The sequence below is a fragment of the Triturus cristatus genome, chromosome 7 (genome assembly GCF_964204655.1).
Source record: "Triturus cristatus chromosome 7, aTriCri1.1, whole genome shotgun sequence".
In the NCBI taxonomy this organism is placed as follows: domain Eukaryota; kingdom Metazoa; phylum Chordata; class Amphibia; order Caudata; family Salamandridae; genus Triturus; species Triturus cristatus.
In genome coordinates this window covers 300,601,193-300,673,281 of record NC_140590.1, presented here as the reverse complement: position 1 = coordinate 300,673,281, position 72,089 = coordinate 300,601,193, and the positions used below count along the sequence as shown (strand labels likewise).

Sequence of the window (72,089 nt, the reverse complement as noted above, 5' to 3'; positions counted from 1 at the left end):
TGATGGCCCAGGTAGGTCACGGATCCGTGGCCGATCTGGCATTTGCTGGCCTTGATTGTGAGCCCGGCCCGCTGGAGGGCGGCCAGGACGGCTTTAATGTGAAGGAGGTGCTCTGCCCAGTGGTTGCTGTACACGGCAATGTCATCTAGGTAGGCCGCGCTGAAGGCCTCAAGCCCGGCCAAAACCTTGTTCACCAGTCTTTGAAAAGTGGCCGGGGCGTTCTTCATTCCGAAGGGCATCACCCGAAAGTGGTAATGCCCATCCGGGGTCGAAAAGGCGGATCTTTCTTGGGCGCCGGGGGTGAGCTGGATCTGCCAGTACCCGGCGGTGAGGTCCAGCGTGCTCAAGTAGCGAGCGGCCCCTAAGCGGTCGATGAGTTCGTCGGCCCTGGGTATAGGGTGGGCGTCCGTCTTGGTCACAGCATTCAGGGCTCGGTAGTCCACGCAGAATCGCAACTCCGGGGGGTGGCCGGGAGCTGCGGCCTTTGGCACCAGGACGACAGGGCTGGCCCACGGGCTGTCGGAGGGTTCGATGACCCCCAGGGCCAGCATCTTCGTTACTTCGTCCTGGATGCATGCCCGCACTCGGTCGGGTACCCGGTAGGCTCTGTGTCGCACGGGGGGGGCTCTCCCCGGTGTCGACGTCGTGGACGCACCAGTGGGTCACCCCCGGGGTGAGGGAGAAGATGGCTGCGTAGTCCTGCAGCAGTTGCTGGCAGTCGTTGCGCTGTTCCGGAGTCAGGGAAGAGGCGAGTTGGACACCCTCGATTGTTCCATCATGGACGTTGGACTGCAAGAGGTCGGGCAGGGGCTCGGAGTCGTCCTCGCCCCCCTCGTCGGTCGCCAGTAGCAGGCTCAGTTCGGTCCGGGCAAAGTGGGGTTTTAGCCTGTTAGCATGTAGGACCCGGAGGGGGTTCCGGGGGGACTCCAGGTCGACCAGGTAGGTGACGGGACTTTTCTTCTCCACTACCTTGAAGGGCCCGGTCCACTTGTCCTGGAGGGCGCCGGGTTCAACCGGGGCCATGACCCATACCTTCTGACCTGGCTCGAATTCTATGGTAGAGGAGTTCCGATCGTACCACCGCTTCATGTCCTCCTGGCTGGCCTCGAGATTGGCTTCGGCCATGGCTCGGAACTTGCGGGTCTGGTTTCGGAGGGTCAGGAGGTATCGGTAGACGTCAGGAGGGGCGCCTTGGGGCTTCGTCTCCCAGCTCTCTTTGACCAGGCTGAGCGGTCCGCGGACCGGGTGTCCGTACAATAGTTCAAACGGGCTGAACCCCAGGGACTTCTGCGGGACCTCCCGATAGGCAAACAGGAGGCACGGCAGCAGGACATCCCATCTCCGCCTGAGGGGCTCTTCTAGGCCCTGGATCATTCCCTTTAATGTTCTGTTGAACCGCTCAACCAGTCCGTTCCCCTGAGGGTGATAGGGGGTCGTGAACTTGTATGTGACCCCGCACTGCTGCCACAGGGACCGCATGTATCTGGAAATAAAGTTCGTGCCTCTGTCGCTCACCACTTCGCGGGGAAATCCCACTCGGGAGAAGATCCCCATTAAGGCCCGGCCTACCACGGGGGCCGTTATAGTTCTTAGCGGGACCGCCTCCGGGTACCTGGTGGCGTGGTCCACGAGGACCAGGATGAAGCGGTGGCCCAGGGCGGTCTGGGGGTCCAGGGGCCCCACGATATCGATTCCGACCCGTTCGAACGGGGTGCTGACGGCTGGAAAGGGTTGGAGGGGGGCCTTGACCCGACCCCCCGTCTTCCCGCTGGCTTGGCAGGTCTGGCAGGACCGGCAGTGGTTGTCCACGTCTCTCCGCATCCGGGGCCAGTAGAAGTGGGTCACCAGGCGGCTGTACGTTTTGTCTTGCCCCAAGTGTCCGGCGAGGGGCACATCATGTGCCAGGTTGAGCAGGAACTCCCGGAAGCGGAGGGGGACCACCAACACTCGGCTGGCCCCGAGTTCTGCCACTTTCTGCTCACTGTATAGCAGGCCCTCGGCCCAGTAGACCCAGTGAGTGCCGGTCTGGTCCCCGTTGGTTCGGGCGGACGCTTGTTGGCGGACCCCTTCGAGAGTGGGGCAGGACTGCTGCTCTTGTTGGAACTGCTCCCGGGTAGGGCCCCCTTCGTGTCGCCATTGTGTCAGCTCTGGTAGGGCGCACGGGGAAGCCATCTCTTCGGGGGAGGATTCACTAGGTCCAGGGTCGGTGTCCGCCTCCCCCTCGCTGCTGGCGGGAGGTGGCGCGAGCCCCTCGGGCTGGGCGACCCCGGAGGCCGAGGATGAGCGGGGGGCCCGGGTGGTCATGGACCGGGTGATGGCACAGGCCCAGTCAGATAGTCCCAGCATTCGGAGGTGCTCTCGTCGCTCTACTTGAGCCCAGGGGGAACTCTCCAAGTTGTTCCCCAGGAGGCAGTCGACGGGGGCGTCGTCGCGTACCGTCACCTTCAGCAGGCCCGTCACCCCTCCCCACTCCAAGGGGACCAGGGCCATCTGGCACAGGCTTTCGCTGTTGTCGGCCGTCCGGACGGGACACAGCACATTCGGTAGGATCTGTTCGGGGGTCACCAGGTGGCAGCGGACAGCGGTGACACTGGCGCCGGTGTCACGAAGGGCTTCGGCCCGTTGTCCATTGACCGTGACCTGCTGCCGGTACTTCTGGGTGTTGCTTGGGATGGGGGTGCAGGGTACCATTTCTCGGCTACCCAGGCAGACCAGGGACATGGCTGCCGGCTCCCATTCAGTGGTCCCTCGGTCGAGGGTCTCCTCTTCCTCTTCTCCTTCTCCCAGGGCGGCGGCCGCCAGCTGTCGGGGCGGGGGCCCGCCGGCCCCGTTTCTTCGGTTCAGGGGGCAGACCGGATCGCTGGCATAGTGTCCGGTTTGTTGGCAGCCGTAGCACGTTACTGGTGGCCGTGGTCCGGGTCTGGCCGGGGGCGCCCCCCTTCGGGCTAGGCTCGGGGAGAGTTGTTGCTGCGGTGGCCCTCGAGGGGGGCTCCTGGGGGCCCCGGCGGGAGGGTCTCGGTTCCTGTTCGGCCCTCCCCCTCCACCGCGTTGGCGGGGGGGTCCAGTGGGGTTCCTCTGGTACTCCCCCATTGAGTTCCGGGGGACCCGGGAGTTGACCCATCGATCGGCCTCGACGGCGAGTTTTCGCGGGTCGGTCATTTTGCTGTCGAGGAGGTGCTGTCTCAGTTCCACGAAGCAATTGTTGGAGAGATGTTCCCACACGATGAGGTCGACCAGCTGCCCGTAGGTGGTCACTTTGCTACCTCTGATCCACCCTTCTAGGGCCCGACTGAAAAAGTCCACATATTCCACCCAGGTGGTGCCCGGGATTTTCTTGCAGTCTCTGAACCGCTGGCGGTACATTTCTGCGGTTAGCCCGTAGCGGGTGAGCAGAGCCTCCTTCATGTGATCGTAGGAGGTCATCACCTCCTCCGGTAGCTGGAGCAGTGTGTCTCGACCCTCACTCAGGAACCGCCCCCACAGGCCCGCGCCCCAGTCTTTTCGAGGCACCCGATGAGAGGTCATGGCCACCTCGTAGGCCTTGAACCATTGTTGGATGTCGTCATTCTTGTAGTACTCCTTGACGACCTCTTTCGGGATATGTACCTTGGTCTCGGCAGGCGGTAGAGTGTCTCTAGTACTGGGGGCGTTGGTCCCTCCGTTCTTGGCCTTGATTTCGAGCTCCTTCAGACTGCGCTCGTGCTCAAGGGTCAGTTTCTTTTCCTCCAACTCCCGGTGTCGCCTCTTCTCCTCTATCTCCTCTTGAAGCCGTAGCTGCTCTAGGGCCAGTTTCTTTTCCGCCAGCTGGAGTTCGCCGTCCAGCCGCAGTCGTGCGAGCTCTAGCTCGTGGTTCCGGACCTTCTCCCGCTCTCGTATTTCTTCTTCAGAGAGGCCGGTTTCTAGGCTCTTTCTTCCTCCGGTTGCCGGAGTCAGTGCGGTTGATGTGGTCTCAGTCAGGGGCAAGGGACCTTCTTCCTGGGAGGGGCCTGCCCCGGCCTCCAGCCATGTCCTCAGAGCTTTCTGCATGTCCTCCTTGGTACCTAGGCCGGTGGTTGCAATGCCTTTGTCTTTGCAGAACTGTTTTAACTCTTTGTGCGTATATTCTTCCAGCCGTTCGGGCTGGAACTCCATTGTCGCGTTGTTTTCCTGGCTGCTCATGATTACTGTCCGTTTGGATGGGTAGCTAGTGGGTACTGGCTGGTACGTACTGCGTTCGGCTCGGATCCCGTCGCTGGCCACCAAATGTTGGAAGGCGGACCCCGAGGAGTCGGTGAGACCACCAAGGGGGGCCCTCACACTGTACGAAGTAGCCGAGCGCTGCCGAGAAGTCTCCTGAGAGATCCTTCTCCTATCACGTACTAGCACAGTAACACCACCAAACAGGACTCAAGGAGGTTGTCTCAAGACAAGCAATTCTTTATCAGCAATAAAAAGGTTACGAGGTCAATATTTACACGAAGGGATCGAGGGATCCACCAAAAGTCTCAGTGTCTCTTTGGAAGGGTAGGGGTAGCGGGACAGTCTTTGGCAGGAGTGCGGTACGAGGGTACCTGGGGCCCAGTTCTTATCCTCTAGCTGGAGGACCTCCGGATCTCGGAGGGGTCGAGCCGCGACGGCGTCAGCAGGGCTCTGGCGTACAGTTCGTGGAGAGCCGCGATCCAATCAGCAGGGCTCTCAAGATGGTTTCTGCTCAGCTCGAGCCGCGACGTCGTCAGCAGGGCTCCGAGGGAGGTTTCAGCGAGGTTGGGCCGCGACAGCGTCAGCAGGGCTCCGATGTTCCAGGTGGCTTCAAAGTGTTCACAAGAAGGAGCCGCGACGCAGTCAGCAGGGCTCGTGATGGTTCCGACAAGAGTTCTTCTCCGTAGGGTCAGCCGCGATTCAATCAGCAGGGCTCTCGACTCCGGGATACAACTGCCGATCTGTGGCGGGGTTGCCCCAGATATAGGTCTGGAGCCCTTTGATGTCCGGACCCAGGCACCCGGTGGGGGCGGAGAGGCCGGGTGGAGGTGGCCAGACGCCCAGCAGGAGAGGCGCCAGGCCCAGGGGAGTTGCAGGGCGATCACACCTCGAGAGGGGAGGACAGTTGGGGGTCCCATCGATACTGTCCTCCGCCGGGGGCGATGAATGGTTCCTGCGGCACCTCCTGGCCAGTTCGTGGTGCCTCGATGTCGGGGCTTCGCTGGGGTCGCGCTGGCTGGTGCACAGAGTCACGTGGGTGCCAACAAGATGGCGGAGCCACGAGGGGTATGCGACCTCGTGCAGCTCAGGATGAAGGGCCTCGGTGCAGTTCAGAAGGGTGGCCCGTGAAGGCCGGGGCGGGGAACGGGCACAATGCACGGGGGTAAGGACCATGCCACGAGGCCGGGTCCAACAGGGTGTGAGTGTGTGTGTGTGAATGTGAAGAGCGGGATGTTTGTGGAGGAGGTTGTGTGAAGGTGTGTGAGTGAAGGTGTAGTGAAGGTATGAGTAATGTGGGGTTGTTTGTGTGTGGGGTCTGGCAGCAGTGGGTCTGTTGCAAAGGCTCATGGTTTGTGTGTGGGGGCCCTTTTTATTGGTCAATTTTTGGGTGTGGCTGTGTTTGAATTTTGGTGGGTGTGTTATAAGAGGTGGTTGTGATTTGGGGCCTCTGTTGGCCTGTTTGGATGTGGCAGGTCAGTCATTGAGATGTATTTTGTCGTGTAGACGTGTTTTGTGTTGTTGTGCAAGTCGATTTGACCCTCCTTGTGCTGTTTTACAGTGTCCTGGTTCTGTATGAGTCTTTTTCGCGTAGGTACGATCCGTACATACGCGATGCTGGGTGAGGGTGCTGGGGTACGGTGTTGGAGTGCGGCACGTACATGCGGTGGGGGTACAGTGCGTACATGGGGGGGTGCGGTGCGTACATGCGATGGGGGGCAGGGGGTACGGTGCGTACATGGGGGCGCGGTGCGTACATGCGGTGGGGGGGCAGGGGGTTCGGTGCGTACGTGCGGTGCTGGGGTACGGTGCGTACATGTGGTGGGGGCAGGGGGTACGGTGCGTACATGCGGTGGGGGGGCAGGGGGTACGGTGTGTACATGCGGTGGGGGGCAGGGGGTACGCTGCGTACATGAGGTGGGGGGGCTGGGGGTACAGTGCATACATGCGGTGGGGGTACGGTGCGTACACGTGCGGCCCTGGGGTACGGCGAGTACTTGCGGAGGTACGGCGCGTACATGAGGGGGTGATGCACGTACATGGGGGGACGGCGCATACAGTTGCGGGGCTGGGGTACAGTGCGGACAGGGTGGTGTACGGTGCTGACATATTTGGGGTTGGGGGGGCTGTACGGCTCGTACACGGGCATGGGTTTACCCGTGTACATGTGTGCTACTGCGTTAGCTCCGTACGGGCCATTTTCAGTGCGATTGTGTATTCGGACGGACGGTCAGGATCGTACTTGCGCGTTCGGACTTGTGTTTTACGATTTGCACGTACAAATGTCCGGCCCACTCTCGTACACTTTTCCCGACGATATTCGGACGTAAAAACTTTCCGACGCACTCTCGTAGACTTTTCACGATGCTATTCGTAGATATTTTTCACGTACGAATCGTACTTGGCCGTTTGTACGGAACTTGTACGACTCGTACGTAAAAAAATACGGATACGAGTCGTACGGTAATTTTTTTTAACGGATCGGTATCGGCACCAGAATGTCATAGAGTAACTTTTCGTTGATAATATGGCTTGGCTTATCTGTGCATATTCACCAATAATTATACCTTAGTATATCATTCAACATTAATTTGAGCTTTCAAAGTACATCTAGGTCGAGATAACTCTCCAACTTCCCAATATTGCAGCGTTGGGTAGCTCAAACAATATATTGTATTACACTCCCAATGGTCCCACCTCTTGTTGTTGTATACCCACAAATAAAGATAAGTACATCATACCATTACATTCGTTCCCAAAGCAGTTTAAAAACATAGCAACTAATCCAAATAAGTTGCATTTTTAATATTCGCTTGGCTAAATCCACAAAATATTATACATATCTAAGCCCAATATATATATATATGTACTTTCATTAATCATCCCTATAAGTTTCCATCATCAGAGCGTGGTTGTGATAAACCCCAAATTTCGCAGTCTGAAGAGAATACATAAAAAAATATATATTTTATATAGAGAAGTATATGAAAGAGGATAAAAAAAGGAGAAAAAAGAGTTTCCATTACATATATCCTATTACTAATAAATTCATATAAATATTCCACTAGCGCGTGTTTCTAGTGCCCTCGCAGTCATAAACCATGTGTCCTATAACAGGATACTTACTAAAAATCAGTGTATCAATGACTAACCAATATTGCAATATGTGCCAAAATGTCACACTGTAACTGATATGATAGGCACAGGGAACAATAAGGCAAGATGCTGAGACTCTATATAATGCTGGCAGCAACCAATATTACCATATGCGCCAATTCCTCACACTATAATCGGTAAGGTGGACACAGTACATATATTTAAAATGAGAATGGTGAGCCGTGAACATCCCAGCACCTAAGTTATGGTAAAAAGTTAATGTGGCGTGTACCATACGTCTAACGTAAAAAACCATTATAATAGAAACATATACTATGCCGGTATCTACATTACCCTCATTACGTTAGCCGACCTTTTAGTTCGAGGGATATGCTTACCCCTAGGTTGTTAAAATTAGCACAACAAGCAATCTCCCGGCATTGTCAGGTATGCGCCACAAACAATACCAGGGAAATATTACCATACCCACATTGAAAGGACAGGCTAAAGTCACCAGCTGCGTAAAATCAACCACTCCACCCCATAATAACGCTACTGAGTGATAGTGGCCATCATTATAATAACAATCATTGGCATAGCCAATAGGTTTCGCTTTTGGGACCTTTTAAGTATTATCCTTGGTGCAACCACATCGACTGTTGTGTGGCTAAACACTTATAAGGTCCCAAAGGCGAGACCTATTGCTATGGCAATGCTTTGTGTGGTTGTGTGTGTGTAGTTGTGGTTGTGTGTGTGGTTGAGTGTGTGGTTGTGGGTGTGGTTGCGGTTGTGGGTGCAGTTGTGGGTGTGTGGTTGGGTGTAGTTGTGTGTAGTTGTGTGTGTGTGGTTATGTGTGTGTGGTTGTGTGTTTGGTTGTGTGTGTGTGGTTGTGTGTGTGTGTGGCTGTGTGTGTGGTTGTGTGTGTGTGGTTGTGTGTGTGTCTGGTTGTGTGTGGTTGTGTGTGTGTATGGTTGTGTGTGGTTGTATGTGTGGTTGTGTGTGTGGTTGTATGTGTGGTTGTGTGTGGGTGCGGTTGTGGGTGCGGGTGTGGATGTATGTGGATGTGTGGGGTTGTGTGTAGTTGTGTGTGGTTGTGTGTAGTTGTGTGTGTGGTTTTGGGTGTTTGTGTGTGGTTGTGGGTGTGTGTGGATGTGTTTGTGGTTGTGTGCGTGGTAGTGTGTGTGGTTGTGTGTGTGTGTGTGTGGTTATGTGTAGTTGTGGATGTGGTTGTGTGTGTGGTTGTATGTGGTTGTGTGTAGTTGTGTGTGTGTGGTTGTTGGTGGTTGTGTGTGTGGTTGTGTGTGGGTGCAGTTTTGGGTGTGAGTGTGGTTGTGGGTGTGTGTGGATGTGTGTGTGGTTGTGTGTGTGTGTGGTTAGGTGTGTGTGGTTGTGTGTGGTTGTGTGCTTGTGTGTGGTTGTGTGTGAGGTTGTGGGTGTGGTTGCGTGTAGTTGTGTGTGGTTGAGTGTGTGGTTATGTGTGGTTGTGTGTGTGTGGTTGTGTGTGTGTGGTTGTGGGTGGTTGTGTGTGGTTGTGGGTGGTTGTGTGTGGTTGTATGTGGTTGTGTGTGTGTGGTTGTGTGTGTGGTTGTGGGTGTGTGTATGGTTGTGTTTGGGTGCGGTTGTGGGTGCGGGTATGGATGTGTGGTTGTGAGTGTGTGGTTGTGTGTGTGGTTGCGGTTGTGGGTGCGGGTGTGGATGTGTGTGTATAGTTGTGTGGTTGTGCTGTGTGGTTGTGTGTGTGTGGATGTGTGTGTGTGGATGTGTGTGGGTGGTTGTGTGTAGTTGTGTGTGGTTGTGTGTGTGGTTGTGTGTGTGTGGTTGTGTGTGTGGTTGTGTGTGTGGTTGTGTGGTTGTGTGTGGTTGTGGGTGGTTGTGTGGGTGGTTGCGTGTGATGGTGTGTGGTTGTGTGTGTGGTTGTGTGTGTGGTTGTATGTGTGTGTGGATGTGTGTGATTGTGGATGTGTGTGATTGTGGTTGAGTGTGTGGTTGTGGGTGGTTATGTGTGGTTGTATGTGTGGTTGTGTGTGTGTTTGGGTGTGTGGTTGTGTGTGTGGTTGTGTGAGTAAGGTTGTGTGAGTGTGGTTGTGTGTGTGCAGTTGTGTGTGTGCATGGTTGTGTGTGTGGTTGTATGTGTGGTTGTGTGTGGGTGTGGTTGTGTATGTGTGGTTGTGTGTGGGTGCGGTTGTGTGTGTGGTTGTGTGTGTGTGTGTGGTTGTGTGTGTGTGTGGTTTTGGATGTGTGTGAGGTTGTGTGTGTGTGATTGTGTGTGAGGTTGTGTGTGTGTGGTTGTGGGTGCAGCTGTTTGTATGTGCTTGTGTGTGTGAGGTTGTGTGTGTATGGTTGTGTATGTGGTTGTGTGTGGTTGTGTGTGTAGTTGTGTGTGTGGTTGGGTGTGTTTGTGTGTGTGGTTGTGTGTGTGTTTGGGTGTGGTAGTGTGCGTGGTTGTGTGTGGTTGTGTGTGGTTGTGTGTGTGGTTGTGTGTGTGGTTGTGGGTGTGTGTGTGTGTGGTTGTGTGTTTGTGAGTGTGGTTGTGTGTGTGTGGATGGGTGTGTGTGTGTGGTTGTGGGTGTGGTTGTGGCTGTGTGTATGGTTGTGTGTGGTTGTGTGGTTGTTGTGTGTGTGGTTGTGGGTGTGTGGTTGTGTGTGTGTGTGGTTGTATGTGTGGTTGTGCGTGTGGTTGTGTGTGTGGCTGTGGTTGTGTGTGTGACAGTAATACTAAAAGCATATCAAAATAAAGGAACACAAACATCGAGTTTGTGGAAAGAGAAAGCACTTTGTAAGTCAAACAGGCGCAGCAAAGCATTAACACAACATGTTCTTTGATGTTCTTTGAACGAGAACAAAGGGGCGCCGCGAAAGTGATCGCGGGCGAAAGTGATCGCGGACGCTTAATGAGCATGATGAGGTTTGCCATATGGTGCCTCTGCTCCTAAGCGCGCGCACATGCACTGTAGCTCTAGGCTGGCCATGGTAGCATTTTTGGAGCCCTCACTAAAAGTCTCGCCAGACCAGCGCATGCGCTGGGTCAGGCGAGACCTAATAAACGGCTTTGTGATGCCCCCAATGTCAATCGACTATCCGGTTTAGAATAGTCGATACTGATGTTCACTGGACCCATTTACCCGTAAGTTGTCACAATTCCCATGGTAGGAAGTAGCCATCTTTAAAGCAAGGTTAAATACGAAAACGTTCTAAAAAGAACGGCATTATATTGTCCTCATTATTGAGCAAATATCTAGTTTGAAGCAATCGCTTACCAGGAGGTTGACGCAAAACGGCACCTCTCAAACCCACAATCTGGGAAGGAAGTAACCAGTTTCAAAGTTCCCGGCAACTTATCATGTAGCTCGCAGCTGAGCGTACAGGTAGCGTATGACGTCAAAGGGTCCTCTGAACACAAATCAGAATCAAAAGAGAAATCTGACGCCATCTTGGAGTGTGTCAAATGTCCTACCCACGATTTCCCGTAATCAATAGTACATCACTAAGTTCCACCAAGTACTTAAATATACAAAGCGTGTTGCCTATGAAATTGATAAAAAATACAAATACCCTCTGTGAGAACATGGCTTTGTTGGAATATATAATAAGTTGTGGATAAGATGGCTAGTTCACCTCCTTGATCTGTCTACTTCATAATATAAATGATAACACTGACTACAGTTATCGCATGGTCCAATTTGTTTGATCATACAGCCATATATATGTATATGGTAGTTTGATGTGCTCACGGTTAATCTAGACCATCTAAAAATGGAGAGAATTTTGTTAATTATGGAACTTTAAACTTTTTGGTTACTATGGTATATTGAAATGTATATTATACCGACATTCGCAGGACATTTTAATTGCACTTAACTCATCAGATTGGGCGAGCAGCATTCCTGATTCAACATATGGAATTTTTCCTCTTTCTTTATACTGTTTTGGTGAGGATATCTCTGTTAATATTGTTATAGTTTCTTATTTACATTTTTATCTTTATGCTGCTTTCGTGAAGAAATATATCCATTTGTTAACCGTTTATTATTTAGACCTTATTTTTGTCAGAATCTTTTAAAGGTTTAGTGTCATCATTTTTGTAATAGTAGTGTTTTTGTGTATTAGTTATATATATATCTTTATGTGTGATATATATATATTTTTAATGTATCTTTATATGTATGTATATGTCTGACTATATATTTGTGGTTATTTATGTGTCGTTTTGTATTGTTTACAGCCCTGATGAAGTTCCGAAAAAGGGAACGAAACGCGTTGGCTGTTGTCCTGTGCTTTTAGAATAAAGATGAATAAAGGATTTTGAAAAAAAGGCAACTTTTGCTGATTTGTGACTTCACCCCTGGTGCCGCCTCCACTCTCTCCTTAACCCTATGCCTCTTAGTACAAGTGCCCAACCCCGGATCATTCCAGGTCAGGAATCTAAACTCTGTCCCTACGGCGGAATAATATCGTGCAGATGTCTAGTACAAGCCCCTGTCTACCCATTGCTGAACTCCTATGGTGCACACCTTTCAAACTAATCTGAACAAGAGAACTTGCAGAAATGAAACCCCCTCCACCCACAGACATTGTGTGAGCAACAGTTCTTTTGTTAATGTCTGCCTCTGAATCGTGCCAGGAAGTACACGTCACTCGAAATTTGCCCATCTGGGACTAACACTCTCATCCAGCACACGACCGGTTGTCCGTACCCGCCCGCCCAGAAAGTCGAAGGTCTGCTGTTATCATAAATTTGTGCCCTGGTGGCAGAATCTCCTAGTCCCTAGGGAGGAACCCCCTTTGCACCCGCCACTGGAATTCCATGCAGCCACCCGCCTACCCGCTGAGCCAGGTTACTACATCCCATCCTCAAGTCACATGCAAATATTTAGTCGCTGCATCAAGTTCCACCAGCACCCCAGCGCTGACCTCCTGGCTCTTACTCCTCGGCTGCATCTGCCTCCTGCTCCAGCAGGGTCTCTGGGACCACGTCAGCTGTCGCTCCCAGCAACTGTGTCTGCTCTCCAATGTTTAAGGTCACAAGCTTCCCCCTGTATCCGGTAAAGGGAACGAAATACGTTGGCTGTTGTCCTGTGCTTTTAGAATTAAGATGAATAAAGGATTTTGCTGATTCGTGACTTCACCCCTGGTGCCGCCTCCACTCTCTCCTTAAGCTTTTTCTCTGGATTTCCAGTGGGATTTAACTACAGCATGTCTCGGAGACGTTTGGCATGGGATCCGACTATTTATGGGACTCTAAGATTGATGTGCTCTACATCGAGTCAGCTGAAGGATCAGTAGTTTTTCAATTAATTGTATGGACTGTTAGAGCACTCATCCGCCCATTTTACAATATTGTACATAAAATGCCGAAATATAATGATGCTCGTGAAGAGATGGCACTTAATCTTTTTGGAGCAAATGGTGCAAAATCAATAACGAATGTAGAAACCCTGGGTAAAACTAGTCTAAAAACATTGTTTTTAAGATTAGAGATTAAGGAAACAGGAACGGAGCAGATGGTGGGATGGGGTTACCCTTAAACAATACAGGGGAAATTATAAGGTCCCTAAGGGGCTGAGGATTCTTATCTTTCCCACCTTCGAAGATCTCAGTGAAAACCTGCTAAAGGAATGGGAAGGAAATTTGGAGGGAGCCTCACTGATTATGTGGAGATTTTGGTGAGGCACTCGATGGAAAAAGGGGAAAGATTGCAGGAGGAAATTGAGATAGTAGAAAAGGAAAACAGTGAACTAGGGGAAAAGGAGCTTATTGAGAAAAATTATGCAGTTTTAAAACAGGTGATGGATAATCATCATCAAGTCTATATAAAAGAGAAAGAATTAAGAAAAACTAAAAGGGATGATCGTGATTACAGAGATAGGCAAATTTATACGTTCGCCAAAAAGTTTGATAATCTACCAGGAACAGAGGATAAGAAAAGGAATAGGGAGGAAAGGAGGGATGTAGATGATAGCCGTTCTGTGAGTAATGTCTCAGTCTCCTCTGCAAGTAGTACCACATCCTCAATCACGAATCAGGAGATCCCTTTAGGGGAAGGGGCCTCTTTTCAAAAGGAGCTAGCGAAGTTAAGGATATCGAATCGCTTACAACAGAAAAGAGAACAGCTAAAACCAGGAGGGGAGGCCGTAGGAGGAAAAGGGACCAACAAAGTAAGGGGAGGGAAGGCGGAGGCCTCAACCAAACCCAAGAAAACGTAAACGACAATATATGTAATACTGCTAACCAATGTGCCTTGAGTGAGAATACCTTTGATTTGAAAATTGTCAATCTCTCTAATAAAATATTGGATATTGAAGAAACTAAATTACTTTGTAGAGGTCTCAATTTGTATCCCACCCAGAGTGAAGATTTTACAAATGTTCATGTAGACCTTTTTTAATTTATTAGAATTTTAAAACTTAAGGACTTCTTCTCCAACCAATCATCAAAGCAGGAAAGACCAATAGCTGCCAGGGGAGAGGGCACACATACCATTGCTGATGTGCGCAATATTCAATTCCTCTTATCTATCTGTGATGAGGATGACTCAGACATACCAGTCTTATTAAGAGAACTAGACATTGCCCAAGACACGTCAGAAGACAGTGGTTTGGGTCCAAAATCTAAATGTGTTCCTGTGGGTGGAAATCATCATAACATTGATGCTTTCCACAAGAAAGTAGAAGAAGAGCTCTACAAGTTGGAGAACCCTAACAAATATGGTGGCTGTCCTAAAAGGAATTTAACCCCTTTAGAATGACAAGCACTACAACGACTATGGCGGGACCCTGAAATAGTCATACGTGAGGCCGAGAAGGGCGGCAACGTTGTGATTATGAATCGTTGTGATTATTTAAAGGAAATTAGTCGACATCTCAGCGATAATAAATCCTATAAAGAGATCAGTGAAAACCCCATTCCTGGCGTTACAATTAAAATCAATGGGATGCTATCTGAATGGAAAGACTCATGTTTAATTTCAGAAGATGTGTATAAATACCTGTGGGTTGACTGTCCCTCCTATCCGTGTATATATATCTTGCCCAAGATACACAAGGGGGGACAGTTCCCACCTGGTTGGCCGATAATATCGGGGTGGGTTCACCCACCGAAAAACTGTCTGAATAGGTCGACTTAAAGTTATAAAAACATGTTCTTGGTCTTCCCTCGTATATCAGGGATAGCAAGGACATATTGGTAAAACTCAAAGATTTTGAATTGTCGGAAGATCTCATATTTGTTACGTTCGGTGTGGAGAGTCTCTATACCTGCATCGACAGGAAATATGGTATTATGGCGGTGAAGTCCTTTCTGGATAGAGAAGAAGCAGGAGTCTATGCACAAAATGAGAGGATTTGTTCATATGATCAATTTGATCCTATTGAACAATTTTTTTCTGTTTGATAACCATTGGTTCCAGCAAATCAACGGGACCGCGATGGGTTCCAGGTTTGCTCCCTCTTATGCCTGCCTCTTTATGGGGTGGTATGAGAGGGAGCATGCCTGGGCCAAAGGTGCATCCCCCTGGACACAGTATATCGTGTATTAGGGGAGGTACATCGTTGATGTAATATGGCTTTGGTCAGGATCGGTCGAACAACTTGAACAATATTTTGTTTATTTGAATAATGTTTTTATTGTCAAGCTTACTATGTCCTAGCACAGAAATAGCATCAATTTCTTGGACATAACTTTGTATGTCGAGAATGGCATCAGACAGAGTAAATTGTATCGAAAGATGACATCGTGCAACTCTGTGTTGCATGCATCAAGCGCGCATGTAAATTAGTTATTAAAAGCATACCCTTTGGGGAATTGACTCGCGTCAGGAGAAATTGTAGCGAGCCAGAAACCTTCCATGCTAACGTTGTGAAGACCAAGAATAGATTCCTCAAACAAGGTTATGATATCAAAAACCTAGATAAAGCTGAGGCTAGAATCAATTTGACTGACAGAGATGCCACCCTGCGTGATAAACCAACTATGAGATATTCACGTGATTATATGACAAAGGCAAGGTTCATTACTCAATATACCATGCACAGTGATAAAATCTTCAACGTCTTCCGCAAAAATTGGCATTTGTTGACAGTGGTTCCCGGATTAAAGGAACATATAGGCAACCAACCTTTGATTACATACAGGAGAGGTATGTCTATACGCTATCAGTTATGACCGAGTTACATAACAACACCGTCCAATGGTGGGACATGGCTTCCTTCCAAGCCTAAGAGCTTTTTCACATGTGGGACCTGCTCGCTCCTCAGAATAATAATAACTTTTTCAAAAATAATTTTATCTTGAATAATAATTTTTTTCTTAAATGTTTTTGGGGAGTTTCCAGTACATATAAACAAGATACTTATGGCCTTTAATATCAACAACTTCAAGTTGCTAAAAGATGGCGCAAATTTTAGCACATCGATCTTTATTTAATATTCCCCTATGCTACAGTGTGCTCGCATTACAACATGCCTATCAACTTATAGTGAATATTCCCCCTCTGTCATAATGCGTTTGTAATACAATACAGCTCTTTCATTTTCCCTCTGGTGTTGCTTTGATATGCAATTAGAAGATAATGAAAGTACTTGGGCTTTGTGAATAATTTCACGTTACTAAATTGGTATTTCTATATTGTTCGTTGTGTGCTTTCTAGCTATGGTATTTATATTTTTTTATCAATTTCATAGGCAACACGCTTCGTATATTTAAGAACTTGGTGATGTGCTATTGAGTACGGGAGGTGCGCGGGTAGGACATTTGACACACTCCAAGATGGCGTCAAATTTCTCTTTTGATTCTGATTTGTGTTCACATGACCCTTTGAAGTCCCACGCTCCCTATACGCTCAGCCGCGGGCTACGTGATAAGTTGCAGGGAACTTTGAAACTGGTTACTTCCTTCCCAGATTGTGGGTTTGAGAGGTGCAGTTTTGCATCAAGCGGAACACCTCCTGGTAAGCGATTGCTTCAAACTAGATATTTGCTCAATAATGGGGACAATATAATGACGTTCTTTTTAGACCTTTTTTGTATTTAACCTTGCTTTAAAGATGGCTACTTCCTACCATGGGAATTGTGACAACTTAGGGGTAAAAGGGACCCGTTAACATCGGTATCAACTATTCTAAACCGAATAGTCGACTGACATTGCGGGCATCACAAAGTCGTTTTTTATTATAATGATGGCCACTATCACTCAGTAGCATGATTATGGGGTGGATTGGTTGATTTTACGCAGCTGGTGACTTTAGCCTGTCCTTTCAATGTGGGTATGGTAATATTTTCCCGGTATTGTTTGTGGCGCATACTTGACAATGCCGGGAGATTGCTTGTAGTGCTAATTGTAACAACCTAAGGGTAAGCGTATCCCTCGAACTAAAAGGTCGGCTAACGTAATGAGGGTAATGTAGATACCGGCGTAGTACATGTTTCTATTATAATGGGTTTTTACGTTAGACGTATGGTACACGTCACATTAACTGTTTACCATAACGTAGGTGCCGGGATGTTCACTGCTCACCATTCTCATTTTAAATATAAGTACTGTGTCCACCGATTATAGTGTGAGGAATTGGCGCATATGGTAATACTGGTTGCTGCCAGCATTATATAGAGTCTCAGCATCTTGCCTTATTGTTCCCTGTGCCTATCATATCAGTTACAGTGTTTCATTTTGGCACATAGTGCAATATTGGTTACTGTCATTGATACACGGATTTTTAGTAAGTATCCTGTTATAGGACACATGGTTTATGACTGCGAGGGCACTAGAAACACGCGCTAGTGGAATGTTTATATGAATTTATTAGTAATAGATATATGTATTGGAAACTCTTTTTTCTCCTTTTTGTCTCCTCTTTTTCATATACTTCTCTATATAATTTGTTTTTTTAATGTATTCTCTTCAGACTGCAAAATTTGGGGTTTATCACAACCACGCTCTTTTTAAAAATGATGGAAACTTATAGGGATGATTAATGTAAGTACATATATATATTGTTTTGGCTTATATATGTATAATATTTTGGGGATTTAGCCAAGCGCATATTAAAAATGCAACTTATTTGGATTACTTGCTACGTTTTTAAATTGCTTTGGGGAACGAATATAATGGTATGATGTACTTATCTTTACCTGTGGTTATACAACAACAAGAGGTGGGACCATTGGGAGTGTAATACAATATATTGTTTGAGCTACCAAACACTGCAATATTGAGAAGTTGGAGAGTTATCTTGATATACTAAGGTATAATTATTTGTGAATATGCACAGATAAGCCAAGCCATATTATCAACGAAAAGTTACTATATAACATTCTGTTGCAGGCTATCGATTTGGATCTTTTAGTTTTACTACGTACCTAGAAGTGATACACACGAACATTGCATACCCAAAGTGGAAGTATCTTTTTGGTAGATATTCCTTCAACATAGTAGTACTATTCTATATTAATTTGAACCCATTTGTGAAATGATATAGAGGTTCCCTCTGTGAGAACATGGCTTTTTTAGAATATATAATAAGTTGTGGATAAAATGGCTAGTTCACCCCCTTGGTATGTCTACTTCATAATATAATTGATAACACTGACTACAGTTATGGCATGGTTCAATTTGATTATACAGACATATATATATATGGTAGTTTAATGTGCTCATGGTTAATCTAGACCATCTAAAAATGCAGAGAATTTAGTTAATTATGGAAATTGAAACTTTTTGGTTATTATGTTATATTGAAATGTAGATTATACAGATATTCGCAGGACATTTTAATTGCACTTAACTCGTCAGATTGGGCGAGCAGCATTCTTGATTCAACATATGGAATTTTCAACTTTCTTTATACTGTTTCGGTGAGGATATCTTTGTTAATATTGTTATAGTTTCTTGTTTACATTTTTATCATTATGCTGCTTTAAACGTTCATACTTTTCCCTTCAATTACAATAACTTTTTATGTCCTTGCCCCACTTTATGAATATAACAACTGCCTAAAAGGGATATATCTAGTTATGAAATGAAATTGATAATTTGTGATTTGATCAATGGAATCAATATGCTTGAATGTTTATCTATATATGTTTAAATCTGTGTTAATTGTTTATTATTTAGACCTTATTTTTGTCAGAATGTTTTAAAGGTTTGGTGTCATCATTTTTGTAATAGCAGTGTATTTGTGTATTAGTTATATATATATCTTTATGTGTGGTATATATATATTTTTTAATGTATTTTTATATGTATGTATATGTCTGACTATATATGTGTGGTTATATATGTGTCGTTTTGTATTGTTTACAGCCCTGATGAAGTTCCGATAAAGGGAACGAAACGTGTTGGCTGTTGTCCTGTGCTTTTAGAATAAAGATGAATAAAGGATTTCGAAAAAAAGACAACTTTTGCTGATTCGTGACTTCACCCCTGGTGCCGCCTCCACTCTCTCCGTAAGCTTTTTCTCCTGGATTTCCAGTGGGATCTAACTACAGCAGGTCTCGGAGACGTTTGGCACGGGATCCGACTATTTATGGGACTCTAAGATTGATGTGCTCTACATCAAGTCAGCTGTAGGATCAGTAGTTTTTCAAGGCATAAGGTGTTAACCTTTCTAAAACTGCATCACATATCCATAGCATGCCTTCAGGAAACGCATCTGGATGACAGTGGCGGAGCCAGGGTAGCTAAGAAGTGGTGAGGCCAAGCACATCCTTCCTCCTTCTCCACATACGCCAGGGGTACAATGATCTGGCTGGCCCAGGGCATACCATTCACCCCAACTTACAGTGAGTCTGATGTAAATGGCAGGTATGTCCTTCTGTGAGGCAAATTAGATGGCAGGGAGACTACTATCCTGAATACATATGCACCAAACACTGGCGACCCCATGTTCTTTCAGGTCACCCAGTACATACTGGCCAACTAGCTAGATGTGCCATTCAAATGGATGGGAGACTTTAATTGCGCCCTTGACTCTGAGCTGGATAGGCATCCCCCAAATCCGGAACCAAACCTAGAATGATATAAAAGCTCAGACAGGTTATGTATGAGCTAGGGGCTCGAGACATCTGGCGGGAGGCTCACCCCACACACCCACTTTTCACATGCCATTCACGTTCTCACGAAACGCACAGTAGGGCTGACAGAGTTCTGCTTTCAGGCACTCTAGCTTTCCCCGACGCGGAAGTAACCCACTTGGTGCTTTTCCTGTCCGACCAAGGTCCGGTGCGTTGCTTGATGAGGTGGGGCTCCCCGATATTGGGTCCGAGGAGATGGAGATTTCTTTCAGATCTGCTTGATGACCTAATAGATTACTAACCCTGGGCGTAAGACTCTGCTCCTGATTTTTGGGAACTCCGCGTAGAACGAGGAGTTGCCAGAAAACTCCACACTCCGCAACAGTGGAGGTTTTTTTGTGTTCACGCGCCCAAAATGCGTTTGCGACTTATCGGGTGCCTGCAAGATTTCCCATTCGGTCGCGAGCTCTACGAGATTTGCTAGCCGGCCGCACGGTCCCACGATAGTTTGCGATCAAGAACATGTCATTCGGGCGCGCCATCTGACTTCCGGCAGAAGTTTTGTGAAGAACCCGAACACGTGTAATCTGCAATATGGAGAAGGTTCTCTCCTGAGCAGCATCAAAACATTTTCGAAATGAAAATTTGGATTTAAAAATCTCCTCAGATTGACATTTGTCTGTACTTTTTTGTTCAAGGAATCCTTTTTCTTTTTTTACTTTTTTTTTTTTAAGAGGAAGGAAGTGCCCCAGAGTCTCCAACTTCCTGTTACTGTCCAGCAGGCTCCTCCCAGTGCTTTGTCCATCTCCTGTTCACTTTTCATTTGGATTTGGAGCTGAAAGATCACTCTTTGTGTCTGCTGCATCATATATTTTTGTATTTGAGGACTTTTGAATTTGCGATTTCACAAGTTTGAAAATTGGTGTTTGTTTAATTAAGGCATTGCACCTACTTTTTTTGTACTTTTCATCGCTTTTTTTCAATTGTATTGTGGTGGGTGGCCTTTAGTTTCAGTAGGGGCCTTGTTGTTTCTTTGTAAGTATTTTTTCTTCTTTTATAAAGGAAATATGTTGCACAGTTCACTACATTTTCTCCAAATTTTTAAATCAATTTGCAATATTTATTTAATTCACTAGCTCAGTAGTCTGCCAATAGGCCTTTCAGCCAGTAGGCACAGAGCTACTCATGGAACATGAAACAACTGTTTCAGTGGTGTCTGTTGAATTTAAACATCATTTAGGGCATGGATGGCATTGTATTGAAATGAAAAATGTGGGGTTTTTTGGTATTTCACTTTTCATGTGTGATAAATAAATGCCTTTGTTGGATGTGTGTGGTTGGTGTGAAACTTGGAAACCTTTTTTAGCCCTGTGGATTTTCGTTTTTAGGATTGTTGCATTAAAGCTGTGTTGTTTAGCATGCCTCCTTTGTCTGGCCAGTGTGTGTGTGTTTTGCACTAGTGGGCCAGCATTTGCCTTGGCTGAGCCTCCCCATGTGGTCAGAGGCCATTCTCTTATGTCTGTCTCCACATAGGCCTGCTTGATTTCATTGTTTTCCAGGCCTCCCGCTTGTTGCGAGTGACCATGGGTTTTCCAACCAGAAGGCCCTCAGCTACTCATGGGTTCATGATACAACTGTTTCTGTGGTGACTATTGAATGTAAACATCATTTAGGGCACGGATAGCATTGGATTGAAACCAAAATGTTTTTATGGCGGATATTTCCGTTTTCAGGTGTGTTAAATAAATGCCTTTGTTGGATGTGTGCCATTGTAACTTGTAAACCTTTTTTAGCCCTGTGGATTTTCGTTTTTGGCATTGTTGCATTAAAGCTGTGTTGTTTAGCATGGATCCTTTGTCTGGCCAGTGTGTGAGTGTGTTTGCAATAGTGGGCCAGCATTTGCCTTGGCTGAGCCTCCCCACGTGGTCAGAGGTCATTCTGTAAAGTCTGTCTCCACATAGGCCTGGTTGAGTTCATTGTTTTCCAGGCCTCCCGCTTGTTGTGTGTGACCATGTGGCTGGTGGCCATTTTGTGGTGGCAGTTAGTGTAATTTTGCCATAGGCCTGCATGTCTTTTCCTTGTTCCTCTTGCCTTATTGTTTCCATTGTCAGCTGCAGCTCCCTGAGTATTGCATACTACGTGATGCACAATGACAAACCGTTACATTTGTATTTTTGTTGTTGTTCTTCTTCCATCCTATCCTTCCTGAGTGTACTGTAAAATACACCAACATTAAAAGCCCTCGTTGTCAAAGTCTCACTTTAATAACTGAGGTTATAAATGTAATAATATTAATAACACTAACAAGTGTGAGATAACACACTAATTTATATATTATATTTGTTTGTTTGTACTAGTAGTAATTGAACCACAACAATGAATGCCACGTTTCTCTGATGTTCTTCTTGCTTCTTTCCTTTGAGGTGCACAAAAGAGGAGACATCACCCATTGTACTGCCAGATAGAAGTCCTGCTGCGCAAGACGTCACCTCATGTGTGACCACTGACATCTCTTCAACTTGTGCCACTGCGTGCTGCTGACATCTTTAAGATGGCCCCAAAGAAAGGTACCAGGTTCAATACCATGAAAGTTGCCAGTGAGAAGAAAGCACTGCCACTTACCAAGACCTGTATGTCATCCAAGACCTTTTTTGGGAAACGCCTGCTGCAGCAGTGTCCGGGGAGCAAGTTGGGAGCATCACCCCCGCATCAGTGGAACCACCAACCTAGGCCCAAGCCCATGTCTGTCGCAGAGCCAGCCAGTCTAATCACAAGTCCAACGCTGATGAGCCGTGATGTAGAAATTGACTGATCGTTATCGCAATCAATGCAGGAAACACAGATAAGTGGGCAAAAACAGCCGCAACCACCCCCGATAGTAGCTGTTCCTACCAAAGTTGGGGCAGTTCAGGAGATCAAGCTTCCTACAGAGAAAGAAGAGCAAGCCACTCTTTCAGAAGATCCATTGCCTTCCAGATCCCCAGCAACAAAAAGGAGGGTTAGTCAATCAACTTCTTCTGCAAGCCCCCCTTCTGATGATCTAGATACCACTTGGAAGCCACCTCAGTGTGAGAGTGAGACACGCCATGAGACATGGCTAGGGAAAAGGAAAATTCCAAAAAGCCTTAGAGTTATGGAGGTAGATGTAGAAGAGGAGGTTGATGATGAGGATCCAGTCATCATGGACATTAGTCCGGCTCCAGTGAAGACCGACACAACCCCATCCTAAATTGCTGTGAGGGACGTGGTACAGATACCACCACCACCACAGATGATACCACCATCACCCCCAGCTTCCATATTTTCCGGCAGCGAACTACATCCACCATAACCAACTCAGTAGAAGTACTGTAGAGAGTCAAACGTCACGCCCACCTACCAGTTCATCCAACATTGCAAGTAGCACCTGCAGCGCAAGAAGATTGACCTCCCCAGTTTGGGACTTTTTTTTAGATTAGCAAGAAGGAGGTGAACATTGCTATATGCTCCATTTGTGGACAAGGTGTTAGTCAGGGAAAGGTAGGTACAAACTATGGTACCTGAGGCCAAACAACCCATCTGATAAAACACCACTTGATACAGTGAAAGGCACACCTTAGCGGCCAAAAAACTGCACTGTTGTTGGTGGAGGGGATGAAGAAGAAGAACCAATCACGGTGGAAGGTGAACAAGAGGGAGACATTTTCTATGTTACACAAAGAAGCCCTGTCCCCAGCAGTGCAGTGGTGCCCCCATATCATCAGCAACATCGCAATGACACAAGAGCCAGGCTGAGACACCAAGGGGTCCAAGGCAAGAGAGTACCGCAATGAATAAACGTCCATTGAGCCTAACATCTGGCATCAAGAAGTCACCTGCATCAGTGGGAAAAAAAGCCAGGATACCATTCTCAGCATGTTTATGTTGGAGGGGCAGTACAAACGCAACCACCCAACGGCACATTTGTACAGCGCAAATGAAATCTCATACTGCTGCAAACATTTTGGAAGACTACGACAGCAAGGTCTTTGAATGGCGGCAACCAAGAGGGCTTAACATTGGTTTTGTTGCCACGGACAAGGGCAGTAATATGGTTTAGGCCATGGCCTGTGGTGGCTATTTCAGGGTCTTGTGTTTGGTGCACTGCATTAACTTCATAGTTCAAGAATTTCTTGAAAAAGAAGACAGAGTCAGCAACTTACTGACCACCTGCAGAAGAATCGGCACACAATTCAGCCATTCTTTTAAAGCCTGGAAGCAGCTGAGGATCATTCAACGTGATAATCAAATGCCACTTAAAGCACTCATCCAGGAGGTGCTAACACGTTGGAACTCAACTTATTACATGCTTGAACGTCTCATTTGAGCAGTACAGACCAATCAATAAATATGTCATGCAAAGAGGGGATGATACTGTGAAAAGCTTGATCATTGAGATGGATCAATTCAGCCTAGTAAATGCCTGACAGAGATTCTTATTCCTTTCGAGGTCTTCACACGTGAATTCAGCAAGGAGGCTTTCCAAGCTATCCCATTGTTGCACATGCTACAGGAACAGCTAAAGGGGGTGTCTGCAATGTACGCAGGTGTGGAGGAAAAAAAAGAAGCATAGGAGCTAGTGGAGCACCTAACCTTTCGCTTACCTGAAAATGCAAGGGTCCAAAGAGGAACTGTGTCATCCAACCATTACATTTGTGCCACAATTCTGGATACACGGTACAAACCATTACTGCACACTTTCATTCCATTTTCAGACAGGGATGTTGCCAACTACAAAACTTGGATAGCTGTGGAAGCCAGTCAGCTAGAAAAAGAATGGCCGGGAATTAGAGGCCGGTTAATCCAGGGCACAACAAGTACTGCAGGGCAGCCAGCTTCAAGTTCAACTTCATAGCCTAAGGGCATTGCAGTTGGCTCACAGCAGCCAAAACCATGAACAACACCAAGAACACCACCAAGAACAGGAGCATCAGCCCCAAAATCAGCACAGGAATAGTTTCAAGGCTTAAGTCCAGTGCTGAGGCAAAGGCAAAAGAGGCCAAGCAAAGCGGAGCACCCATGAGCATTGAGCGGATGGTCCAGGCCTATCTGGATGACCCAACAGAGGTCTAATTTGATCAAAACCCATTGCTATATTGGTATGGGAAAAGGCGCCAGTGCTTAGCAGGCTGGCAATAAACCATCTGGCTTGCCCAGTCGCAAGTGTCTCTTCTGAGTGTGTATTTAATGCTGCTAGTGCCGTTCTGACAGAGAGAAAGAACAGTCTCTCACCCCAAAACGTGGAAAGGTTAACCATGATCAAAATGAATCAGCACTTTATACCACCGGATTACACCATACCAGAAGTAGCACAGCAGGAAGATGACAGCAACTCAGGTCATGGAAGAGGTGTGTTAGGTGACCTACTTCCGGGCGAACCACCAGAGTTTGAGAACAAGCTCTACTTCCCTGACAACTAGGCTTTCGAGTCAACTCGATTTACTTTCTTTCTTCCTTTTTGAAGCCCAAACAAACCCAAAACATATAGTTGAGGAACATCATTTACTTTGTGTGTCTGTCTTTCTGGTTCACAAATCCATCCCAACCGTCTTACCCTTTTATTGCTGGATTGGAGTTTCAATTGCAGTCAGTGAAGAAGTAACTAGTCCACTCCTAAAGCCATTTCCCTCATGCCGCACATTGGATGGATAATACAACAAATGTGAAATGTGTGCTGCCTCCAAACCTGGGCCCGGACTACATACATCCTTCACGAGCCTAGAGGCACTGCCCCGGAAGAACAGGTATATGATGGCATGCATTGCACACTGATAGATTATTTGTTGTGCATGCTTTCTTCTATTCTGAATCAACACACAAAAAGTGCCTCAAGTCAATCTTTCCCGTCTTGTAGTTTAATAACAAAATTGAACTACCTCAGGATGTGTTGTGTGTAGATTTAGATTCCGTATATAGGTTACCCGATTTATGCCCTTATATAGGTACAATTCATATTGCCCTTACTTAGGAATAGAAAATCCAGCCCTTATTTAGGCATTTTCCATGCTAACCAAAATACAGGCATAGTCTCCTACATCCGTCAATCCACGTCACAACAAGTTCTTGGAAAACCACTCTTAAGCCTTTAGGAATTTCCCTTGCTTGGATATTGATTTCTCCAAGAACTCATTTATTATGCATGAACAGCTATTCCTTAGGGGTTCATTCATGACTTTCCGATGCCCAACTTTTACGTCAATACAGGCATTCCTAAACACCTTCAATATACCTGCACTTGCCCTGGCAAACCACGGTTCCGGTACGGTCCAGTTCGACTGCCTACTTGCGGTTCGCCACGGCGAGTTCGGAAGGAGAGCGAGTTCCCGCCTGATGCACTGACCAGACGCTGTCATCCTCCTCGCAGAGAATCCAGCTAAAGTGTTTCTGACTCCCCTTGCGGGGTGTTAGATGTCGAGTCCCGGAAAGAGATTCCAACCTTACAAGGTATGGAGCAGACTAGAACTTAGAGAAACGTTTGTTAACTCTTGGCAAAACTAAAACTATAGCTAGCTCTACTTTAGAAAATAGCACCTACTTCTTACCTCGTACTACACTTAGGTTAGGTACACTGGGGTAGAACTATCTAGCAGCATCAGATGAGTATTCATAGTTTAGCCTGTGTTATTTATGTATGTATTTTATGAATATATGTCATAGCTACAAACCATGCTATTGCACTATTATTTTATCTTACTGCTAACCCTGTACATATTGTACTTCACATCCTGTCTTACGATTGTAGCAGTTCATATCTCTTGCATGAGAAATAAGACTGTTTAATAAACCCTTTTTATTGAAACGCCCGTCTATTTCTGTGCAACTCTGTAGAAACGAAGCATGCACGATTGACTGAGTGAAACGGTTATCTATTGTTTCCACGATTCAGTTTGTGCCGATTCTAAGGGAAATAAATTTGTCATGTTTATGCGGTTGTCAGAAACTAATCCCTTCTTGTATATTCGAGAATTTCTAGTGACCTCTGAGTTAGCTGGCACACACAAGTAATTAAGTTTAATGTACTCGATAGAGACATACTGACCTAAGTCCTATGTCAAAACTATAGTGTATATTATTTCAATGCGCAGAGCCTATCAGGGATATAGGAACTACACTACAGACGTTCCATTGCATTTTTGTGTCGGGACAAGTTTGGAGTCTGGAGGACTCACTCAAGAGTCGGGACACTGTTGGTACTGAGTTGGACACCATACCATACTCGCAGTCAGTCAGAAGGATCAGAGATGCTTGATGTAGCGAATAACTCAGGGCATGAAATGGCCTAAAGGTAAACAACAACACCAGACCTACATGTCTGTGTAGTTGTGATGGTAGGACCGACAGTGGTGCATTGATTTTTTTACTTAATTTGGAAAATGCTATATTGCTATGTGTGCTCTGTGCTACTGCTGTCTAGGCTGGTGGGGCCAGTTCCAGTTGTTGGAGGTAACTAACTGCCGGAAACAGACATGATTTAGCCATGCCGCCATTGAAAGTCTTCTTGTTGCACTCCTCCTTAATTATGCAGTTTAACTTTTCTCCTTAATTTTTCCAATATCCTTTTTGTTTTTCCATCTACAGGCCCTTTACCCTGCGCCATACGGGGGGAAAAAAAACACTTACCTTACCAAACCGCATCCGCCAGGCTCCCGAAATTGACTGGGGGGACAGTGCAAGGAAGGACCATGAGGAATGCAGAGATGCAACTCCAAATTTGGCAAAAATATAATACAGTAACAGTATCTACTTCATTTGATTCATTTTTTTTTCTCTTCAATCATTACAGCTGTGTGTGTTGTTTGTTTGCTTATATTTTACTCAAACAGATATTTTACCTTTATTTGCTATCTTTCAAAGGAAGCCCGGTACAACAGAACATAATGTATGTATGTAACTTGGGTCTCTCCAGGGGTTAGACGGGCAATTGCATAATTAACATACTGCCCTGTACTAGTATAGTACTATTCCTTATCAGGCATGCATTTCCTTTTTCTCCCTTAACAGATTTATGATGGTCAGCAACCAAGATGAATGTGTTATCCATGTGTAGTGTTTGTCGTTGTCAAACCTTTCCCTCAAATCCCCGTTCCCAACCATTCATCAAACCCTAACCCTCTTTCCCCGGGCTGTGTGATTTATATTGAGGTGTAAGTAAATTAAATGTACACCAATATTTGATCACACACTTGCTGGGGCAGATGTGGTGAAAACAACACTAACTCATGCGGGAGGGGGTGGTGGTGGTGGTTTTATATATATATATATATATATATATATATATATCTCCCCCACACTGGCAACATATAGATCAGATTGCCCACCCAGTAGTCGATATTCAATTTTTTTTCTCCAGGAACTTAATCCATCATAATTAATTGCTGCCATCGATTCATCATCCTTCCAGATACTAAAGGTTACACTTGTCCACTTCAAAGGTCGAGTCAACTTCAGTTTGTAACTTGTACTAGGCTATCCCCTCCACCATTATGTTTTATTTTACTTTAGCATTGCTTATCATCATCATCATGGTTTCTTGTTTGGCAGTCTTCTTCTTCTGTACTGTACTTCAACTACTCGTTCTCTAATCACCCTTAGATGACTGACTGTCTCATCTTTTTTTGCAACTGCTACTGTCTACTACTTCTACCACCACTACCACGGCACCTTGTGAAACCAAACCATCACCATGCAGCCATCGCTTCGCCTAAACATCAATCACAGGTAAGAGAAGAAGTGTGGGGGAGGCAATAATGTATATACTATGGAAATTAATTAATTCACACATCTACATCCTTCCGAGTAGATCGGAGTTTTAGTTGGAGACTACATGGACTAGGATAGACTGACAGTACTAGGACAAGTGAGGGTACCGCATCTATCTGTTGGTGTGTTACACTATCGGCAGATTTCAAAAACTGGGTGCAGTCCTGCAGCAAAGGAGGAAACAAGGCGAAGTAAAAGAGTACCCCCCAGAAAAGATTTACATCATATGTATTATAAAACTATAAAAAATGTATTACCCTAAACAATAAACTAGAAGAAACCCAGAACACCTGACCCACCCCTCTCCCTACCCCCAATCAATGTCCATTTCCAAATGTCTATAAAAAAAAAGAGAACCCCACCCAAATGTTCCCCAACTCCCAACATTCCCACTCTCTCCCCACCATATCCCACCCACCAAAAAAAAGATTTAAAAAAGGGGCAAGGGTCAAGAAGACAGATGTCTAGCAGCGGGCATGGCAGCTAGTGCACTCCAGAACCTCCTCCAGCCTGAACTCTAGGCACGCCATCCTGAGGAGCATGTGGTGCGAAAGTTCCTACAGGAATAACAGGGGTGTGCAGCAGTGGTTGATGAGTTGCGGCCGGTGGCTGCCAGAACACGGCGCTGTACCACCGGAGGAACGGGGGGCCCGGGGTATTGGAGTAAGCTGGTGCAGCTGCCACCTCCTCCTCCTCCTCCGCCGCCAGGACAACCAGCTTGCGATATTCGGCCCGGATGGCCTCAAGCTTCTGTTGCCGTGTCCTAGCTGCTAACTCTTTACCGGTGGTGGGTTGGGAAGGAATAGCTATATCAAGAAAGAAAAAAAAGACAATTGTAACGAATACTCTTAGCAAAACAGTAACACAAAATTATACACATAAAATAATAGTGGCACGATAGAACTAGCAGTACATAACATTTGAAGTATCCTCACTTCCTCGGCCCCTAAGATTTGGATGTGATGATGATGATTAAACTTTCAGGCATTATGCACTACAGAGTAGACAAGTACTCTTCTTCTCTCTCTTGCTTAGCTAAATTAACCTTGTAGGCATGCCAGCTCAGTCAGCTTGCGCCCTAGACAGACATACTTGTGTCGCAGACTCACGCCACTTTACTACCGTCTGCAGGTGAGGCAGCTATATTCCACAATTATCTATTTTTCCATTACGGCCATACTCTGTTAAATCAATGGCAAATGCTCAATTTCACTTTCAACCTGACTACTACAACAAGGCACATGATTGCTTACTAATATGAATGATGATGATGATGTACGGCACAAGGTCACATGATGATGACATGACGTACTACTATCGTTTGGTTGTAAGTTAACCATGCAGCCGATAGGCCACCCATGGCTGACATGGTCGAAATGACATGGGTAGGGAGTGGGCCTCGGAGATGGAGGGAAGCAATTGATGATGGGTGGGTACATACATAATATATATGTTGTGCTTGCAAACTACTGTGAGTCAAGGGAGTATTCTGAAATACAACCTCAAACCTTTGAATCAAAAACCTTGAAAAATCAGCCCTTTCTTGTTCTTCCCAGGGCTTTTTCCATTTATCATTGCATTGCTCTTCTAGCATTATTTTATTCTTCACCCTTGGCTTTGCTACTCTAGCACGGTTTAATTTTCTTTTACATTCTCTTCTTCCAGTCCGACTCTTCACCTATGATATCAAGGCATCCAAACAATGCAATCATTCTACATCTCAACAAACCTTTCACAAAGATACATTTGTCATTTAACCACCACCCACGTATCCTTGCTTGCCTTTAGTTTGACTCATCAAACCCACCTGGAGATTCCTTTCACCCATACAGTTTCACCCACCCAGACCGGCATCCTTTCTTTCACCCATCTTTCAACCACCCATGCATCCTATCAGCCACCTATATGCATCCCGGGTCCCTTTCCTTCACCCACGCATCCTTCTCTACCAGTCATATATTACATGTCGTCTGACTCTTAATCTTCGTCATAAAACCTTCTCTGCTGAGTTGAAGATAGAATAGAAGAGGTCATTAGTTACTCAACTCCTGTTAATGTTAAGTAAAGGATGTCTACTTCAACTGTTCACAACTCAGTCTCAGCAGCAGTATAGTGTACTGTACACCCTTGCAGCGAGTGTAATCAGCATTGTCAATAAGCAAGCAATATGACTTACCACCGCCTCACACTGCTGCTGGCTCACCCCCTGCAGCTGCGGCATCCGCTCCCTCCGGAGTGGCGACGCCTTTGCCACTGGTGGTCAATATGCCTGGAAAAAACATTTCACATTTTTTAGATGCCATATATGCCTCCCCTATTTATTTTTGTCATTAGCAAGATTGAAAATACAATACATACACCACACACATCACTACAATTCGGGTACTAGAGTAGAGTAGACGGTATGTCCCATCAAGAATACCAAAATATTCAGTTGGGCATTTTGTTGTTGGCAATTTTTGAAAAGCCTCTCAAGAAGAGGAAAACCCAAAGGACAGGACTCAGTGGCAAGAGATATTGGTGCATCTGATTTTTTGAAAAGAAGAAAAAGAGTGGCCAACTGGGCATACAATCGGACAGGAGGTCTCTCTTGGTTGGAAAATAATGGTGCAGTCCTCCTCCTCCTCCTCATATTTCCTTCCAGCCATGGTGCAAGGTAATCAGTTGGTCAGTGTTCACAAACTGCTGATAATAAAAAAGAACTAGGCCTAGACAAGAAAAAGTAAAATACACCACTTTGGGAGAGTCCAACGTGAGTGACCATCATTTACTAACTGTGCATGAGACAGTAAAAGAAAGCCTTCTCAACTCAACAAATATGCGTAGAATACCTTACTTGGGCATGCAATCTGCACAGCAGATTAGTACTACTAGTAGTAGTAGTAGTAAGGAGTCCTTACTACTTCTAATACTAGTAGTAGGACCAATGGGTTCTCTGAGTCTTACAGTACCACCACTAGGCAATCCACAAAACATATAAGTGGAGAGTGAAAGCTGAGACGAAAACCAGAAGAAAGCAAGCTACAGAGGCAGTTGGATTGATGATAAAAAAATAAAAAAAGCAGACTGGAAATATGAATAACAATGTTAGTAGGTAATGGAGTAATAACAAGAATTTAGAAACAGTTAGCTCGAAGAGGGTTTGGGAAAACATTAAATTAGGAAACGGAAATAATAGAGCCGTAAAAGTTAGGGAAATATATATTAATATTACAATCAGGAGGACTTACAGGGGGCCAGCAGAGCCATCTGCATCGAAGGCTGCTTCCTGTCCCTAGGAGGCCCCTCTGGCTCCCGCACCCACCTCATGCAGACCCAGTCTTCTTGCCCCATGATGCTGATCATGCAAGACATGATTAAAGAGACAAAAAAATGATTGGTGTTAAATAAATAAATATTAAATAATCGCTCCAAAAAGATTTTTAGACAGGAAACGGCAATTGCAATAACATTGACATATCCTCAATCAGATTGACTAGTAAATGAAAAGGTGGTTTGTAAAGCGCATGGCTACTCAGAGCCCTCCCAGCGCTAGGCAGGACTACTGAGCGAGTGGACAGAAAGAATGAAAGAGTTAAGGGAACAGAAAGGTTTTAAGATGTTTCCTGAAGGAGCGGTGACTAGGTTCATTTCGGAGATGGAGTGGAAGGGCGTTCCAGAGTCTGCCTGCATTCAATGAGAAGAGTCTACCTACTAGTAGAAGACTAATATCACGGTCGCGGACCATCCGATCTTTATTATTCCACAGTTCCATTCCAATTCCTGAATCCTAAACCTACCTAGCCCGCCAATACCAAAGACTTTGGAACGAATCGCAAAAAAATTATATTTGCTTCTAACTAAGTTCCAATCTCCTTCGCAATCATCGCTCAACCCCCTTTGACGGGCCAATTCACTAAGTCTGCATTTAGTCTTCTTAAATGCATAGACCGGCACATGCATATTGCTTACACCAAATTGGTTGGTTGCTATTCACTCACAATACGAACTACAAAAGGTTCTACAATGACTGAAGTTACTTGAAAGGACGCCTCACACAGGATGCCAAATTATCAAATAATACTAAGTAACTAACTATCTTACTGACAGGAGAACCTGACAGGAGAAAGGCAAGAAGTCTTCCTAGTCTGCTTTACCCAAGCTCTCTAACCTCTCTTATATAACCAGTCCAAGCAAGCGCAAAATTACAAACAAATACAATTAGAAGCGCAGAGCACCTGTCTAGAAACACAACAATCACATAATATAAGATTTTTAAATGCAACTTACCTGCATGTAAGCAGCAGCAGCATACTTGCTATTTGGGAAAAAATAATATTAGCAATAACACAGAACAGAACACAATAGTAATATATTTAGCTACTCAGCAAGCCCTGTGACCTCAACAGCTAGCAGGACAAGTAAGAAGGTCCTACTTCGGACCACCGGTGCGTCAGTTGGTTATGGGTGTGCCGGAAACAATGACCGGTGCACCCTCGCCCACCGCCGGTGACGCTACCGGAGCCCGTAGCCAGGCCTGCCACGGTAAAGGGGTGGCGGCGCTGCCACAAAAAAACCAAAAAAACTAGTGCCGACACCTCAGAAAATAAGGCCGGGGCCTGCACCCCTTCCGGGTGAAGGCGGCCATGGCTCTCACTCCTCTTCATGTGCGTAGTCATCTTTGGCATAGTTTTGGGGTGGCGGAAAAGAAAATGTAGGAAGTAAAGAAAGGAAGTCAAAAAAACAAAAAGCAAGTAATAAATAAAAAAACACAAAATATACACTCGGGAATAGAGAGGGATAGATAATAAATAAAAAATATCGGAAAAAAGGTTTTAGAAACAAAAGGATTGAAAAGATAGAAGGAGGATAGAAAAACAGGCCCAGAACCATAGCACACATGAAAAACAAGATGGCCACGCCCATGGGTGACCGCATGGTGAAGTTCGGCGATATTTGCCTCCGAGCACGCAGTACGTGTTCCCAAACACGCAATACGCATTCCCAAACGTCAAAACGCATAGCGAACGGGCTGAGCAAGCAACTTTGTATGCTCATGGAACTCCGCGTAGCTCGCAGAGTTTTACCAACTACACAGGATTCTGCATAGCGCCGCTATGCAAACTCTGCCCAGGCTTACAGATTACCTGGTGGTGAACTGGGGGTGACAGGGAGGGCAACCGAGTGGGAGACCTTCAAGGCAGTAGCACGAGGGGCCAGCATGGGTCTAGTATGTGGGGGGAGGAGACAGCTTCTGGGGGTGCTTGACAGGGAAGAGAAAGCCCTAGCTGCAATCCAGATGAGGGACCCGACTGACTCAGACACGGGCAAGCGAAAAAAGGGCGCAACGCATGCGCATAGCAGACATGTTGGACAGACTAGACAAGTACACATTGACATGGCACTGCCAGAAGCTATATGCAGAGGGGGACAAATCAGGGCGCCTGCCGACAACCACCTTGAGGGCTAAGGGAGGGAACCTAGTCTACACCAGAGCAGGAATACTGGAGGTATTCCAATGCCATTTACAGCGGGTCTACACTGCGGACCCAGGGGTGACCGCAGATCGTTATGTTCCCCTCCTTGGGAAGCTGGCTCTCCCGCGGGCTCTCGCCCACGGGCGTGACGGAAGTGGGCACTAAAATTACTGTAGACGAAATCCAGGAGGCACTGCGGGCCGTGCTGGGAACCGATGCCCCTGGGGCTGACGATTTTCCGGTGTGCTTTTTACAAGCTTATTCGAGTCAGGTGGTGCAGCCTTTGCTACAGATATATAAGCAGGCGTTTGAGACGGCACTGCTGCCCCAGACTATGCGTGAAGGGGACATAGTCATGCTACTCAAATCTGGGGAACTTGGTTTGAGTCTCGGCAATGACTCTGAACATCCTGTGATTCTGGGCAAATCAGTTAATCTTCCCGTGCCTAACAAAAATGAATGTGTCCTCATGTAATGCAACTGGTGCTATGTAAAGTGCTCTGATGTCCGATTCGGGTCAAGTTCGTGCTATATAAAACTCTGTAAATAAAAAAATAAAAAAAGAGAAAGAGAATATTAGACGACTGACGCACATCCTGCATGAAGTGCAACACAGCGACGAGGAGCTAACTCTGGTGTCCATAGGTTTAGAAAAGGCATTTGATTCAGTGGACTGGGGGTACCTCCTGGAGGTGCGGAGGGTTGCCGGCTTTGGTCCTCGGTTCCACCGCTGAGTGCAGATACTATATACAGCACCCAGTGTAGTATTAGTACTGTAAACAATTGATTAGTATTGTAACCAACCTTATTACTATATATTTACGTTTTTTTGGAATCACTAAGCAAATAAATACAGCACAAACAGTGCTAAGAAATGGGAACTAGGAAAAAATTGAGAATTGGGAATACAAATTGCGTAGAAGAAGTAGTAGTGAGTAGTTCAGTCAATTGCAGAAAGAGGAAAAAAAATAACAGAAAACAAAATGAAAGTAAATGGAAAGCTTTACGGAAGTGCCTCTTTGTGACATGGTCACCATAACTTCTGGCCACTGGTACTGGTGTTTTTCGACTGATGTCCACTGTGTCCCTGCTAATCAGGCCCCAGTGCCAGTGCTCTTTCTCTAAAACAAACTACATATTCAATTGGCAAGGACTTTAGCACCCCTGCAAGTCCATAGTAAATGGAACACCTGGTACCTAGGGCATGGGTACTAAAGAGGGTCTCTAAGGGATGCAGCATGTATTGTGCCACCCTAAGGGACCCACACCCAAATTCATGCAGACTGCCATTGTAGGCTGTGAAATGGTGCTAACCATTGTGAAAACACAACATAGCACACTCCCTGTGTGGCATGCCCACATACTACTTGCAATATATGTAAGTCACTCATACAGCAGGCCTTAAAGGCAGGGTGCATTATTACACATGTGAGGGCTAATCTGCATGAGCAGATGTGCTATTGTGATGTATAGTTCCATTGCTAGATATTACAAGTGATCAGGGAGCCATTTTAGGTATATGTTCTGGGCACTAGTCATTACGAGTTACCCAGCTACATAATGGCTTCACTGAAAATAATGGTGATTGGTATAGAACAACTTGTCTTGACAAAACCATAGTGATCCCAGTATCGGATTTGTCCTGACATGCACCCCAGAGGGCACCTTAGAGGTGCCCCCTGAATCCTACTAGTCTATTAGTGTGTTATATTATGTTAGTAAAACTTATATAGCGCACAGCTACCCAAAGGTGTTCCGGCGCTTGCTACAGTCCTCAGTGTGCTGACTGTTATCGTACAGCCTGCCATCAAAGACGAGTTTCTGACCCCTGCTGGTGAGAGCCGTGCTCTCAGAGGTCAGAAACAATGCTTGCTCCGGACGAAGGTGATCACACCTCCTCAGGCAGGATGGCTAGTGTTTTAGCATATCAAGGCCAGAGGCTTCAAAGCCTCTTCCTCCCTTGATATGCAACCCCAGCTTCCCTCAGACCTGGGACTGCTACCCCGTGCCAGGAGGCCCATTTGGCACCAGGACAGGAGGGGAAATTAGCTAGCCCGAAGGCGCTTTCACTCAGGCTAGTTACTCCCCCCCCCCCCCTAAGGTGGGATACCTCTGGTGAACAATGAAGGAAAGGTTTCACCATCTTGTTTTTTGTGAAACTAGGAACTCTAGGTCATGTTTTTGCCCACTCCGAGAAGCGGTCATAGAGGGGGTGTAGCCACCCCAGAGTTACATAGCCCACTGGGTACTACCATACACTCCCCTCAATGCCCCTAAATTCAGTATTTAAGTGGCCCCCGACACCAAGAAAGGAGTAGTTTCTTTTCTGTAACTCCAGTTCTGTAGTAGGGGTATCTCTGTTATAGTCATAATCTAGTGAATAGTCCCGCCCATGTGCGCGGACCCCGGAGCAATAAAAAATAATCTCTAAAAGGTGACAAATCATGCAGACCTGCATACACCTTTAAGAGAGAATTTAATTTAAAGACAGATAATGCAGCCTATACCCACAGGCTACACTGTCCAGTACTTCAACTAGAATTCCACCAAAATCCACAAACAGCACTGCCTGTCCAGTTTTTCTCCCCATAGGAAAAAACCCTGCCTCTACCAGCAAAAGCCTCTGGAATGATAGAGAGGAAGGAGTGGACAGACAAGCCCCATAGGCTGCCATTATGTGGCTTGGAACAGGATACTGTGCCTTTAAGAAAACTTTCCAGTTTTCCAGAACTTTCCCCAGTATCCCAGAATGCCCAGCAGGTCCCATTTACTTTCAGTTCTTTTTGAAGGCGTAGCACGCCAGACCTGTAGCATTCTCCATATGAATAAGTATCTCTCCACCGGGGAGGAGGGCGGGCGCTTATGACTATAACAGAGATACCCCTACTACAGAACTGGAGTTACAGAAAAGAAACTACTCCTTCTGTAGTAGGGGATCTCTGTGTATAGTCATAATCTAGTGAATAGAATGGCAAGCCCATCCCCACACAACAAAAGCGGTGGAGAACACATAAGACACAACCACTACTGTGCGAACAAATTTCGCAGCGAAGCCTGCCCAACCTGAGCATCTGCCCTGGCATCCGAGTCCAGACAGTAATGCGCAGCAAAGGTATGGACCGACTTCCAAGTGGCCGCCTTACAGATTTCCGCAATCGGAACATTACGCAGCAAAGCCGTCGTGGCAGCTTTGCCCCTGGTGGAATGAGCCTTAGGTTTACCCCCTAAGGTCTTATTAGCCTTTTGATAACACAACTGTATGCAGGACACAATCCACCAAGAGATGGACTGCTTAGAGGTCGCAAGACCAGTCCTGACTGAGCCATAATTAACAAACAATTGGTCCGACCTACGAATATCCTTGGTCTTATCCAGATAAAATTTCAACACCCTACGGACATCCAGGGAATGGAGAGCCCTTTCCGCTGGTGAAGAGGGATTCTGAAAGAACGTAGGTAAAGTTATGGTCTGATTGACATGAAAGTCAGAGATAACCTTAGGAAGGAACTTAGGGTGAGTACGCATCACAACCTTAGCAGCATGAAACACAGTATAAGGTTCTTGACAACATAATGCCTGAAGTTCACTCACCCTGCGGGCCGATGTAATGGCCACTAGGAACGCCGCCTTCCAGGATAGGTGCTGCAATGAAGCCTTGTGAATAGGTTCAAAAGGCTCTCTCATCAGTCTGGACAGCACCACATTCAAGTCCCAAGAAGGCGAGGGAAGTCTGACAGGAGGGAACACCTTCTTCAAGCCTTCCAAAAAATCCTTGACCACAGGAATCTGAAAGAAGGACGTCTGTGAAGGGCACTTCCTGTAAGCAGTCAAAGCAGCCAGATGAACCTTAATGGAATGGAAATTAAGGCCAGACTGCGCCAGATGCAAAAGGTATGGAAGGATGACATCTTCCTTACATGTTGTCGGATCAAAGTTCTTGGACTTACACCAGATACAGAACCTCTTCCACTTGTAAGCATAGGATGTCCTAGTGGAAGGTCGCTTAGACTCCTTCAGAATGTCCATACAATCGTCTGGTAGATTCAGATGACCGTATTGCACTATTTCAGGAGCCATGCCGCCAAACTCAAAGACGAGAGGTTGGGGTGCACCATCCGCCCCCCGAACTTCGTGAGAAGGTCCGGCCTGCACGGCAACCGCATGTGAGGAAGGAGAGACCGGTGAAGAAGGTCCGTGAACCACCACTGCCTGGGCCACTCCGGGGCGATCAGGATCATCCGCGCCCTGGACTGGGACAGCTTGATGAGCACCGCCGGAATCAGGGGAATGGGTGGAAAAGCGTACAGAAAGCTGTTCGACCAATCGATCCATAGCGCATTCCCCAGCGTCCCCCGCTGGTAGTACCTGGATGCGAAGTCTCGGCATTTGCTGTTTTCGGCGGTGGCGAACAGATCTACGTCTGGAGTCCCCCACCTTGCGAAGACTTCTCCTAGTACTTCGTCGTTTATGACCCATTCGTGGTTTTCCTGAATCAGCCTGCTCAAGGCGTCTGCCTGAGCATTCTGCACCCCTGGCAGATGTGTGGCCGTGATCGTCAATCCTCGGGCCAGCAGCCAGCGCCAGATCGCCTGCGCCTCCTGCGACAGAGTGCGCGATCTCGACCCCCCCTGCTTGTTGAGGTAATACATCGTGGTTGTATTGTCCGTCTGTATCAGCAGCGAGTTGGTCTGGAAGGACGGAAGGAAAGCCTTCAGTGCCAGGAAGACAGCTCTGAGTTCCAGGAAATTGATGTGGTACGTCGATTCCAAAGGAGACCACTTCCCCTGAATCTGCAGGTCCCCGGAATGCGCACCCCAGCCCTGGAGAGAAGCATCCGTCACCACATTCGTCGTGGGAATGTCCTTGTGGAAGGGAACCCCCTTGAGGAGGTTTTCCGCCGAACACCACCACTTCAGAGACTGACGAGCATGTAGAGACAGTTGGATCTTGTCGTCCCAAGAGCCTGTCTTCTGATCCCACTGATCCTCCAAGCACTCCTGCAGTGGTCGCATCTGTAGACGTGCGTGCGGAGTGAGGAAGATACAGGAGGCCATCGATCCCAGCAGAGACGACACCTTCCTCACAGTCGTCGATGGAGCAGTCCTGAGGTCCTGAGCCTTCCGAAGGAGTGATAACCGTCTCTCCTCCGAATGAGACACGCTTGCTGACCGCGTATCTATGGAGGCCCCCAGGTACTGTATGCACTGTACCGGAGATGGGACCGATTTGGACATGTTGACGTGTAACCCCAGCTTGTTCAAGAGCTCGCACGTCCAACGGAAGTGTTCTTGCGCTTCCTCGAAGGATGGCGCCTTGATCAGCCAATCGTCCAGATACGGGTAGACAAACACCTTGTTCCTCCGCAGGTGTGCCGCCACCACCGCCATGCACTTCGAAAAAGTCCTGGGAGCAGACTTTAGCCCGAATGGCAGTACTGTGTATTGATAGTGATTGGCGCCGACTTGGAATCGCAGGAACTTCCTGTGCTTCTGTGCTATGGGCACATGGAAGTACGCATCCTGTAGATCTATGGCACAGAGCCAGTCTCCCCGTTGCAGCTGAGGGTAAATCTGGTGCAACGATAGCATGCAAAACTTTTCTCTGCGAATCCACTTGTTTGCTTGTCGCAAATCCAGAATGGGCCTGAACTCGTTCTTGTCCTTCTTGCGAACGAGGAAGAACCGAGAGTACAGACCTCTTCCCCTTTGAGACAAAGGTACTTCTTCTACCGCCTTTTTTCTCAACAAGATGTCTGCCTCCGCCTGGAGCTCCCTCAGCTGGAAGCGAGAGCTGACCGGCGGAATCGCTGGAGGCGGGCTGATGAACCGAAGACTGTATCCATTGCAAACAATATTCAGCACCCACTTGTCCTGAGTAATTTTTCTCCACTCTGCCGGAAAAAATCGAATGCTTCCCCCCACTGGAGTGGGTAACGGTTGAGGGGGAAGTAACAGCTCAGGGCCGAGACCCGGCCGGGCCCTTGTTTGTGGTAGTAGCCTGCTGGCCACCTCTGCCCCTCTGGCGCTTCTGGAAGGGCTTGCGGAACTGCTGCTGTTGTGGCTGCTGCTGTCCCGAGCCCTGCCCACGCCCTCGGCCCGACGACCCGAACCTCCTCTGGAACGGTCGTTTCTTTTTCTCGGCCTTCTCTAACCCGACGGCTGTCAGGGTTTCCGCTTCAGCCTTCATGCGGGCCATTTCATCGTCCGCATGCTTCCCGAACAGGGTCTCCCCCGAGAAGGGCAAGTTGGCCACTCTCTGCTGCGCCTCCGGCTTGAGGGACGTCAGGCGCAACCAGGAATGCCGCCGCTGGTGGACGCCATGACAGTAGGCGTGGGCGGCCAATAGCGATATATCCGCTGCTGCGCTGATCGTTTGGTTAGAAACCAGCATGCCTTCGCGCACCGTCTCCAAGAAGTCCTCCTTCTTGTCTCGTGGCAGGAGGTCCTCATATTGCTGCAGGGATTCCCACAGGGCCCAGTCGTAACGGCCCAACAACGCCCCTGCACTCGCCGCCTTCATCGTGGTGGCAGCGGTACCACACACCTTCCTGCCCGCAGAGTCCAGCCAGCGGCTTTCCTTGTCCGGTGGCACCGTGGAGGCCGGGGCGGTCGCATGTTGTTTTCTCGCCGCCGTCACGATAACCGAATCCGGTTTCGGGTCCCCTCTCAAGAATGACAGATCCGACTCCGGGGCCCTATATTTCTTCATGAGCCTGGACGGAGCGGCCTTCGCTGTTGCGGGAGTGAGGAACAGTTCCAAAGCTGGTTCCACCAGTCCAGGCACGAGAGGCCGGAGGGGGCGAGACAAGTGTCTTTTATGAAGCGTCTCAAATATCACGGACGTCGTGGGTGTTGGAACCGTCACCGTGATATTCAGCTTCGCAGCCCCTCGCAACAGCACCTCCTGGAACGAGACCAAGTCGTCCACCGGCGACACCCTAGTCCCCGGGGAGTCCGACAGCGTCGGGGAAAGGTCCCTGTCCGAGGAGCGCGACCTGGACCTATACCTTCTGCGGCGTCGTCTAGAGTCTGACGAGGATCGCCCTCGGCTCCGCGATCGTCGCCTCCTGTGAGAGCGGGAGCGCGACCTCTTCGGCTTAGGCCTGTCCGCCGGTCTCGCTGGTCCAGGCGACCGTGGGCATCGTGGCCCCTTGCGGCGGAGTCGGGTACCGTGGAAGGGAAACCGACCTCGGGGGGACCGGCGGCGGCACCGCAGGAGTGCTTGGCAGCAACAGAGGCCGGGGTGGCGGAGACAGAGTCCGCGGCCGCGGAGGAGGCGGTGGAGGAAGTGGAGACGGTGGTGGAGGAGGTGGCGGTGGTGGTGGCGGTGGAGGAGGCGGTGGCAGAGGTGGGAGAGGAGGAGGCGACGGAGACCTCCGAGGCGGGGTATACACCACTGAGTACACCGATCCCGGCGACTCTCTCTTCCTCGACGTCGACGTGTGCCTCGACGTCGACCTGCGCCTCGCCGGCGATCTTCTCGGCGTCGATCTCCTCCTCGGCGTCGACTTATGTCTCGACGGCGACCTCCGCCTCGACGGCGACCTCCGCCTCGACGGCGACCTCCGCCTCGACGGCGACCTCCGCCTCGACAGCGACCTTCGCCTCGACGGTGATCTTCTCTTTCTCGACGTCGATCTCCTTCTCTTCATCGACGGCGAGCTGCGATCCCTCGACGCCGAACGCCGACGCCGGGTCTTCTCTCGACGTCGACCGCTGGACGCTGTCGAAGACGGCGTCGTCGCCGACGACGCCGATGTAGTCGACGGCGGCCTATTCAGGTCCCTCGACGGCGATCGTCGACGCCGTTTCTCCCCAGAGCCCTGGGGAGACGGCGAACAGACGGTGGTCATCCTCCTCGACGTCGCCGTCGACGCCCTCGACGTCGACGGGGAGCGGGAGCGCTTACTGGTCTTCCTGCCCCTGGGGAGCCCCCCAGAGGCCTCAGCATGGGCCAAATCAGCCCCTCCAGACCCACCTGGTGCCTTCAGTCTTCGCTCCTCCAGAGCTTGAAGCCTGCTCTTCATGCTGTCCCTCAGGGTTCTTGCTAAAAACGAGTGGCAGATGGTACAGCTTTCAGGCACGTGGGACTGGGGAAGGCAAGCTATGCACACCTCGTGTGGGTCAGTTTTAGCCTTCTTTCGACCACATTCCGGGCACTTGTCGAACAAGCCAGGCATGTTGACAGTACCAGCTACTAAACACAAGAAAAAGTGACAAAAATTGCCAAAATCTCAATGAAAACCTTGAAAAAGGTAGAGCTCAATGCTCCAGGGTCCTGCTAGCAGGAGCCGGAAAAAAGAACTGAAAGTAAATGGGACCTGCTGGGCATTCTGGGATACTGGGGAAAGTTCTGGAAAACTGGAAAGTTTTCTTAAAGGCACAGTATCCTGTTCCAAGCCACATAATGGCAGCCTATGGGGCTTGTCTGTCCACTCCTTCCTCTCTATCATTCCAGAGGCTTTTGCTGGTAGAGGCAGGGTTTTTTCCTATGGGGAGAAAAACTGGACAGGCAGTGCTGTTTGTGGATTTTGGTGGAATTCTAGTTGAAGTACTGGACAGTGTAGCCTGTGGGTATAGGCTGCATTATCTGTCTTTAAATTAAATTCTCTCTTAAAGGTGTATGCAGGTCTGCATGATTTGTCACCTTTTAGAGATTATTTTTTATTGCTCCGGGGTCCGCGCACATGGGCGGGACTATTCACTAGATTATGACTATACACAGAGATCCCCTACTACAGAATCAGATTTATCTACTGGAAAGAGAAGAAGGACCAAGAAGAGCCAAAAACGCAAGAACTGTGGACCAGCTCCAGAACTGGGACCAAACTCTGCCTGCCTGCTGCTGTCCAAACAACTGCAAGGACCTGACTCGTCCAGCAGCTGTGTCCCCTACCAAAGCCTTGGAGGGCTGTGTGCCAGGTAGGAGGGCGTAGACATCTCAGCCCTTTGGCCCTTCCCCACCACCTCTGCATCAACAGAAGAGTTTTTGTTTATCTCACAGGCTCCTTGGGATCTCTATCTCTTTAAGTAAAGTTCGGAGGTAGTGAAAGAGGGCAGCTGTGACCTGTGGCCTGGTGATATAAATCGTGAGTGAGGACCAATCAGAAGAAAGGACTAAATTCAAGCGTCCAGAAGAGGAGACGATAGAGAGAGAACTGGCAGCGTCGGAATGCAGAGAGACGCAGACAGAGGAGACCGCAAGGACACAGGAGCCTGGATTGCAGCGTTTCCCAGAGACTACGGGGAAAAGCAAAATACTCACCGAAGACATAGCGAAGCCAGTAGGCCACCAGTCACACACAACGCCCCCTACGTTCCTGGAGCAGTGCAGCTAGCCCAGATACGTGCTTGGGTACTTGGACAGACCAGGAATCGGGAGGGGAGTAAGGGGGAAGATGCTGGGGCGGAAAAAGCACAGGGCTCTCAAGTTGAACCGCATTCAAAATATTCAGACAAAGGGTATCTGATAGAACAGGAAACAGGCGAATGCTTGGGCTAATTCCCTTGTTTAAATGTGGAGAGAGATTTTCATTACGCTGTATTTTCTTTTTTCATGGAATTAAAGAACTCCTCAAAATAGTTAACAATGGCCTAAAGGCAAGAAAGCCTGAACACTTACCTGTGGCTTGTTTTTCTTTTACGGGGCATCCTTTCTCCACAGTGGTCCCAGCGTGCTCAATCCAGACCTAAAAAGAGAGAAAAAAGAGGGGACTGCATAAATCATTTGTTGTTCAACCAGAATTAAAATAATTAGCACCCTATAAAGAATGTCTTCAGACTTGAGTCTCTTTGAAAGCCTTAATGGTCTATCTATAAACAACATCACTCCAAAAGCTGACAAGTGGTTACCGACCAGAGAGGCAAAGGACATGTATCAAGTCGCTAACAAGGATGGTACGTCAACCTATACTGAAGTAAAGAAACACATCATGGACCGTTTGGAGGTAGAGGATGAAACCCATAGGTTAAAGTTTGCGAAGGAGAGAGGGGTACCAGGTGATACTCCAAAGACAGTATTTTACATGATTAAGGACACTGCAGATAAATATATTAAGCTTTTGGAATTCACTAAAGAAGAGATAATGGAAAATATATACCTTGGGTAGTACTTGGAAACCCTACACTTTCACACTCAAAAATGGCTTCGGCAACATGCAGGACTGACCTTAGAACATGCAGTGGACTGAGCACATGCTCAGTCTCTTAGCTTCCCTATGGACTTCGAAAAATCCAATAAACCAATACCTTCAACAGTCATAAATTTGAAAATAAAATAAATAAGACAGCTCCCGCCCTGACAAAGATTAAGACAGGACGACCTGGCACCTTTGTAAATTCTGGTCCTCAATGTTACAAGTGTGGGGAATGGGGACACATAGCCCGGTTTTGCAACAAAAACAAAAGTGGAAGAAGAACCCATGGATATCAATTACATACTTTGATCTGTCCTATATGCACAAGAGACAAGGCCGATATATTATGCGAGTTTACGACTAAATGGTCAAAATGTAAAACATTACTAGTTCAGGGTGTAGGCAGTCAGTGATTAAAAGTAAGTTAGTTTATCCTTCACAAATCGTTTCCAACAAAAGCTTAGGGAACACGCTGTGAGCAGAGACACTAAAATCTATCCCGCTGCATGACGGACTCTTACAAATGCTGCGGAACAAGAACGTGAGGTTGAGATTGGGGTTCTCCCTTGTCTTCCCGAGGAAATTATACTAGGTATAGACAACAGCCAGGTCCCGTATAGGGCGTGCTACCGGGGCAGTGACGTGGGGCGTGGGAGGGGCAGGAGTGGGGGGTTGTAAAATGCGGCATACGGCCTATTTCAGGTAAGTATCGGGAAAAAAAACAAATTTTGTTGCGCGTGCTGCATTGCATTTGGCGATGCAGCGAGCGCAACGAAATTAGTTTTATTTATTTGTTTTGTTACTTACCTGAAATCAGCCGTATGCCGCATTTTACAACCCCCCACCCTGTCCCTCCCCCGCCCCGGTAGCACGCCCTATACGGGCCGTGGCTGACGGACAAACTGTATTACCTTGAATTGTTACTTAGAAATCCAAAAAAATCTAAAACACTTGCAAAATCCCAGAACAGAAGAGGTTATACCTGTGCATAATACCCTACTTTCCATGGGTCTTATACAGACGTTTCAGATCAGCTCAGCTAAATGATAAAACATTTCAAAATGCTTGGCAAAGTGCCAAAGCTACTCAGGATTCCCCCAATCCTGTCTATCCACATTTCATAATCCAAAGAGGTCTCCTCTATCGAGTTGGTAAGGAAAGCGATAACCCTCAATTTTTAGTCCCTCTCAACTTTAGGGATCAGGTTTTATTCTTTGAGCACTCACATCTTTTAGCAGAGCATTGTGGGGTAGAAAGGACTAGCCAATCTATTCTACAGAACTTTTTTTGGCCTGGCATATACACCAAAACAAGCAACATTGACAGGAATGTGCCATTTTCCAAATAATAAATCCTTATCAGCCACCCAAAGTACCTCTGCAATCCTTACCTATCATAGGGGAAACCTTTTGATAGGGTTGGCATGGATCTTATAGGACTCTTACCAAGCTCCACAAAAGGGATTCAGTATGCGTTAGTCATAGTTGACTATGCTACCTGCTATCTCGAGGCCATTCCCTTAAAGGCCACTACAACGAAAGTTATTGGCCCAACACCTCAACGAGGTGTTTTCACACATGGGATTTCTATTAGAAATCCTTACCGACCAAAGTACTCCTTTTGTATCCAAACTGATGAAGCAAGTATGTAAACAACTAAACACAAAACACTTGACAATGTCCGTATATCATCCTCAGACAGATGGACTCATTGAGTGGTACAACAGAAGCCTTAAGCTGATTCTCAAAAAAATGCTTTCTATGGATGGGAAAACATGGGACCAGTTGTTACCTCCTGCTCTTTTCATCTTAGGAAACCAAATACAGAGTACTCCAGTTGTCTATTCTTTAGAACTTCGTTTTGTGCATAGACCTCGTACACTTCTAGAAATTACAAAGGAGGCCTGGGGAAAAAAAAATGCAAAAGTCAAGGCGAGATCTCTTTTAGACTATGCCGATCAACTAATGTTAAGAATGGGTAAACTGAGAATGCTGGCTCATGAAAACTTAGAGAAGAGTCAGCAAAAACTAAAATTATTTGATGACAAGGGGAAATGATGGCGAGAATTGGCTGTTGGGGATTCAGCACTCATCCTTTTACCCACCTGTAATACCAAAACGAAAAAGGAATCAAAGGGTCCCTATAAAATAGTGAAGAAAATAGGAAGAGTTACATACCAACTACGCCTTCCTTTAAAAAAAGAACAGATCAATCATATTAATGTTTTTTTAAATGGTTAGGACCCACTCGTAAGAATGTACAGATAGTAATACCTTGTACCATAGACAAGACCAACATTAATGGTGCCCTCACTGAAGGTGAAAGAAAGGAACTCCTTCATGTCCTGACAATCTTCTCAGACATCTTCTCACACTTACCGGGTAGAATCCACTTAGCCATGCACTCAACACCTACACGCCAGGAAGTTGTTATAAAACAACGATCCTATAGCATCCCAGAAGCCCAGAGTCGCACTTCATGTGGAAGTCAAACAGATGCTGGAGATGGGAGTTATTGTTCCCTCCGAGAGTGAGTGGTATTCACCCATGGTGTGAGTTCCAAAACCTGATGGTAATATACATTTTTGTATAGACTTTCAGGGCTCTAAACGTGATGGGTATCCTTTACCTAGAGATGATGAATTATTTGAAAGACTTGATGAAGCACATTACATAAGTACCATCAATTTAACCAACGGCTATTGGCAGGTCCCCTTAAATCCAGCTGATCAACAAAACACTGCCTTTGCTACACCCGATGGGTTATATAAATTTCACTGTTCTACCATTCCGGTTGCACAGCGCCCTTGACGCCTTCTAGAGGCTCATCAACACCCTCCTCGCAAAATATTAGAGGTATTCATCCGCTTAGGAGGACAATAGTTTTGTGGATAGTAAGACTTGGCCAGGACATCTAAAGCACATCCACTCCATTCTGTCAGAACTTCAACAAACTTGACTCTAAATTAATGCAAAACAAATCTACCAAATCAAGTATCGGATTATCTCCTAGGGGAAGGCGTTATAGAACCCCAGATAGAAAAGATAAAAGCCTTTAGAGAAACACCCTTCCCAAAAACAAAATGGGATTTGAGAGCATTTTTAGGCCTCTTAGGGTATTATAGAAGAGGCATACCCCTCTTTTCTGAGTTGGCCACTCTCCTAACGAACCTGCTAAATATAACTTGTACCTCCCTCAGTCTTCAAAAACCCCTCTACCCCAGTCATTTAGGCCTTCCAAAAACTAAAAACGGTTCTTACACCAGCTCCTGTCTTACTTTCACCTGACTTTGATATACCGTTTATTCTTCAAATAGACGCTTCAATGTTGGAATCGGAGCTGTACTTTCCCAACTGGATCCTGAAGAGCAGGAGAGACCCCTTCTCTATAACAGTAGGAAGCTATTCCCCAAGAGAACGTATCTATCCTACCATTGAAAAAGAATATCTTGCTCTCAAATGGAGTATCAAACTGTTTTTTGGAAGGTAGACCTTTTATATAATACACCGATCATGCTCCCCTCACTTGGATGCAGCGGAATAAAGGGAACAACGACTGAGTCCTACGGTGGTTCCAACAACAGCAACCCTTCTGGTTTTAATACGGCATAAGAAGGGCAGAGATCAGGGCAATGCAGACTCCTGTTTTACCCTTTTCCCTGATCAGGAAAATCCTAGGAAAGAGGAGTGTAACATGAACCTCTGCCCTTTGGCCCTTCCCTACCACCTCTTTATCACCAGAAGCTCTTTTGCTTATCTCACAGGTCCCTTGGGATCTCGATTCCTTTAAGGAAACTTCGGAGGTAGCAAAAGGTGACCTGTGGCCAGTTAATGTGACTGTGGTTGAGAACCAATCAGAAGAGAGGACCATATTCGAGGGTCCGGAAAAGGAGACAATGATGAACTAGAAGCGTCGGAATTCTGAGAGACGCAGTCTGAGAGGCGACCGCAAGGATAGCAGGAGCATGGATTACAGCATTTCCCCAAGACGACAGGAAAAAGCAGAATCACCAACAAAGACAGAGCGAAGCCAGGAGCGACAGGAAAAAGCAGAATCTCCACTAAAGACAGAGCAAAGCCAGGGGGCCACCAGTCACACGCAATGCCCCTCCATGTTTCTGGAGGAGCGTGGCTAGCCCAGGTGCACGCTTGAGTACTTGGACAGACCAGGAATTGGGAGGGGAGTAAGGGGGAAGACATGGGTGCTAAAAAAGTGGAGGGCTCTCCAGTTTAACCGCATTCCAAATATACAGACAAAGGGTATCTGATTAAACAGGAAACAATAAGCAATTTCTTGAGCCAATTCCCTAGTTTAAACGTGGAGAGTTATTTTTTTTCTCATGGAATTAAAGAATTCCTCAATATAGTTAGCCAGTGCCAAGTAACTAAAAAGGAATTAAACTCACCTGGTGACGGTTTAGAACTAAGGTGGTGACTTCCTTCACATACCCTTCCCAATGGCCTAAAAGCAAGAAAACCTGAACACTCACCTGTAGCTTGTTTTTCTTTTGAGGTGCATCCTTTCTCCTTGGTGATCCCGGCATGCTCAATCCAGACTGGAGAAGAAAAAAAAGAGGACTGTATTAGTTATTTGTTGTTCAACCAGAACTAGAATACACAGCACCATATAAAGATCATCATCTTCAGACTGTATCTCACAAAGCATTAATGGTCTATCGATAAACAACATCACTCCAAAAGCTGACAGGGTCCCAGCACTTCGCCAACCACTCAGCATCTCCCTTGATATGGAGGAGCATCTGCCCGGTAGATAGTTTTGCTGACCACCTGGTCCACCCAGGAAGCAGCACCCTAAAAGCAGTACTCTGTGGCTCCTAGAGGTCCGCCTCGTCTCCACAGTGCATTTCGAGCCACTAGACACCCCCCGCACCAATATCCTGGGTATCGGAGCCCTTTCAGCAGCCAAGGCTTGTTAAGTGTCCAGTCCGGCCACCGACCCTGCCAAGACCAACCTACTGACGTGGGACATCAGCATCACCAAGGCCAGCACAGAGAGTGGCCTTGCTGTCCTGTTTGTCCCCATCACCAGGTCGACCCAATGCAAGTGACCAGCTGCACAAAAACACCTCTGCACCCGAGCACCAGAGCCCGAGCATACCGTAAGTGCCCCCTTTGCTCCATAGACCCTCAAGAGCCGAGCCTCCCTTGAGTTCTGCCGGACTTGTCCCCAAGTCCCCACTTGAAGCCTTTTTCTCGTTACAGGTTTCTTCATTGACTTTACCGTGTAGCGCTCAAGGATACCATCACAGCAAGCCCCTCTGCACCCGAACATACCAGGGCAGGTATCACCAAACTGCTGGTGGATCTATGGACCTTGGTGCCTAAGCTGCTTAAGTCCAAGCAGCTCAACCCTAACAACAGTTTGTAAGAATACCTATGCAGTGTATGTTTCTTCCATAGGATAACATTATCACGTTAGAGGCTCATGCCGCAAATCTGCCAGCTTTTGCTATTCTGTTTTTCTGTAAAAAGGAAAACTCCAAGTACTTACCTGATTCCAAGGATCTTGGTGTCTTAATATAATATATATATATATATATATATGTTATTTTTCTAAATTGGTCTTGCATTTCTTCTTGAGTGTATGTCTCAATTATAGACTGTGTGTACAACAAATTCTCAACATTTGACTCTGTTAAGCCTAAAGCTGCACGACCTCACTACTACAAAAACAAACATTTGTAATGCAATAAATCTCGCATTTGCGCGAGTTTGAGCTATTGGTATTGTAAATGAAAATGCCTTTTATTTATGTTTTAAAAACCAAAACATAAATAAAAGGCATTGTCATTTACAATGCCAATAGCTCAAACTTGTGTAAATGCGAGACCTATTGCATTGCAAATGCTTGTTTGCAATTATAGTTTAGTTTCGCATGCAGGGTTGAAATGTTTGTTCCGGGCTAGTGTGGTTTCTTATGGCGAGTTAGTGTGGCTTATTCAGGTTAGGAATATTACTTGTTCAGGGTTACTGTGGCTTCTCGTGGAGGGTTGGCGGGGTTTCTTAAGCACTCATAGTGGGGGTTACTTCTGCACAGCTCGTTTGATTTCTTCTCCATAGATAGAGTGGTTTCTTGCATTTGAATAAAGTGGCTTTCTGCACTTGATTTTTGTAGTTCCCTCTGTAGCTGTTCGATGTAGTTTGTCTTCTAGTTGAGTCATTTTGGACGGGGTTGGGTTGGTGTCTGTTGCAGAGCTGATGTGCTTTTTTGGTCAGGCATGTAGTGGTTTTCAGTACACGGTTGGCTTGTTTCATGCAGAGACTGTGATTCTGAACAAGGATAGGGTTGTCTACTGGACAGAATAACTTGGTCTACGTGTAGGCTTACACTTTTTGCGAACAATTAGTGTCTTGTGCAGCATTCTAACCTCTTGGCATTGTCTCTGCTATCTGGAGATCGCTCTGGGCTTGCTCTTTCTCCAGTCAGGTCCTTGCAGTGATTCGCAGCCCGCGCTGCATTCTTTGCAGTGTGACCAGGGATCACCTGCGGCTGCCGGCGCTCGCTGCTGCCCTCTTGTGGTGGATGTCCAGAGGCCGGCTGCGTGGAGTTATTAGGGATGGGGCTCAGCGGTCAGTCACGGCGTGGATATTACAGAAAGCGACCCCGTGCCAGCATGCAATGTATTGAATAATATCGGACGTGTTCTCGAAAAACTCACTCACTCTGGAGTGTATTTCACCGAACATTCGCCGGCCTGTCATAGCGCCTTACTGCTGAGGGCCTGTGGAGGACAGGCTGTGAAAGCCTGACGCATCCCCGTGACTTTTCACCCCCACTACGTTACCACGATTCTTTCACTAATTACGTGGCCTTATTACTTTGCTGTCACCTTTACCTCAGCATGTCTCTGACTGGGTTGGTCTTGGGCTCTGTGCAGTGGCTTCCAGTTGCTGATAACTGAATATTCTATTTTACTGACGGGCTCCCACCGACGATAGTTCAAGCCTCACCTGTATGGCGTGACCCAGGCTCCGCATCGCGAGCTACTGCTGGAGCGACCCCAGAAGAACGAAAAGCCACACCGGCCACGAGCGACGCAAAGCTGTGATCTGCAAGCCACACAGATCTCTGCAGCATGTGCTTAAACCATTGAACTACCTTCTTGGGTTGAATCATTAGCACCGTATTCCCATCCATTAGGGTGATACTGCTCCAGATTTTTGGAGGGGCAGGGACATGCACACACACCGCCGCCCTTCTCTCCCCCCCTCCACAGACATGCGAAGGCCAATCAGTGCCCTCGCCACATCCCCGTCCCTGCCCCTTGGCCGCTCTGGGGGGGAAAGTGCTGCGATTTAATTGTCTGCAGCTATTACCCTGGAATTTAAAGCTCTGCAGCCGGAATGCAATAAGGGCAGGTAATGCAAAAACAACAGTTGATGGAAAGAATGAAGAACAATGTCATACATTCACCTCAGTAAAGAGTTCTAGGCCTAAATCCATATTTTTTGCTCACCGGGCCATTCCAGTTTGAACCCAACCATATACAAATCAGTCTTGACCCTGTGCCTCATGGGAACAGTCCAGCCCGAACTGCTAAGCCAGGTCCTCCTGGACTGGAAACAAGCATCCTCGGACCGGTTTCGGGGTTTCACCCCTCTTCAGCCAGGATAGCTTGATTCCAGTGGCATGGAGAGCACGGGACCCACATCTGGGCACACCAGTCCCACTTGGGTGACAAATGCAAAAACAACAGTTGATGGACAGAATGTAGAACAATGTCATACATTCACCCCAGTAAAGAGATCTAGGCCTAAATCCATCTTTTTATGCTCACCATGCCATTCCAGTTTGAACCCAGCCATATGCAAATGAGTCTTGACCCGGAATGCAATAAGGGCAGATAATAACTGTTCTGTCCCATCAGCCCAGACTAATCTCTTGGCCTGCGCACAGTCACACGTGGTGCCCGTGGGGGAGGGGGCTGTCCTCTCGCATCTCTCTACTCATATTGCATGTCTTTATATAATGGAAGCTGTGTGCACTACCCTGGTGTGGATGGTATGCGCTTTCCATCTGACTCAGTGAACTGTGCACGCAGCGTGCGATAATGTGACAATACGTCAAGTGTATGCTCACACCGCCATAATGTGGAAATATGTATTCACTTTGCCGTAATACGAAGTTAGTGTGCTTTTTTTGGGCCGCAACGTAAAACAATCTCACCGTAAAAAGGCGGAAACCGCAGTCTGGGTGTAAGTGCTCCGCCCGCGCTGTAATAATATGAAGTACATGATCTGTGCTAGAACACTGAAGTAGTATTTTATTCTTTCTGTGGTGAGTTGAAAGTTTCCCCAGGCTGCCACTTCAAACCCCAGTTATTTCACACTTGAAGATTCTTTCCTAAAGGAATCCCCCATACACGCCTTGCTTCCTGGCCGACCCTCAACACAAGAAAACCAAGCGCTCACCATTCCCGCTGTTTATTTTTGCATTGCGCTTTCACTTGAAAGTGAAAGCGCGATGCAAAAATAAACATGCGGCGCCTTTTCTCCTTTTGGGATGGGCCTTCCGGACTGGATCTCACAGCATGTTTAGATAACGGCCTCCTAAAGATAAGAAACTGCTTCATGACAGCCGTGAAGCAGGCGATCCAGTCCGGATGGGCCGGACCAAAAGGCCAAAGGGAGGCAACCCAAAAAAGCTCATTTCCAATGGCAGGCTACTGTTTAGCATAAACGGTGACGCCAGCCAATGGAAATGAGGGGCAGGGCTTAAAGCCCTTTTCTGAAAATTTTCCTTCACAATAAATCTCGCCGAGGCGAGCAGCGCTTTGCGCTGCAACGCCACGCAAGACCTAATGAGCACTTTGGGCTTGTTAAAGCAAGCCCATGTAAACGAATAAGGGTCACATGGACTTTCTGCACAGTGCACCTCATTTTGTTACACTACAAAGAAGGACAGCTTTCAACAAAAGCGGTTGCAAAATACCAAAACATTACGTGTGCAGCTTAGGGAGAAAGCTAATTAGTGAAACCAGCACAACAATCAGGACCGGATATGATCAGTTAATGTAACAAAGCTGGTTTGAAGCATAGGTTTTAGGTAACAGAACATCTTAGAATATTTTGGAGTACATGCATGATTGTGTTTTGATGTAGATTATGGCCCTGCTATATCTGTGCCCCTATGTCTCTCAATGCTTCTCTCTTTACCTGCATCTCTATTGCTTGGCTCTGTACAACTGTGTATGTCTGTGCCAGAGTAAACTAAGGCTCTTTTGCTGCATGTGTTTATGAACATATTCTGCTCCCGGACTTTATTTGACTGTGCTACTCTCTGCAGTTGAGCTGGAACGATTTTGTGAGTGGGGTACTGGCATGTAGTGACAACTCACTAAAGGCAGAGTGGTGTGTCAGTCTGTTTTTGAAAACACAGATACTGCCAAAAGAAAACGAATGGTCGCTATACTGTTTATCCCCCACCTAAACTCTTCAAAGTTTAATGAGAATCCCTATGTTCCAGCACCACTGTCTTCCTGTACCTATCTCCGTTTCCTGTTTCTTTCTTTCTGTGTGGGTGATCGTGCCTGTCTGTGTATATGCACGTGTCGCTGTTACTGAGATACCTACGTGTAGTAAGGGTTCTAAAACAAACAAGCTGGTGTTCAAAAGGTAAATGAACACCGTTATATCTTGTTACATTTGCTTGGTGTTCAAATGCCAGGCTATGTCGTCTGATATTTTGCTGCTTATTGTTTTAACACGTAGATCGGGGTTTACTTTTCTTTCTCTGGCAGCAAATTTAGGGGATTTTTACAAGTGATCTAGCAATCTTGCTAGGGTACTGGCTGTGTGAAAGGAAAGGCTGCAGGATGTCTGTTTTTTTCTAGCACACAACATTTAAATATCTGTAAATAAACTAAGAATATTTCTAAAATTATTACCAGTTTTTTATTTCAGAGGTCCGACGGCACCAAAGTTTATAATTTAATAAAGTCATTTCAAGATACTTTACTTGGTGAAATACAAATTAAACATGTTTCTACAATTATTGTTGATGCAAAATATAATTTTAACAGTAAAACTGCATAATCATGCATATTTTGTTGCCATTTATTCAGAAAATGTGTAACCTTCAAATGTCTTGCTTTGGGAATACATTTTCGCCAGTGCTCTGCAAAATGCACCGTCGGCTACCTATCACAAACATACCACGCTCCTGCTGAATACATTTGCTATACTAGTTCTTTTGCATGACGCACGTATTATTTATAATCCCTATGACCTCAGTTAACGGCAGCACCCCCACACTGATAATTCTTCCAACACCACCTTCTTTATGCCCGTATCACAAATACGTGTGCCCGCCTCACCTCTTTCTGTGAGTTTCTTCACGACTCTAGATTTCTGCATAACTAGGAAAATCCGAGATCCTCCCTGGAACGCCTAGCGCCTACGCAGGGCCTGAGGTTCTTCTCGCACGTTCCATTTACTTTTTATTTTCTACACGTAAAGATTGGGAGATACCATTCCACGTCGATTTAGGATTAAATAGGCATTTAATCATTAGGTTATAACTATCGAATTTGTGAACAACCACCCTCCGCACATCATGTCTAAGCGTTGTCCTACTGGCACTCCTGTTTCCCTCAGGTGAAGAAGACACATTTTGTAGGCTCCATGTTCTTTTTCTTTCACGGCCCCCCTTCTGTGGTTTGGCCCAACCGATCCAGACCCAGTGGCAGTTGGACCTCAGAAGCAGGAAGTGTGGGAAGGTATGGAGAAAAAGGCAAAAGAAAACTGCTATTCATACATGCCAACATTTTAGAAGGAGAAAGTTGGAGATTTTATAAAAAATAATCGGGAGAATGTATTTTCCCATTGACTTTTATTGAGGCCTGAATAGAGAGTCTATTGTCATGAAAATAGTCTTTTTTTCAACTTTACCTGTCAGGAGCACAGAGGAAACGCTGCGCACGGCAGGCTGAGAGAGCGTGACAAAAATATTGTGCAGTGTCCTGCTGGAGCAGGTTACTGGCAATGCATACTCTGAGTCACACAAGACCAAACCCTGACTGCAGAAGCCTGATGAGGATTCGGGTTTTTGCTTACAGGAGTTGGGAGGCGGGAAAACTAGCCTCGAAATCGGCAGTCTCCCGCCTGAATCGGGAGGATTGGCTGTATGCTTTTTTCAAAGTCTATGTACTTAATTAACTTTATTTCACTGCAGATATGTACATCTACACACAAATCTGCATTTATGTACATAAAATAAAGAAAGCACAACGAATAGTTATTTTTTAAAGCTATGGTTATGTGCCCAATTCGTAGCAAGAAGACGTGCTAGTAAAATTTGTTTGAATGTGATTTCTCCATTTAAAGTCACATTTCAAGTTAACTTTCTTATAGATTTTATTGTATAAAAAATGTTGCACACATTTCTCAAATTATAGTGATTTTGTTCCCCAGAAATGCATCCCAAACTGTTCTAAACTGCAAAAGAAACTAGTTATTTCTTTGCGCAAACTTTTAGTTAATTTCATCAAGGTGCCTGGAGAATTTAGGGTTTTGATTAGGGTTTGTGGGGGCTTCATTATAATGTCTAAGTCCTGAAGCATACATGCCAACGAAACTTAACCAGGCAATCTAGCTTTTCCAATGTGACTACAGGAAACAAAACGGCTTTCAAGGATATATTAGCTGCACGATCAAGCCCTGAAAGCTACTGTAGCACCACTGCAGGTTTGTATTAGGTGCACCTGCCTATTAATCAAACCCCCTTTCCAAATAAAGTTAAATGAGTAGGACGAGTTTACAAATTTTCGAAAAATTGATTTAATATTGCGATGAAAACTTGATCATATGTAAGTAAATGTTTTTAGGCAGGGGTAAATTAACAGAATAGATTGCAGAATTGTGCTTTCACTGTGGTCTGTAACTAAAATGTTAATACTTTTCTTAATCACCATTATAACTCAGTTTTGTGGGCTAACAGCTGGTATCTGTGGCTGTAACAGGAAAGCCATTTTGCTTGTAAATAATGTTTTAACCTGTATGGGAAGTTGGTCTGAGACTGCACTGTCCACAGTTCAAAAAAATATATACTGGAACAGCCTTTCACATGGTTTAATCTTGAATATTAAAATGCATGAGGCTTTGTCCTATACATCTGATGTAAAGAATGGGAACTTGCGATGGTGCACTATTTTCTCCCTGTTATGCACACACTTATCTCCTTATTGAGCACCATGTCTGTTCACTGCTGGCAGTTCTGTGTTCCCTGAGCTTGCACACGAGCAGGGCATAAAGTTTCAGTTACTGTGAAACTCAAAAGGTGTCTTAGAAATATTTAAGTGATTCTGTTGAATATTTCTAATCACAAATTTCTTTCGGGCATCAGACTAGATCTAGAAATCTAAAAGGCAGTGCTCTTGTGCACCAGTGGCCCGGTGTGATGCCACGTTAACACCATTCTGCTCCGGGAGTGACAAACAGAGCTGAAAATAAGGTGCACCAATGCATGCTGACATCAGTTCCTTTCTTTTCATGTCTTCAGAGGTGGATCCTGTGTGCGACTCCTTTCTTCACAACCTAAATAGTTTATTCTTCATAAGATTTTCCAGTGCGCAAGGGATGTCACCCCTAAATGACAGGATTCAAACCTTGTTGGGACTATTACAAGCAGATGTCTGTGATAGATCCACAGAAGATGTGTCACTGGTGTTTAGGGTCTTTACATGACTCCAATGACTGCGACAAATGCTTCCAGAAGAACCCTAAAGCCACCAGTGCACATGAGGTATAGCTCTGTTGGTGAAACACCGGAAAGCAGAAGGCTCTTTGCTGTTCCTGTTCCAGGTCGAAGGCAAGGACCTGCCCCTCAAGTCGTTTCCCAGGCATATCTTCCTCATGGTCAATGTCTTTGGGTAGGTTGAAGATGACAGCGGACGTGTTGAATCTGACTTGCTGCATACCGACTACGAATTGAATATATTTTAACCAAAGACGTTTTGTTGTGATTTTTAATTGCGCTTGTGGGCGCTTTGGGGGGAATCTTACCTCTTTCTTCATTCCAGTTCAATCTTTTGCCAGCGCCCCATTCCACCACGGGTTCTCCCGATTGTTGTGGAGGGCGCCGGCACACGTTTGGGTGTTTCCTTGTGTCAGGGGGTGGAGCTAGGGGGTCGTTAGCGCTCTAGCGCTCCTGGTATTTAAACACCATGCTCGGTTCATTGCGCAGCGGGCGCGCCTAAGGCAAGCCCGTCTGTGCCCGTCCGCGCCAGGAGCGGACCAGGGATGCTGCCCCTGCGGCCCCAGACCTCTACCCTAGGAGGTGTTATTCTAGAGGGGGCTTACAAATGCTTAGACCGGCTGCTTTGCCTTGCCATCACACCTGGAATCCTGAGTCTCTCCCCAGGAAGCTACACCAGGGATGTAACAGCTGTAACTCCAGGTGGAAGCAGGCCAGGAAGAGCTGCCCTGACACCATGACTGGTAAGCTCTGTAGTATGGGGACGCCTATTCAGGGCTTTCTCCTGAATGCGAGATCCATTATCAAGAACAAAATAGCCTTTAGAGACTTTGTGTCAGCTAGAAAGCCCACGTGGGTCTTTATTACCTAAACCTGGGCGACGGATGCATCAGGCCGTGATCTGGTAGACGCCATCCCCTCGGGCTATACTGTGTCCAGATTGGATAGAGTGGGCAGTCGGGGAGGAGGGCTTGGAATTGTGTATAAAGATGCCCTTACCTGTCGCTCTCAGGCTCTGACCACTCTCTCTGAACCTTATCAGGCTCTTTACTTCTCAATTAACTTTCACCCCTCTGAGAGTTTCTCGGGTATTTTATGTTATAGACAGTCGGGTCCTAGGACTTCTTTTAGTCAGGACTTTGGCAAATTGGTAGAACCCTATTTGGAGAGATCCAACATTACGATTTTGGGGGACTTCAATTTTCATTTAGAAAATACCTCCTGTAGGGATACTCAATCTCTTTTGGAAACGTTGAGCTGCCGTGGGCTTGCCCAACGGGTCGGAAGCTCTACTCACACTGCAGGACACACCCATGATGGGGTGTTTTCTAATGATCCTAGGCTAAGGATGGGGCAGCCCATCCCCCTCGCCTTGTCTGATCATTTTGCTGTTCCTTTTGATCTGTATTGTCAGTCCTCAGCATTCTCTGTTGCTAGTGATAAGCCGGACGTACGAAGAAATTTTCACCTAATAGATAATGAGGCACTTCGGCCCTTCCTTGGTAAGCTGGAGCTGGCCGCCCTGCCTGATGCCAACTCCGCTGCCACAGAGCTTTCTCTTACGCTAACAGCAGCAATGGATGTCCTGGCTCCAGCTAAAAATCACTATTCGGCAAGAATCAGGCCGTCTGCCCCTTGGTTTACAGAAAGACTCAGAATACTTAGACAGGGTTGTCGTAAACAGGAGAGGTTGTGGCGTGCCTATTTAGAACCCTTGGAGAGGGAACAACATAAGCATTGCCTAAGAGAGTATAAGGCGGCCATTATGGAGAAGAAGAGATCATATTTCTCCAGGGTTACCGCTTTCCTGAAATCCTCCAGGGATCTCTTTAAGGTTATCAACTCTCTTATCTCGCTGCGGGTAGTGGGTCCCTCAGAGCCCTCGCAGGAACGTTGTGATAGAATCTCTGACTTTTTTCAAGCTAAAATCTCCGGTATATATTCCGTGCTGGAGGCAGCTAACTCCAGTACTAGGCTAAAAGCGGAGTTGCCGACCCTTTCTTGTGAAGCCCACCCCGTGGAGGGGACTCCGAGATTGTCTACCTTCCCCTTTCTGTCCTTGGAGGAGACGGATAGGCTTCTGGACCGTGTCAACTCTGGCTCTCCTCTGGATCCTTGCCCGCTCAAGGTGTTAAAAAACTGTCGGGATATTGTTGTTCCTCTCTTTATGAGGGTCATGAATGTTGCCATCTCTGAGGGAGTCTACCCATCACTGTGGAAGACAGCCGTAGTTAAACCTCTTCTTAAAAAGCCCTCTTTAGATGTTGCAGAATTAAAAACTTCCGGCCGATTTCTCTGCTTCCCGTTCCTGCTAAGATCCTGGAGGCCCAACTAAATTCTCACCTCAGCACATATCTAAGGGATCATCATTTGCTTGATGGTTCTCAACATGGATTTAGGAGACAACATAGCATGGAGACAGCTCTGACGGTAGTCTTTAATAACATTCCAACACAGGTCGATGCTGGCCGTACTACGCTCCTGGTGCTTCTGGATCTTACTGCAGCCTTTGACACCCTATCTCCTCATAGGCTGGTGGCCCACCTCCGAGAGATGGGTGTCGGGGGCACAGCACTGAGTCTCGTTGCCTCCTTTCTGGGGGAACGTGAACAGTGTGGTATCCCCCAGGGCTCGTCCCTAAGCCCTACACTTTTTAATATCTATGTGACCCCTCTTGCAGAGGTGGTTAGATCCTTTGGGCTGGAGGTATTGTCCTATGCGGACGACACCCAAATAATGGTGTCAATAACTCATACCGTGAAAGACTCAGCCCTAAATTTCAGGAGTTGCATGGAGGCAGTTTCCCTCTGGATGGTGGAAAACTTTCTGAAGTTGAACGGAGAGAAGACTGGGGTCTTGATCTTTGGTAATGATCAGGGAATCTGGTCCAATAATTGGTGGCCGACCTCGTTTGGGGTCTGTCCCTGTCCAGTTTCTCATGGGAAAAACCTAGGGGTGATCATGGATAATGTGCTCTCTCTGAAGCTGCAAGTAACTAGGACGGTTTCCACCTGCTTTGGTATTATCAGGATCCTTAGAAAGATCTCTCATTACCTTTCTTTTGAATCACGCAAACAGGCTGTAGTGGCCTTAGTAACCTCGAGACTGGACTATTGTAATGCCCTTTATTTGGGCATTAATAAAGGCCTTATCCATAGGTTGCAGATGGTGTAGAATGCTGCGGCTAGATTTGTCTTGAATCTCTCTAGATCTCACTCAGCCACAGCCTCAATTAAGTCTCTGCACTGGCTCCCGCTGAACGATAGGATTATTTTTAAGATCCTTTGTTTGACCCATGAAGCCTTTTATGATAACGGTCCTGAGGGTATAAAGTCGACGGTTTGTCATTATGCCCCTTCTAGGTCTCTTCGGTCTGCGGACAAGAATCTTCTTGTTGTGCCCAGGTTTAGGAGGGCCAAATGGGGAGGTAGAGCCTTCTCCTCCTTGGCGCCCAGAGTGTGGAACTCTATTCCTTTGAAAATCTCTGGAGAGCCTTCACAACTTCTATTCGGTAGGGCCTTGAAGACCTGGCTTTTTGTCAATTTTTCAGTATGAGCTTGCTCCTTCTCCCTCGTCCTCTGATGGTTTGCATCGAGGGCCTTGACGCCCTTGGGCATAGTTCGCGCTTTTATAAATCTAATGTCATTCATTCATTCATTCATTCTTTCATACAAAAGAAGTCAAAGCAGGACTCAGCCCCTTCCTGCCAATCTCAATCTCAATAGAAGGCTTAAGAGCTTCACTGTGCGTCCAAGACTCTCCCGTTTCACTGAAGATCTGATTCAATTTCTAATCTTGATGCACCCAGAATTCTCAACTCCATCGGCGACATTACATCAGGTATAGGCCTTTCTGATTCAATTTCTAATCTTGATGCACCGAGAATTCTCAGCTCCATCGGCGACATTACATCAGGTAGAGGCCTTTCATAACGCTATGGTGTGCATCTTTAGCATGGTTTTGGCTCCTCTGGTGCGCCTTTGGGCTCCAAGGATCCATTAAGACTCCCAGTAAGGTTACAACCAGCGTGTTTGACCTATGCTCCATCTTGGCCCCTTGAATCTGTTTCGGGTTCTGTGCCACCATTGGGACCATCAACAAAATCTGCACGGGCTCCTCGAGTGTAATCGCTGGCATAAACATCACAAGTACCAGATGAAGACCCACAAACCATTGTAGTGCCTGACTCCAAGCTGACATTGCCTTGACCTTGACTGTGGCCACGTCCAGCTCTTGATGCATTGCAGCCTCTGCTGAACCCTTCTGACTGACATAATTTCCCTGCCACCCAGTCTGGCACATGTAGGGCACCAGCTTTTTTTTGTCTCTTACTCTGATCAGAGCCAGTCTTATGGAGACAAAAATGGTGGGGGTAGGGAAGGATTTACCCCATGCCATGATGATGATTACAACTGTATATAGAGCTACAGTATGCCAGTGGGCTGGACTCCTCACCTGATATTAGGCTAATCCACCACCAACTAAGGAAAGCAGTTAATGTGCTACATTAACAACAGGGCTGCTGATGTTTTTGACCTTCACCTCCCCACTATGGAAGTAAAAATAATGTGTTGACAGAGGTCCTACAGCCTTACCAGGCCCCAACCGGACCTCTGTTGCCCTTCATTGAAGCTTGGACTAGGCCATGCTCTGGCCTCCCAGTAAGTCGACTGGTCACTCACTGCTATAAGCCTGGTCCAGGATTTATGTATGTATATGGTATTTCTATAGTGCCAACCTAACCAAGGCAACGGAGCATTGAACATCGTCAAAGGCAAGTTTAAAGTCCTCAAGTAATAGGAGAGGAAGCAGAGATGTGGACGGTTAATGCAAGATTCTTTTAATAGGCGAGTATTCAACTCTTTCCTAAATTGGAGCAGCGTTGGGGTACTCCTGATGGATAGATAGATGTTGTTCCAGATTGTGGGTGCATAAATGAAATACACCAGCTGTCTTGTTTTCTCTTTTTTACACTTCCTATTGTGCTGTCTGGTGGTGTCCTGGATGTGTGTGTGTTGTGAACCACCAGAGATGGTAAGCTTATCTGCAAATAAGCAGAGGTGCTGGTTATGATGCCTTTGTAAATAATGCAACTAGTTTTCAAGATGGTGCGGGTTGGCAGGGGGAGTCCATCAATATGGGTGTGTTGTGTTAATATTTCTTCAGGTTCCGGATGAGAAGTACTGTGCAGAATGCCCTTAATGTATGCCTGTGTGATGCCACTGGCACTCATAAGGGGCGCCAGTGTGGAGTCTGGGAAGGTGTGGAGTAAGGTAATACCACCATCCAGATAACAGTGCACAAGGGCTTAAGGGAGAGAGGTGTGGCGCCGCGGCAAGGGCGACTGACTCCGGAATCTGGGGATCACGGTTCGATCCCCGGCGCCGGTGGCAGATTAGCCCAGCACCATGTGACTCTGGGCAAAAGCTTGCTTAATCTTCCCGACGGCCTCCAGCGCCTAGAGACCCTTACGGGTGATTGTTCGCGCTTTACAAATATGGATATTATTATATTATCATTATTAAGCAGCAGTTCTGATATCGCTTTCTGAAAACAAATAGTTTAACTGTCTTTAGAAGAGACAGCTGATACCAAGCAGTCTTTGTTTTTTGGCAATGTTTTCCATGAGGGAGAGGTTGGTGTCCAGGTTGAATACAAGTGAGTTGGTAATTTGTGTTTGAGGTATTGGCATTATATGTCTGAACCAGACAAGTCTTTCAAATAGAGTTGTGTATCATCTGCATATTGGTGAATCTTGAAGCTGTTATCTGTGATTAGAGCACCAAGTAGATCCATGTAAAGGTTAAAGTTGACAGGAGACAGTATGAAACCCTGGGTAAATCCACAAGTGATAAGGATCTCTATTGACCTGGAGATGCCCATTTGATCAAACTAGTGTTGGGTGGAAAGGTAGGAGGATCAGTGAAGGACACTGCCAGTGAATGCCATTCATGATTTGAGGGTGCGTCTGAGGATGGGATGGTCTACTGTGATGAAGGCAACTGAGAAGTCAAGAAATATCAAAAGCAGGAGTCATCTTTTTTTTTTTTTTTTTTTTTTTTTTGAAAACCTTTATTGACAGTTCAATCAAGAACAAGTATGGGCCTACAACCCCCCGGGGCCGGCCGCTAAGCAATCAGAGCAAAAAAAAGGGAAGTGTAAACACAGGCAGCACTTCGGGGAGCAGAATCGTAATGCTATTACTGTGAACAAAGTAGGTAGGGCACCAGGAGAAAAAGGTTTTCATTTTATAATGAAACAAGGCAGAAGGATCAGGTGCCAGACAATTTTCAAACAGCAATTACAGGTATGCAGAGTAATAAACGTAAGCGATTTAAAGCAATCCATTAGGTCAATGGCGCAAACACAAGAACATCAGGATGGGGAAAAATGTCATAAGCAGTTGCGCCTGCAGTCCCATGCCAGAACTCCCGGAGAGCACCCCGGAAATTGTGGTACACACGGAGCGGCAACGAGTCATAGCAAAGGAGGTGTATCACGCTGATCCCAGAAAAGAAAAACAAAAAGAATCAGAGAAGAAAAAGGAGGCCATGGAAAAAGAGATAAAAGACTAAAGAATCCCCTCCCCCAACCCCCCACCCTGCACCTCTGCAGATGAGTACGGCCCCCCCCCCAGCAGTGTGCCTGTCGCCCTGGAACCAGACCCGAAATATAGGAGAATAGGGAAAAAGAAGTAGGAAAAGAACCCCACCAGACGGGGGGGGGGTAGAGAAAGTATTAATAAACTGGAGGAGGGCCTTCAAAACATACCCCCGGCTTCTCCCTCCCGCACGGTAAGTTTCCCCCAAAGTGAACAATAAACGGCACAAAATCTATCTTCTCAAAGAAAAATGGGGAGCATTATGCACCTATTATGCTGTTAGCTATGCCAGGAGAGCACGCAACCCCTGAGCCGCCCGTCCACTAGATGACCACCCCTGAAGGATCAGCCTCATCCCTGACCACTCTTTGGGAGTCTGCCCATGCCCACCCCTCGACCCAGCACCATATCCGATGTTCCAAGGTAGAGGATTGTCCAAAAACGTCCGAGAAGCGACGCACACAGGTGGGGTGGAAGTCTCTGAGCATCAACACAGTCCGCAGCGTGGAGAAACATGCTTCCCAGTGCTGCACAAGGATATGCACTGCACTCCAGGTCCAGGAAGGCAGAAGCAGCCAAAGCAGACAATAGTTGCTGGAGTTGTCTCTGGGTCGCAGGAGGGCACGTACGGGACGAGGCTACCACATCCCACTCAGGTCTAATGCCTCCGGGGCAGATCAGGTCCTCAGCTGGACGAACACACTGTAGCATACTGGCCGGAGCGTCCAGCCGTGCACTAACCTCAGGGGTGGCCGCCAAAGTGTCCTCCTGTGCGCAGTGTGGGTAGTCCCTGTGTACGTGCGGACAGGCGGGCCGCCACTGCCCCAACGCCGACGCCACACCGTCAAGCTTACTCCCCAAGACCCCGACACCATGAATCAAGGAGGAGTGAAGAGAACCAAGGGCCTCGAGGAGGTCGCCGTACCCCAGCACAGCTCTCTGCGATCGCGCTGCCACACTCCCGAAAGTCGCACTCTCACAATCCCGCTGCGGCCCAGCGGACAGGATGGTAGGCTTCATCGCAACAAGATGGCCGCCAAGTATGCCCGACCCTCACCGGGGCCGGGACCCCGGGACAAGCGTCTCGATGTCCACGTCGCTGGTGACCGGGTTCCGGGGGCAGGCGAAAAGTTATCCGTTGCGTGGTCACGGGCAACAGTCGTCCCCACTACGGACCAGCTCCCGTAAAAATTCGGGGGCGGCCCGCAATGATCAGGGCAGGATACGGGCGGCGGCCGGGCAGCTCACCATCAAAGGCAGGGGCAGCCACCGGAGGGTCTAAGAATTGCACCCCCGGGCATGCACTCGGTCCGCTACGCTTGACAGTAGAGACGACCACGACGAAATGTAGGCCGAGTTTGACACCGCTCCGGTGGACCGACTCCACCCAGTCACAACAGGCCGCTATTGTTGAACTGCCACCCGGCCACGGCGTCCACTCGAGGTCCCGGCTCCCGGGCCGCACAGGCCGCAAAGTTCAAATGCACATTTCTCCAGCGATACCGCAGCCAGAAACCTCGGAGTCACACAGTCGGGTGCCTCTCTCCTTCAGAAACACGACCGCGTAGCACAGGTTAAGGATCTCGTGCAGGATATCCGTGCGGGATGCGGAGGTTCACGGAGCCGGGAGTCTACGCTGCCGTCCCGGTCGCCATCTTCCAGGAGTCATCTTTATCTGTGGTCAAGAGGGCATTGTCTGCTATGTGTAAGGTGGTGGTCTCCATGCTGCAGCTTGATCTGAAGCCAGACTGGCATTCCTGGCTCAGATGTTAGCACTGATAGAATCTTGGATTTGAATATGGATTGCTTGTCAGTGACCTTGCCGATTAATGGTGGATGAGTGATTGGCCAGGGTAGCACTAGATAAATGATAGCAAATCCACCGATGTCACTTCCTGTGCTGATGGATAATGGGAAATGCATGATCATAACATATCATCACACCTGACAAATGGGTCCTGTGGATTATCCTACAGGTGTGCGCCCTGACATTACTTTTCCACCCACCGCACCTGCCACCTATTACCCACCACACTTGACACCTATCACAAACCCCTTCTTTGAGGAACATATGTCCAATTTATGTCAAAAGGTGCAGGCTCTTTTTCCCAAAGAAGCCATAGAGAGTGTCCTGGTCTCAGAAGTGGGACTGGGTGTTCCCACTGCTTCCTTGTGTCAAAGAAGGATGGAGAAATCTGTTCTATCCTGGATCTTTGCCATCTCAATGCTTTTATGTGCAAGAACAATTTCAAAATGCTTACCCTGACCGCAGTTCTCTCTGCACTGGATCCAGGACATTAGATGGTGGTGTTGGACCTACAGAATGCTATTTTTCACATCCTAGTCCTAAAAGCCCATTGTCCCTACCTGCAGAAACACTTTCAGTTTGCTGTGCTCCCTTTTTGCCTCACCAGAGCTCCTCAGGTGTTTACAAAGGTGATAGCTGTGGTCACTGCCCATCTTTGGAGGTCATGGGTACCAGTCTTTCCCTACCGCGATGACCTGATGTTGAAGGCAGGGTCTCCACAGTTATTCCCTGACCTCTTTTAGATGACAGCGAACCTCCTTATATCTTTGGGGTTCTAAATCCAACTGCCAAAGTCACACTTGACTCTTTTGCAGAAGCTTACCTTCATTGGAGCCTTTCTGGATATGGTGCAATTTCAAGTCTTTCCTCTCTACCAACAACTCCAAGAAAATCAGGCTAAGAACCTGATGATTCAGCCTTTGTCCTGGGTCTCATTGAGGATGGCTCTGATGCTTTTGGGCCTACTAGGCTTTCACAACATGCTCACTGGCCATGGTCAGGATTGTCAGGTGGCACATGCAAGCTTTACAATGGACTGATGTCTTAGTGGTCCCAGTATGATGAGTATGCAAAGATGTGGGTCCTATGCACACTCTGCCAATAGAACCAAGCTATACCCTATTGAGGAGTCCTAATAAGGGTGAAAACGGTCTTGATTTGCTTGTTTTCCTGTTCAGGGAGAAGGTGGCCTGGAGTACTGGCTGGACTTCTCCTATAGGAGCAGGGCCAAGACTTATTTGCATATCTCTGGTTCCAAACTGAGTTGTCATAGTGTGCAAAATAACGATGGACTGGGATCTGGCCATGAGTAATTACCTGGGGAGGAGATTAATTCAACCATTCTATCTGCCTGTAATAAACCTGCAGTGGTGGCTACCTGAACGCAGTTAGACCAGTGGCACACCCCTCTCTGTGCCCCATCCAGAGTTGACTGTGGTGATGAATGTATCGCTGCTGGGTTGGGAAGATCACTTGGGAAAGGTGGAGATAAGAGGACTCTAGTCTCCAGCAGCGACTCATCTCCTCATCAGTTAGTTGAGGTTGCGGGCAATTCACTTGGTGCTGAAGGCCTTTCTGTCCTGCCCTAAGGGAGGGCTAGTGTTGGTTCTCACAGACCACACCACCGCTATGTGGTACTGCAACAAGCGGGGCAGGGTAGGTCCTTTGCCAAGAGGTTCTCTGGAGCTGGCTGACTCATCAGAGGATCTCTCAGGTGGTATACAACCTGAAGGGATCTTTAAATTCCAGGGTTTCTAAACTCAGCCGGTGGTCCCTAGCAGATTACGAATGGCGCTTACACCTGAAGGTTGCACTAGGGATCTTCCAACAATTGGGAGAAGCATGGCCCAATCTCTTTTCTACCACTAAAGGGTGGTTTTCCCCCAAACGTTTTGCCTTTGCCTTCCTACTTTTCTGAATTAGTATTTGCTAGCACTAGATCTCTGTGCACTTTACCACTTCTAACCAGTGCTAAAGTGCTTGTGCTCACTCCCTAAAACATAATGAAATTGGTGTACACCTGATTGGCATATTTAATTTACTTATAACTTACTAGTAAAGTGATATACCATATACCCAGTGTCTGTAGAGTAAATGATACTAGTGGGCCTGCAGCACTTATTGTGACACCTGCTTAAGAAGCCTTTAAACCATGTACCAGGCCTGCCATTGCAGCCTGAATGCAGTTATAAACCGACAATTTGACTTGGCACAATAACCCCCTTGATTTGCCTTAAAATCCCCTTTTATTACATATAGGTCCCCCCATGTTAGGCCCTAGGTAGCCCAAAGGGCAGGGTGCATTGTAATAAAAAATTTGGAAATGTACTTTGAAGTTTTACATGTCCTGGTAGAGAAAAACTCCTAGATTCGTTTTTACTACTGTGAGGCCTACCTCTCCCATAGGGTAACATTTGGTTGCCTTATTACAGGTGAGCTTTTCATGGTGTCTGGAAATTGTAATTTAAAACCCTCTCTAATGGTAAAATTGGATTTTAAGTTGCATTTTGGAAAATGTTACTTTAATAAAGTTGACATTTTTCCACCCCAGCTATTTGGTTCCTACAGCCTGTTCCTGGGTCACATGACTGGATGTATTAGGTAGTTGGACTTTGTTTATTCCTTCCAGGAAACCACACAAAAGAAAGATTAGGTGTGCCTGAATGGGCTATTACTGGCAGGATGGGCGCAGGAGCTAGGCTGTGCCCTGCCTTCACACAAAGGACTTGTCACCACTGCATTATTCATGCAGGCAGGAAACTTGGAGCACATCAGAGGGAACACTATAGAAACTTCTACTTCAAAGGAGACAACATGTACAAAAAATAGAACCCTTACACCCACCCTTCAGCTCACTTTCTGGACCTGCGGAAGGACTCTCAGAGGACTGCCTGCTGCTGTGCACTTTAGAAGACTGCTTTGCTGCACCTAGAAGGACTGCTCTACTGCCTGAAGCCTGCCATGAACCCTAAGAGGGTTGCCCTTCCACTTGAGCCCTGTTCCACTGCTGAACCCAGGACTAGAGGGATCTCAAGATGCAGTTGTCTGGCCTTCTGATCAGTTCCTCAGTGGCAGAAAAGGCTCCAACCATCTTAAGGCTCCAATCATCTTGAACCCGCGCCTGGACCCAGTCTCAGTGAGTCCTAACACCGCCCAGTTCGTGCCTCTCCAGTCCTGGACCCTTGGTGGTGGTGTTAACAGGTGCCAAGACAGCCAAAGTCCAGAACTTGGGGCTTACATTATTTTTGGGCTAAAAACTGCTCTGAGAACCGAGAGGAGACTGGGGCCAACCTGCTTATCTTTCCGCACAAGGTACATCGCCGGTCGCCCTAAGCTTGCAGCAGCTCCAGCTATATTCTTATCCGCAGAACCAAATCCCGATCAGATGCCCTCCGCCGAAGAGATATCCGGCCTTGTGGAACTGTTGTCGGCCACAGCCTCCAGCTTTGTCCCGCTGGAGATTTTCGACTTCCACAAAGAAAGTCTGAACGTAGATATCTGCACCACGACTTCATCCAGCAGCTCCCCGACGATGAGGCCTCTTCCTCGGACACCTCCGGCAACCTTGCACCCTGAACTTTACTATTTCAGAAAAATGTTCTTGAGATATCTTCTAAATCTGACGGTATGCGCTGACTGGGCCCAATCCATTTTTGTTTCCGACTCATGCTCCATCGTGTTTGGCCATATTTTCAGACTTTGACCCGGTCTCCTACGACTTTGGGTCTTTGATCTTTTAGGTGCTAGTTTTTACCTTAAACTTTAAAAATTCAAAACTCTGGTTCTACTATATGCATTTTTGTCATTTTGATGTCAAATAATTGATTAAAATGTACTCCATTTTCCTAAATTGGAGTGGGATTTTTCTTGTGTTTTGCACTTTATTCCTGTTTGTGTGCTGCCTAAATACCTTACACATTGCCTTTAAGTTAAGCCTGCCTGTTTTTGTGCCAATCTACCAGGTGGTTAAGCACAGGTTAATTTTGTGAATGTTGTGTTTCACCCTGACGAGGATTGTGGTTGTGCTTGAGCAGGGTTAACACCCCACTCAATCAACAACCCAATTTCTCACACAACACTTTTGCGCGCAAGAGTTCCCAAGAAGGATCTTTCTCTTGGAGATGCATTCTACCTCAAGTGGGGTTCAGGACTCTGGTATACCCTCCTGCTGCTGCCTCTTGCCCCAACTTCTGAAAAAGATCAGGAATGACCAGGCTCAAGTCATTCTAGTGGCTTTGAATTGGGCCAGGAGTGTTTGGTACCAGGTACTTGGGACTTTAACTAACATCTGCTCTCTGATCAGGCTGCCACTTCAGAGAACCTCCTATCTCAACAGCAGGGTGGGGTCCTGACCCAAACCTGCGCAGCCTGCACCTCTATGCGTGGAGATTGAGGGGTGACAGTTGATCTCTTTTGAGCTTCCATCGCAGGTAGTTGATGTCACATTGGCAGCCAGGCCTCCTTCAATGAAATCTGTGTATGCTGGGACAAGTTTGTGGATTAGTGCGGGGCCCATTAGATTGACTTGTTGCAAGTAAAATTGTTAGATGTTTTATTGTTTGCTTCTTTTTTAGTCCAAGAAGGATTTGCTCTGGGCACTGTTAAAGGTTACCTGGCTGCCCTTTTGTGTCTTTTTACTTTGGCTGGTACAGTCATCCTTATTCAGATCACTGGTTGGGATATGTTTTCTAAACTGTTTGAAACACAATTTCTACCTAAGGCATTTGTGATGCTACTGTGGTACTTAAATCCAGTTCTCAAGGTTCTAATTTGTACCACTTCTGAAGTGATACACAGATTTCCATTGTGCCTACTCACCCTTAAAATGGCTTTCCACAACACAGGCTATTTCAGTGCAGCCTCCCAGCACCAACTTTTTCCCACACTACTGGTGTCAAGGATTAAGGCTGCATTCCTATCAAAGGTGGTGATGCCTTTTCAATGTCGAACAAGCCACCATGCTGTCGACCTTCTCTGCGCCGCCTCATTCCTCGAAAGAGGAACAGGGACTCCATTGTTTGGACCACAAAAGGTCACTCAGTTTTTACACTGATCATACCAAAGAACAGTTAGTGGACGATCAGCTCTTTGTGAGAATATCCGATGTTACAAGACAGGTTTTTATTCTGCCTACCTTTAAACCGTGGGCATTAAAACATGTTGTAAAACCACGCAGGACTTTATATGGCATGACTTTTCCGAGCGTTATAATGTCATATATATATATATATATATATATAAATATATATATTATCTACTGGCGGTCGCCAGTAGATAGTTATAGTTACAACCTAGTTTCCATAGGAAATCTCAAAATTCTATTTTGAATAACTTTGGCGCCGGTTGACGAATCCTCGCGAAATTTTCAAAACTAATGGGGCGCTCCGTTCAGCTCCTACCCTGAAAGTCTCGGGGTAATTCGTCAAGCGGGGGCCGAGAAAAAGGGGGGGTCCCAAAACGCGTTTTCCCCATGCATTTTTCCATAGGACCTTTAGTCGCAGCTACAGCCCGAACAGCTGAACAGAATTACGTGAAATTTGGCAGAGAGGTAGCCATAAGGTCAAGGAAGTGCCTTTTGCAGGTCTGGTGTAAATCTGTTCAGTATTTCCTGAGAAAATAGCATTTAAAAGCATATCAATATCTATACGCGCGCACCGTGTGCGCACCCTGCCGTGCGCGAGCGCAATTCTGATTGGTTATTAGATGTCGGTAAACATTCGAATCGGTCGAAATCAGGAAGTGTCGGCCGCCATTTTGTCTCTCGCAGTCTGAGGGGGTGAAAAAAAAAGGTGAAGAACGTGAAAAGGGGGCAGAGTGGACAGTTCCTGACCCCCTAGCCTTGGTCAGGGGGTCACAGAAGGGCGAAATTTTTTTTTTTTAATTTGTTTTTTAAATCACGAGGTGCGTGCACGGTGCGCGCACGGCGAACCGTGTGTGCTCGGTGCGCAAAGCACACCGAGCTCTAACAGCGCGCGCACGGTGAAAAACCTGAAAAAAAAAATAATAAATACATAACTTAGCATTTAAAAAACCGTACAAATTCACTGAAAAAACCATAGGTTTCACACACGTTATAGTTACGAATTAGCATTTAAAAAACCTTGCAAATTCACTTAAAAAACCATAGGTTTCACATATGTTATAGTTAGCTGGACATTTCACTCGTAAAAAACCAATGAAATTCCCCCGTTATAGTTAGTGCAGGCAACTATAACTCACGCGACCGCAATCCTCTGCTGATGACGTCAGATATTACATCACTGATGACATATGTGTCTTTATGAAAAATAAATATTTGTAATATATGTATAGCTAAAGATTAATGGAAGAAGACATGGGTAAATAAGTGTCTAAACACAGTGATGTAATATCTGACGTCATCAGCAGAGGATTGCGGTCGCGTGAGTTATAGTTGCCTGCACTAACTATAACGGGGGAATTTTATTGGCTTTTTACGAGTGAAATGTCCAGCTAACTATAACGTGTGAAACCTATGGTTTTTTAAGTGAATATATATATATATATACATATATATATATAAAATCAAAAATGTCATAGAACATGTCATGAGTGGTGTAATATGTGACGCCATAAGAAGTGCATGGCAAGAGTGCGAGTTATAGGTACTTCATTTAACTGTAACTGGTGAATTTCAGTTTTTTTAAATTTCCATTTCCATTTGTAAACTTTATTTCGATCAAAAGATCATAAAAGTCGCATAAAAATACATTTAAACAGCTGATAAAAAACATTCAAAATCAATTAATTTAAATTAGAGCAGGGGAGAATATATATAGCAGCAAAACATTATTTAAAACTAAGACGCTTGATCCACATTGCATGTAAAAAACGTGAGACAGCGAAGACTACAGCAGTTCTTGTGTCACTAGCTAAAATACGATAGGCTTCAGTACATCTTTTAAATACAAAACTTTTACATAAAGGAATAAGCCAGTATTTCCTAGGGGCTCTATATGCGACACAAAGAAATTTCAAATGCTACATTTAAACTGACATTTTCACCCAACTAAAATGCCACTTGAACTTTAGCTTTCTTCAGTGAATTTTAGGTTCTTTTTTATGTAAATTAAGATATTGTTACCATACCTAACTTATAATGTCACTTTAAACTTAAAAAAAAATAATAATAATTTCTAGGTTTTTTAAACGTAAAGTAATATATTTTATTACCAACCCCTGCAGGCAGCCAACTCCCCACCATGCACGGAATGGGATTGGATGTAACAATTGGTATGTGGACAGGCCCTGCGCCCAGCCCCCGTGGGACCACCCACACAAAGTCCAGGGTGCTCCTACCCTG

General features: G+C 46.7%; 1 protein-coding gene across 1 annotated transcript; it reads right to left on the bottom strand.

Annotated features, from left to right (window-relative positions):
* Nucleotides 1-28,266: 28,266 nt before the first annotated feature.
* On the bottom strand, nt 28,267-54,085 carry LOC146809496 (uncharacterized). Its single transcript, XM_085614348.1, has 7 exons — nt 53,983-54,085; nt 48,136-48,201; nt 43,133-43,199; nt 32,325-32,352; nt 31,286-31,392; nt 30,232-30,324; nt 28,267-28,861 (listed from the first exon to the last, which is right to left on the bottom strand). Exons 2-6 carry the CDS (start codon nt 48,187-48,189, stop codon nt 30,239-30,241), a joined length of 342 nt encoding a protein of 113 aa, XP_085470474.1. The 5' UTR covers nt 48,190-48,201; nt 53,983-54,085; the 3' UTR covers nt 28,267-28,861; nt 30,232-30,238.
* Nucleotides 54,086-72,089: the final 18,004 nt, after the last annotated feature.

Coding starts and splice junctions, on each gene's coding strand:
- LOC146809496 (XM_085614348.1), bottom strand. CDS start 48,189: ATGCCGGGATCACCAAGGAGAAAGGATGCACCTCAAAAGAAAAACAAG. Junction 43,200..48,135: donor AAAAGAAAAACAAGCTACAG/GTGAGTGTTCAG, acceptor CTCTCTTTTTAG/GTCTGGATTGAGCACGCTGG. Junction 32,353..43,132: donor AAAAGAAAAACAAGCCACAG/GTAAGTGTTCAG, acceptor TTTCCCAAATAG/CAAGTATGCTGCTGCTGCTT.